Genomic DNA, 72,089 nt, shown 5'->3' on the forward strand with positions numbered 1-72,089 from the left:
ACACTTTCAAGCTTTGGATGTTTGCCAACCTATTATCTCAGTGCAGTTTTAATTTGTAGTTCTCTTATTTTGAAGGTTATTTTCCTTTCTTTGTCCACATTCTGTCTTTATATTTTTGTCCACTTTTCTATTGAATTTTTGATCTTTATCCTCCTGATTACAAATAGCTTTTTTATATTTGAGGAAATTAGTGCACTGTCTTGCAAGTATTTTCTCCCAGCTTGTCCTTTATCTTTTGGCTTTGTTTAAGGTGGTTTGATTTTGTTGTATGACTTTTAAAAATACACACAGAAATATAAGTGTATTTCATACAAAAACTCTGCATTTTGTGGAATTAAATTTATAAACTTTTTTCTTGCTTGTGTACTTTATAAAATATTTGAGTTTCTTCACTTCCAGATCATGAGTTCCATTTTATCATTTGTACAATTTATTTTCACTGATTCTCATAGAATTTATTATAATATATTTGGCATACGGATATAATTTTATCTTCTTCAAATGCTATCCAGCTGCTCCAATATAATCTATTAAAACACATCTGATGAGGCAAGCATTTAGTATAGAAGTCAAGACACCATTTGGGATGCTCACATCCCATACTAGAATGCCTGGGTCAAGTCCTGCCTGCACTTCTGACTCTAGTTACCTGCTAAGGTACACTCTGCGAGACAGCAAGCAGTGTGCCAATTCCTTGGGTCCCAGCCACCCAGGTAGGAGACCCAGATTGAGCTATGGTCTCCTGGCTTTGGCCTCGCCCTGTTGTGGCTGTATTGGGCATTTGAGGAGTATTCCAGCATATGAAAGATTTTTATCTGTTTTTGTGCCTGTCTCTGTGTATCTGTCCCTCTGCCTTTTGAAATAAAATTTAAAAATTTTAGAAGTTTTGTCTATCCTCATAGTGATTTAAAATGCCACCTTTACCATCAACTAAATTACTAGGTGGATTTGGGTCTATTTATGAAATTGTTATTCTATTTACTTTCCAAATTTTTATTATTTATGGAGACTTTATTATTTATTTTCATATCTGTTAGAGCTGATCCTGTAGTTGTTTTTCATTTCCCCAGCTATTCTTAAATAATTACTTTCTGCACAAGAACTTTAAGCCAATTCATCTAGTTCTAGCTGAAAAAGTTTTTGAAATTTTATTCAGATTATAAATATATATGAACTTATTCATATACATACACAGATAATTTATATATTTATGATGCTGTCTTTATGTTCCCAATTCTGTTTTATTTTTTAACTTGTAGATGCAGAGAGAGAAAGAGAGAAATATCTCCCTTTGTCTGGTTCACTCCCCAATGCCTGCAATGACTGGGACTAGGCTAGCCTTTAGCAAGGAGCCAGAAACTCAATACAGTTCTCTCATACGGGTGGTAGGGACCCACTAATTGAACTATCACCTGCTACCCCTCAGGATGCACCTTAGCAGGAAGCAAGAATCAGGAGCAGGCCAGGACACAAACCCGGGCTCTCCACTATGGGATGTATGCATTTTAAACTCTGGGCCAAGCTCAAACCACCATCTTTTCATTTGTTCCAATATTGTTTTGTGTCTTTTAAAAGCTTTCAGCTTTTCCTCATCCAAATTTTGAACAATTCACATGCAGTTTATCCCAAAGTATTACCTGTTTTGATTCCCATCATGAAGAGTTTTGTTTTATCTTTTAGTCACAATCACTCGTTAATATGAAGACTACAGGTTTGTGGATGTTAACATTTTATACTGTGCTTCCTTACAAACTTCACTGGTGAGGGTTAATTGTAGGTGTCAACTTCAGTGGATTATGGGATGCCCAGTTGGCTAACAAAACTTTATTTCTGAATGTTTCTCTGAAGGTGTTTGCAGAAGAGGCTAGTGTTTGAATCAGTGGACTGAGTAAAGGTCACCCTCACCACTGTTGATGGACATCATCCAGTCTACTCAGGGCCATATAGATCAGCAGGTTGGAGGAAGGACAAATCCTCTCTCTCTTCTAAAGCTGGGACATCCATCCTATCTTGCCCTGGAACATCAGACTGAACTCCTGATCTTTGCTTCTCCAGAATCCCAGAAAATTACACTGGTGCCCCATCCCTCACCATGTTTTAAGGCCTTGGGCTTAGGATTGGGAATGATGTCATTGGCTTCCCTGGTTCTTATACCTTTGGATTTGGACTAACCTACACCATGAACCTTCCTGTTTTTCCACCTTTCAGATGGTGTAGCCTGAGACTTACTGGCCTCTGTAATAGTGTGAGCCCATTCCTATCATAAGTATCCTCCTATAAATCTATAAATAGATCCTATTTGTTCTATTTCTCTAGAAAATCCTAATATACTGTTATTAATTATACTAATTTTATTTTCCTGGATATCTCCATTAAGTAAATTCAAATTTGGGGGCTGAAATATTGTGCTTAGGGAATAGTCATATTTTTTACTTTTTAAAATTATTTTCTTTTTAAACATGGGTATTTAATTTCATTTGAGGAATTTTGGCATCTATGGAGATAATTACATGTTTTTAATCATCCCTTTTGTACATTAAATATATATGTATTAGTGTATAATGTATTTGTACCCTGAAGTACACATGATCTTGATTAACTTGATCACAAACAACACACAAAATAACTAACCAAAGTAAATATCAAAGTTAAATCTGCCTGAATCGAAAGCCAACAGCAAACATCTCCCTTTCCAGATGAAGAAAGTGGTGGTTGTAGGCAGCAACACTATCAAATGTTAAAATGTTGCTTTAAACATGTAGCTGTAAAAATATCATTAAGTAGGGGTAAGCTTTTAGCCTACTAGCTGATTCCCATGGCCTACACAGGAGTACCTTGGTTTGATTCCTGCTTCCTGCTAATGCAAAGCCTGGAGGCAATGATAATGGCTCAAGTAGTTGGATTCCTACCACCCATACAGGCAACTTAAGGACTGAGCTCCTGGTTCCAGTTTTAGTCCCTGGCTTGGCCAGGGAGCATCATGGGAATCTGAGGAGTGATCCAGTGGATGGGAGATAGCAGTCTCTCTCTATCTCTCCTAAATAAACAAACACGTTCTTTAAGAAAATTTTGGTAAGAAATATATGTTTTTTAACAAATTTTATTTATGTATACATTGGAAAACTATACAGCAATGAAAATTAATCATGTAAAACTACATTCTACAACCTGGGTAAATTTCAGAAACATAACGTAGAGTGAAAGAAACTGGACAAAAATTGCATGTATTTTTATATTCCATTTATATGAAAGAACAGAAATGGTAAAAACAAAATAAAACAAAAATCAAAAACTATGCTCTTAGAAGTCAGGAATGCAGCTTCTCTTCATCTAACAGAGTAGTGACTGGAAGGTAACATAGAGGAAGCCTTCAGTATTCTGTTTCTTGATCATTCATTTTTCTGGAAATTCTTTGATTTGTACTCATTGCATTAGTTGTTCATTTTTTTTGCTTAACAGATTACTCAAAATTTAAAGGCTTAAAACAATAATTGTTACATTAATTTCTGTCTTAACATTTTATTTTATTTTATTTTATTTATTAGAAAGAGTGACAGAGAGGGAGAGACACAGAGAGATCATCAATCCACCGGTTCACTTTCCAAATGGCCACAAAGGTCAGGACTAGGCCAGGGCAAGGCCAGAAGCCAGGAGCCAGGAACTCCATCCTCATCTCCCATATGAGTGGTAGGGGCCCAAGTACTTGGGCTGTCTTCTGCTGCTTTCCGAGGCACATAATCTGATACGAGGGAGCTGGATCAGAAGTGGAGAAGCCAGGACTTGAACCAGCATTCTAACATGAGATGCTGTCCTGGCAAGCAGTGGCTTAATCTGCTGTGCCACAACATCGGCCTGTTTTATTAATTGTTTTCAGCTAGGAGTTGGAAAGAGGCTTATCTAGGTGTTTCTACCTCAAGATCAGTCATGAAGTTACAGCTGCGCTGTTGGAAGGAGGTGTTTCATATAAAGGCTCCACTGGAGCTGGAAGATCTGCTTCCAAGATGGCACTCACACATGGCTGGTGGCAGGGAGCCTTGGTTCCTCACTATCTCTTGGAGAGAAGTTTTCATTCTTCATGGCATAGATCGCTCCATAGGGCTACTTGAGTGTCTTCACTGTAAGACTGCAGCCTTCCTCCATAGCACGAGGCACAAAGGCCAAAAGGAAGCCACCTTTCCTCTTATGAACTGGTTTTGGAACTCATTCACGGCCACATCCGTTAGTCTCTATTCACAGGAGAATGTCCCTTAGACTCATACTCAAGGAGAGATTTAGACTTTACCTTTGGAGGGTGGAGTAGCAAACAATTCGTGGACACATTTAATAAGCATCATATTTATAGGTCATTGAATATTTATTATTCTTCAGTGAGAAGTGAAATTACCTGATGTTTCTTCCATGCTGAAGAGCTCCATTAGTTTAACTCTTGAAACCTGTCAGTATGTACTGCCATCCTACCACCACCTAACCCTACTCCCCCACCATCCCCCCGGAATGACCCATCTGACAGTCACTTGGGGATGAAAATTTATGGCCTTCTGGGCTTAGCTCCTCCTGTTTCCCCTTTGGAAGCCAGTATGTCTTGTGGATTACTCACTCCATGGCAGGATTTTGTTGCTTGGGAAGTGTTGACTCATGATTCCCCATGATTCCCCCAAAAACAAATGTCTGTGAACACTGAGAAACAAAACTGAAAGTAGGATTCGTATACCAGGTAACACATCAAGAGGTTTCTCATATGGATTGAATTCATGGAATAGACTTGAGTGTGTGGGTAGGGCACAACCCTATTGTTGGTTGGTAAAATTTTACTTGCATTATGCCAAAGATAGTTTTTTTTTTTTTTTTCTGGTTTGGCTGACATTTGACTGCTATAGCAGGACTTTGGCAAATGTCAGCTGCTTATAGCCATCTTGTCCACAAGCAAGAGAGCATGCATGAGCTCTGCAGACCTCAGCAAAGACATGGGGTAAAGGAGTGGTGTGTGTGTGTGTGTGTGTGTGTGTGTGATAAGTTCAAATATCAGGAAACATCTGTGATACTAGACCATCATCTAAAGGATAGTAGTGAAGGCTTTATAAAGCAGATTTACTTCATGGGCTCAACTGAAGCAGAGATTCAAGCCTAAGAAAAATAAAGTCATGCTACAGTAGACAATGAAAACCAGGACAATGTTGACACTGAATCCTACATGCAGTCCAGAACACTGGGGAAAAAAGAGCTCTAAATAGTTAAAGCCAGTCTCTAGAAAATAGCTCTCAATCAACTACTATAAATTCATTCTGAATTTAGGATCAAGGAGGAACCCAAGGAAGGACTAACCTTGAATTTGAAGGTCCGTACATGGGTTCAAGATTGGAAAATATTTAAGAGTTGCTGGGTGTGTTTTAGAGTGGTCCTGTTACTGTAGTAGGTCATGATGGTACTTGAAGGGAACATATCTGAGAAAATTTATGGAATTCAACAGCACAAGATAAAAAGGTACTGGGGAGCAGGGAGTAGTTTTTGTTGAATCCCTGTAAGGGGTAGTGATTCTCAATCAGCTGCATATTATAATTAACAATTAATTTTTAAAAATACATAGGAATATGATTCACATATTGGTATTGCGGTATTTATTTGAGATTAAATATGTAAAGTGTCCAGCTTTGAGCCTGAGAAATAGCCAATATCTACATAATAAATATTGATTCCTGCCCCATTTTCCTCTTCTATTTGTATGGCCTTTTATCTTCTTGTAATAACTGATTGAGTTTCATGGGGAACTTCAATTATATTGTCCACAATTTCTTCCCACAACAACAGGTAATGTAACATTGCCATTTAATCCATCCAACCTGAGAAAAGCTATGTGAGTTTCCATTTTTTTCTCTCAACCATTTTTCTTTCCTTTTTCCTCCCCTGACTGAATATTATACAGACCTGCATCACTACTATTTGACTATAAAGATAAAAGCTAATTACATACAAGAGTAAGCTGGGTAGTAGGAAAAATAAATTCTTTACTTTATAACTTTCAAATATATGGCGTTTCCAAGATATTTTTAGAATTTTTATGGCTGGATGCTTCCCAGGAAAGTTGGCTCCTGTGTCAGAAACTTTCTTATTCTATCAAAAGGTTTTTAGATCTTCAGATCTCTTGAAAGTGCTTTCCAAAGCAGAGAATGTTGAACCACTGAGGGACAATTAACAAGGATAAAAAAGGTGTTGGGGAGTTAGCCAGCATCACACAGAGCCAGGCTCACAGCCCAACTCACAAGCCATGGTTCCAGCTTCAAGACCCATGAGATGCTCCCATTTTCAATTCAACAAGTACTGGCTACATTCTCATGCTCATTACACACATTTGATCCTTATTTTACTTCTGAACACTTATTGGGTTTAGTTCTTATATTTTGTTTGATTTATCTGTTTCTATATTAAGCACATTTTGGTTATTAAAAAAGTCCAATTGCCAGTTATCATGGCATTTTGTTAGGAATAATTTCTTACTTGTTTATAACATTCCTGATAATTTTCATCTCCAATGTTGCCATGAACCCTAACCTGTTTTCCAAAATCATAATTTCTGCAGAGAACAACATGTTCTATTGGAATCACTTGAAATAGTGTCACAAATTACTCTTGGAGATATCGCGAGCCAGGTGCAGTGTTGTGTTTGCCTGAGTTAGTTATTGCTCTTGGCTTTGCCACAAGTGATGCTCAGATTGTATTAAACAGACATGACTTATTTGGGTCTCACCTTGCCAACATAGCTTACCAGCCTGTCTCTCCACTTGTCTACACGTGTGCTGTTTAACATCACAATGATTCCTGATTACATCCCCTTTCATTTACTGTCTGTCATTCTATGTGGCTCAGTTCCAGGCCCATTGTACTTCTCTTTCTTTTTAGTTCCACTGCTTAACATGATAGCTGGATAGCAGCCTTGGAAAGAGATTATAAGCAGAAGATTTATCTTTCGGGGGGAGTTACTGTCAAAACTCATTTCAAAAACTCAGGGCTTTGAAGATGAAATTGTTGATGGCCCAAAACATTCTTCAAAGAATTAAAATGCTTCATAATCAAAAACAAATCTAGATAAGTGTATCATTAAATACTGATGCTAAATACTGATGTTACGTGCAGTTATTCTGATAGTGATGATGCTATTGTTATACTCAATTGACTACAAACTGTGGTGTATGTGTTCTAAGAGAATTTTTCATGTATTATCTCATGTATTCTCACAATAGCCCTGTACAGATTTCTTTTTATCATTGGCTTTTGGATGAGGCACAGAGAAAATAAGGACCATGTCCAAGATCACTCAGATACCAGACAGTGAAGACATGAGTCAAACCTCAATCAATCTGATTTCAGATTCTGTATTTTTTCATCACCCCCATCACAATGGAAAGACAAGATAAAAATGATTACTAATCAAACCTCGATCATGAAAAAGAACAGGATATTCTAGTGTCATCTCTAGGATTTAATTTGTTGTAAACTATATGACTCACCAACTTTCATTTATGGATGTGGAAATTTTAATGTTTTTTAAAAGGCAAAATCTATTCCTTATTATTTCATTTAATAACACTGATTGGCCAAACATCTGCCACTATCATGCAATGTATGGGTAGAACACAACTTTAAAATGATACATTGCTTGTCTCAAATTGTTCCCAGTCAGATAAAAGAGGTAGACATGGAAACAAATCTTTGAAATATAGCATGATGGATATAGTGATGGGGTTATATACAATGTATGAGAGTAGAGGAAAGGAGATCATGACATGTGGGCTAACACTGATACAGCAATATACTTCGATGTTCAAGTATTACCCTTAGCAGTTCAGTTACTCTAGAAAAAATCTAAAATGTTGTTTCTTAATCAAATCAATTTTGCCCCCCAAGAGATGTACCATAGTATTGTGGGTCAATAATGCAGCCTGTAGAACAGCTGAATTTGAATTCTTTGGGCAACTTACTTATTCTTCCTTATGGTTCTCTTATTTGTAAGATGAGGATAACTTTAGCAATATTAACTGTTGTGAGAACTGAATGAATGAATATATGTGAATTCTTCAGAAGAGTACCTGGCATGTAATAAGCACTACATGTAATAGTTATTATATGGAGACATAGATATTAAAAGGAAAATATTCATAATGTAACAATGGATATCTTTCATCAAGTGGAGTAGGGGATATTAATAATAACATACACTTATTAATCCATTAGTATATTGTGTATTATACTAAAGTCTGGGATAAATTCATTTCAGAACTCAAATTCAATGCAGAACTCAATTCAATTCAGAATTCAGAACTCAAAAGCATTCAAGGATATTATAATAAAATACAGACAAAAACATACCCAAAATTAAGATAATTGATCTGTAAATATAATATGCTATGGGAAAATGCAGATGAATGAAAGAATTGCTATGATTAGATCCATAAAAGCTTCATGGAGTAGATGACATGTGAGCTAGGCTTGAGGGTATCCAACCAAATGATTATGAAGGCCATTCTAGGCACAGTGAGCACAATGGCAAAGATATGAAAGTATAGCCAAAGAGGAGAAAGTTGAAGCCATATTGGGTACATATGGAAGAGTGCTGGAGAAGAGCAAGGAAAGATAGACTTAGTTCTTTTAGTTCTCATGAAGGGCATTGTAGTCAGCAGAGAACCATTCAAGATTCTCTATTTTTTGGGAGACAGTTGTATAACTTGATAAAGTCTGCATTTTAGGCAGCTTACTCCATTGCCCACTGGAAAATGAATCTGAAGAAAAAACAAACTTAAAAAAGTCATCAAGATATTATTGCAATGATCCTTTCTCAAGAGAGATTGGGAGAGATAAGGCAGGATGGTGGTGAGAGTGAAGCAGAGAAGTTGGCAGACCTGATAACTATCTTCCAAGTTTTAATGTAAATGTTATATACTTAAATTAGCACTACTGTACAATCTTAAGCATCATGAAGATAATTCCTACATTTTTCTGAATTGAAAAAAACATTTTCATCTATCCTAAATTATCAATTTAGAGTGTCCTTTTATTTTGTTCTTGCTATGATTCTTAAATATTTTAACCAAATTTAATACATTTTCAATAGTATGGCTTGACCTTGAAAGCATGAAACTAAAGAATGTGCTTATTCTTACATCTGAATTGAATGCCTTTGAGAGAATAAAAACTTCCTGCCCAATCACCTTCAGCTCTGAAGATTAAAATGGAAACTTAGGGGAACTATCATAAGCAAATAAATACTGATATTTTTAAAATACCCATAGTAGAAAACTAAATACATTTAAGAAGTTAGTATACACAGATATTTGAGAATTGGTAGAGAGCTTAAAAATCTTCTTGATAAAATTCTTATTTGAAGAGGAGGAAAATCAAGTTCAGTGAATTGTAAAAGTCACAAAACTAGCCAGTGTGAGATTCCAGTCTAAAATGACTCCTGACTCCAATCCCATTTACTTCCTAAAGTCACATGCACATAATTGTGTCCTGAGATGGATTTTGTTATTCATAGGAGCTTCTCTAAAGCCAGGTCTATCACAGCACCATTGACATTTTGGACTATGCAATTTTTCGTTGTGGGACACATTCCGAAGAACTGCAGAACATTTAGCAGCATTCCCAGGCTCTGCCCCCTAGAGAGATAATTGTAACCCCCACCATGTACTCTACTTGCGAAAACCCAATGTGTCTCCAAACACTACCAAATATCTTCTGAGAGACAAGATGGCCCTCTGTTAAGAACAACTACTCTATAGTCCTCTCTATCCCTAAAATATGTACTTCAACCATAAGAGCAAGAATCAAAGAAACTTTGCATACTTTCTTGTGGCAATTCTAAATCTCAGTTATACTTTCCACAATTTTTATAAGCTTTTCTCAAAAAGTCCAGCAGTAAACCTGCTAACTCTCTAATTGCTTTGACAGTCTCTCTCCTGTCAACTCTCAGTCCTGGCCCTTGCTATCCCCAGCTCTGCTTTCTATCAAAGAAAACTACATTTCCCAGGCCCCCATGTTTTCTGAATTATAAGTGGGTTGGCCAATGGGAGATCTAGCAAGATTGGAGTGGACAGCGGAAAGAAGCCAGAGTACTTCTCTCGTTTTCTCTCTTTCTCTGTCTCTTTCTCTCTCTCCTCTTTTACTAATGGCTATTAAGTCACCTCTTACTCCTACTCCTGCTGAACAGTTCTCCCTCTGTGATCCCTGCCATGGTTCTACCTTCCACTAAGTGGTCCTGAATCCTGGGTTCTGGTAAGTGTTGCTGCCCCTCTGTTGTAGGCACACTAATAACTTTCTATTGCTGCTAATCTCTGGTTTTCCTTGCCATTCCATTTGGTTTCCTACTTTTTCCATCATCTGTATAAGCAGTTGATATAGATTAAATCATGTCCCCCTAATTTCACATGCTGAAGCTCTAACTCCCATTTTGGCTGTATCTGAAGTAAATAATGTTAAATAAGGTCATAAGGATGGAGCCCTCAATTTTATTATCCTACAAGAGGGCACACCAGAGAGTTTTCATTCTCTATCACACACACATGTAAATACACAGCAAGAAGGAGTTGATCTGCTAACCAGAAAGCAAGCCCTCACTGGAAGCCAAATCTGATCTTGGACTCAGCCTCCAGAACTCTGAGAAAAGAAGTTTCTGCTGTTTACTCCACCTGTGGGGAGCAATTCGGACTATACTGTTACTGGAATTAAGATTTATTCTATGCATCTGCTCTCCCACAACATGGCGCTGGGAGAGAAGTAAACAGCTTCCGCACAGCTGCCTCCAGTTCAGCTAATAAACTGTAGGACTTGCTCCTGATTGGAGGAGAGCGGCGTGCTCGGCGTGTGGGCAGCCGAGTTGGGATTGGTGGAGAGGACTATATAGGAGGAGAGAGACGGCATGGTGGTGTGGGTTGGTTGGAGAGTGCATTGGAGAGTTCGCGGGGAAGTTCGTTACTTCGTTCCTTCTCATTTCTCTCTACTCATTCTTGCTTTGGGAGTTTGCTGTTTACTTATTCTTACTTTACTATAGAAAGGACTTGTAAAAAAAGGGAACAACAAGCGCCCGGTCCGGTGCGGCTCCTCCGCGTGTGGAGGAGCAGCAAGTGGTGCCGTGACTCGGATAGGAAACCTAGGAGGGAAAGACCGGGAAGAAGTGGGAAATTACCGGAGAGAGAGACTAGCAAAGAGCCTAGGGGAAGGCCGGACGGAAAGAGTGCCGGTGAAAAGCTAGTTAGAACCTAGGAAAAAAGCCGCGGGGGAAGAAAATTAGAAGCTAGGAAAGAGGTATTTACTGGGAACGTCTGGGAGACTCAGTCTTCCATTGCGCCCACTGCTCCAACATGTCACAGACGGTACAGACAATGGAGTTCTTTGGCTACTCTTTGCCCACTGGCTACCTCTTCCTCCTGCTGGGCACCATCCTCTGTTTCTCCCTAAAGATCATCCATGGGCTAAATATGGTTTCTCTCTCTCTCTCTTCCTACTCCCCACCTCCTCGCAGCTTTTCCTCTAAGCAAGGGAAACGAGGGGGGAGGAAAATTCATGCATTCGTAAGAGCAATCGTAGAGACGTCCCCCTGGTTTCTACAGCAGTGGAGGCAGGTGGGACGGAAAATGCGCGAGGCTGGGGAATCGATAGAAGTGCTGAAGCTGTGGCAACTCGTTGATCAGGTGCTTCAGAACCCCACGGAAGGGATCGAGTTGTTGCTTAATGAGAGGAGTGAATTGCAGGAAGAATTATGGCAGGGCAGCCAGGCGAGCAACTATTGTAACGAACAAGTGAGAAGAAAATCAAAGAATGATTTAGAGAGCCAGGAAGCTTATGGGGGGGAGAAGGAAGCTGAGGAGGGAACCTCGCCCCCGAGAGAGATGCCTGGCCATACAAGGCTGGCAAATTCAACCATAAAGGATGAATCACCACCCCGGTATCGCCCATTGGTACTACCAAAGTTTCCCCCTGTAAAGAAAAGCCCCTTTTTTCCATATGAGATTGAAGAAGAGTGGGAGGAAGAAGAAGGAGTGATGGAGGGAGTAGGTATGCAGGAGGAGCTAGAAAGGCCAAGAACCGAAAACAAGCAAAGGGGAGCTGTTTATAGAAAACCTGCTTGGGAGCAGTACCAGGAACCAGGCCAGGTGTTTCCTGTAATTCAGGATCCACAGGGAAACAGGGGATGGACGCCTCTTGACCATAAATTACTTAAAGAGTTGCAGCAATCAGTACAATTGTATGGGCCCCATGCAAGTTACACTCAGGCAATCCTTGATAACATTGGGCAGCAAGGCCTAATACCTGAGGATTGGAGAAACTTAGTAAAGGCGGTGTTAGGCGGGGGTGACTTCCTCTTGTGGTTAGCTGCTTATAAAGAATTTGCACGAGAATATTCAAAGCAGAACTATCAAACAGGGAATCAAGCATGGGATGAGGAAATGTTAAATGGAGAAGGGCGATTTGCCAGTCCCGATGAGCAGGCCCGATTACCAACAGCTGTCCTCTTACAGGTGAGAGAGATAGCAAGAAGAGCCTGGAAGGTGATACCCAGAAAAGGAGAAGTAAGACACAGCCTAACTAAGATAGTACAGGGCCCTACCGAACCTTACGCTGATTTCGTGAACAGATTAATGGAAGCAGCAGGAAACATTTTCGAAACCGTGGAAGAAGCAATGCCCTTAGTCAAAAGATTGGCGTATGAACAGGCCAATAAAACATGTCGGGAAGCTCTTAGACCATGGCAGCATAAGGACATCCCTACCTTTTTGAAAATCTGTAGGGATGTCATGGATGATGTAGTTTCTGGATCACATGCTGCAGTAGCAGTAACCCGACAATTTAGACAGAACATGAGGGGACGTGTATGCTTTAGATGTGGTCGAGAAGGGCATCTAATGAGGGAATGTAGGGCCAGATTTCCAGCCCGAGATCGGCAGGGCATAGAGAACTCGAGAAGACCAGGCCTTTGCCCACGCTGTAGAAGAGGGAATCATTGGGTCAGTGAATGTTACTTTAAAATAAACAGCGCAGGCAATCCCCTGAGGATGCCAAATGAGCCAGGCCCCATAAGAAGATCAGGTGTATATGGTCAACAGCAAAAAAACGGAATGTGGGCCCCTGCACCCCGGGCCCAAAACAATCGGTGGGTGCCACGGTCCCAAAACCAAATATTTACCGCGCAGAGTTACGAGCCACCGAATATTCGGTACTAACACCTCAAATGGGGCCACAAGCAATAGAGGTGAGGGCAGAAACAATTTCAGCAGAGCATAACGGACTTGGAATAATCGTAGGAAAAGAAACAAATGCTTTGAGAGGCCTAATGGTCATCACCGGAGTCATTCAATTACCTTTTGATAAGTTAAAAGTGCTAATACAATCTACAAAGGGTATTATTCAAATCAAACCAGAAGAACCTGTGGCTCAAATACTGATCATGATTGGAGCGCAGGACGTTCATGGACCCCAAGGGGAGAAATTTGCAGCCTTGTCCCTATCTCTAGCAGATCGACCTCTGTGGACCTTAACCATTAGAGGAAAGTCGATTCAGGGCCTGCTAGACACAGGTGCGGATGTAAGTATAATTTCGGAAAATGATTGGCCGAAGTCATGGCCCCTTCAGCCAGGAGATAATACTTTAGTAGGCCTAGGTGCAGCCATGACACCATCAAGGAGTGCTCAGGTGCTTCATTGGCAGGATCAAGAAGGGAACAAGGGAAATGTGCAACCTTATGTTAGTGCACTCCCCATCACATTATGGGGAAGAGACATTTTAGAACAATTGGGACTGACGTTAACAAATGAGGATCAATTGGAGAGTTCTACAGGACGGCGTATTATGTATAAAAAGGGATATCAGGAGAGAGGATTAGGCTCCAGAGAAGGCAGAAGGGACCTAGCCCAGCCCAAAGGCGATTTTAAAAGACAGGACACGGGTTTTTCGTGGGGGCCACTGAGATGCAGCCGCTGCCATTGTCATGGCTGGACAACAAGCCAAAGTGGATACCACAGTGGCCCCTTACCCAGGAAAAGCTGGCTGCGGTAAATGATATAGTATCACAACAATTAGAGGCAGGCCATTTGCAACCATCAACCTCCCCATGGAATACGCCAATATTCGTGATAAAGAAAAAATCAGGGAAATACCGGTTGTTGCATGATTTACGGGCTGTTAATCAGCAGATGCAACCCATGGGGGCATTGCAACCCGGACTCCCGGTTCCTACTATGATCCCAAAGCATTGGCCACTAATAGTACTCGATCTGAAGGACTGCTTTTTTAGCATACCTCTACATGAACAAGACACTCAGAGGTTTGCTTTCACCGTACCTTCCATTAATCATCAAGGTCCCGACAAAAGATATGAATGGAAGGTGCTTCCCCAAGGAATGACCAACAGTCCTGCCATATGCCAGCTATATGTTGACCAGGCAGTAGAGCCGGTTCGACAACAGTGCCCAAAGGTACAAATTTTACACTACATGGATGACTTGTTAATAACGGCTGAAAGTGAAAGTCACCTAATGGAAGCATATAAGCTGCTGCTATTATATTTGGAAAAAGTTGGGTTACAAGTAGCGCCAGAGAAAATACAAAAAGGGGAAGTAGTACAGTACTTAGGACTTAAAGTAACTTCTGAAAAGGTAACCCCATTAGAATTTGAAATTGCAATAGATGGGTTACAGACCCTTAATGACTTCCAAAAATTATGTGGCAATTTAAATTGGTTGAGGCCCTATTGTAAATTAACTACCGAAGATATGATGCCATTATTCAATATTTTAGAAGGAGATGCCCAGCTTGATTCCCCTCGTAGATTGACAATAGAAGCCCGCTTGGCGTTACAGAAAATTGAAAAACAAATTAAAGCAATGCAGATGGAAAGATGTGATCCACAACAAGCCCTAGAAATATTAATTTTTATGGAACAGCTGTATCCCTTCGCAGTCATTTGGCAAGGAGGACCCTTGTTGTTTGTATACCCACATTCACATGCACCACGTGTACTATACACCCAAGGCATTGCGGTGGCTGATTTAATATTAACAGCAATAAAAAAGGCGACAGAAATGGCGGGGAAGACTCCAAAGCGATGTGTAGTTCCCTTTGCTCAAGAGGCAGTAGAAGCCTTTACAAGGGAATGCTGGCAATGGGCATACATAGTTCTCATTCTACAAATAGAGATTGACAATCACTACCCTCGCCATCCATTTGTTAACTTCTGCACACAGGTTTCAATAAAACGGGTGCAGAAGGTGCGAAGGGATCCAATTCAAGGGGCAGTTACCGTATTTACGGATGGAGCTAAAGGCGGAACAGGAGCAGCTATATTTAACAATCAACGATATTTTGTTTTAACAGCATCCCCTTCTCCACAACATGCAGAATTAGCTATTATCGCAACAGTATTACGCAGAGAGAGCGCACCCATGAATATTTTGTCTGATAGTGCATATGTGGTGAATGCAGTTCAGATGCTCGCTACACAGTGCCTTATTCTTAAATCCTCCTCAGTCTATTCTTATCTAAGTGAAATTCAGGGGTTATTAAATCAAAGAGAGCATGCTATTTACATAGGCCACATAAGAGCTCATTCTAATTTACCTGGCCCACTTACTCGAGGAAACATGATGGCAGATCACTATTCAAGATTCTTGCTTGCATGCACCGCTTTGGAACAAGCTAAAGAATATCACTCTAAATGGCATGTTAACACCCACACTTTAAGTTTTAAATTTAATATTCCCCGCAAGCAAGCAGAAGATATCATTAGATCCTGTGAAAAGTGCGTTGTTACCATAGTTCCAAAGATTCCTGCGGGAGCCAATCCCCGTGGCCTTAAACCAGGACATATCTGGCAGATGGACGTTACACATATCCCCTCTTTTGGGCGACAAAGCTGTGTTCACGTCACTGTAGATACATACTCAGGTGTAATTATGGCCACAGCCATGAATAAAGAAGGAGTACAACAAGTAATCCAACACTGCTTGCAGGCTTTTGCAGCCTGGGGAGTTCCTCATGTGATCAAAACGGATAACGGCCCAGCGTATACATCAAAGCGTTTTGCTGCATTTTTGAAAGAATTCGGAATCTCCCATATTACCGGTATTCCATACAATCCACAGGGGCAAGCTGTGGTAGAACGCGCTCACTTATATTTAAAAAATTTAATAATTAAACAAAAAGGGGGAATAGGGGAAATGGCCACATCCAACAAGGATGTCTTGGCCCTAGCTCTTTATACAATTAATTTTTTGAACAAGAAAAAGAACGGTAAAACACCTGCAGAAATGCATACTCAATCAGTTGATAAGGAATCAATACAGTGGGTAATGTGGAAGGATTTACAGGACAACCAATGGAAAGGCCCGTTCCCCTTACTCAGAAGAGTACGAGGCGCCGTTTGTTTTTTTCCACAGGGTGCGGCACAACCAATATGGACCCCTGAGAGAAGAATTCGGTTGATAAACCTGCCAGCAGAAGATCTAGAAGAAGAAAACTCCATTTGAGGAAGAAAACAATGAATAACCAATCCCTGGGATCTTTGGAATACGGGACATTTTTCAACAAACTCTGAAGTAGCACGACAAACAAGAGTCAATAGCATGAAGATCACACTGAACTTTACACAGGCGCGTATCAACGCCAAAAAATAAAAAGAAAGGGGGATCTGTGGGGAGCAATTCGGACTATACTGTTACTGGAATTAAGATTTATTCTATGCATCTGCTCTCCCACAACATGGCGCTGGGAGAGAAGTAAACAGCTTCCGCACAGCTGCCTCCAGTTCAGCTAATAAACTGTAGGACTTGCTCCTGATTGGAGGAGAGCGGCGTGCTCGGCGTGTGGGCAGCCGAGTTGGGATTGGTGGAGAGGACTATATAGGAGGAGAGAGACGGCATGGTGGTGTGGGTTGGTTGGAGAGTGCATTGGAGAGTTCGCGGGGAAGTTCGTTACTTCGTTCCTTCTCATTTCTCTCTACTCATTCTTGCTTTGGGAGTTTGCTGTTTACTTATTCTTACTTTACTATAGAAAGGACTTGTAAAAAAAGGGAACAACAAGCGCCCGGTCCGGTGCGGCTCCTCCGCGTGTGGAGGAGCAGCACCACCCAGTGGGTTGTATTTTGTTATAGCAGTCCAAATTGAAAAATACACAAATTCCCTAAGTTGTATTCCCATTACTTGAAATAGTGGAAGGTTTCTGTTTCCCTAACTGATACAAATTATTATCTATTTTAATTTAGTGATTTGAGAGGTGTGCATACATGCACACAAAGAGGGAGCCAGAGCTCCATCTGCTGGTTCACTCCCCAAATGCTTGCCACAGCTTCCAAGCCTGGAGCCAGAAATGCAACCCAAGACCCTCAAGTGGATGGCAGGAACCCAATTACTTGAGCAATCATTACTGCCTTCCAGGATCTGAATTAGCAGGAAGCTAGGGTCAAGAGCCTGAACCTAGAATGAAATCCAAGTATTGTAGGGCTGGCACTGTGGTGCAGCAGGTTCAGCCACTGCTCACAATGCCTGCATCCAGAATGAGCATGGGTTCAAGTCCCAGCTGCTCTGCTTCTGATCCAGCTCTTTGCTAATACTCCTGGGAGACAGCTCAAGTATTGAGTCCTTGCTACCCATGTGGAAGACTCAGATGGAGTTCCAGGTTCCAATGTCTGGCTTTTCCCAGCCACTGCTGTTACAGCCATTTGAGGAATGAACAAGTGAATGGAAGATTCATTCTCTCTCTCTCTCTTCCTCTCTCTCTCCCTTTCTCCCTGTCTCTCTCTCTCTTTCTCCCTGTCTCTCTCTCCCTCTCCTTCCCTCCCTCTCTTCTTCCTTCCCTCCAGCTCTCTCACAGTGACTCTGCCTTTCAAATAAGCAAATACTTTTAAAAAAACAAGTATTGTTATGTGAGATGCAGGTGTATTAATCAGCATCTTAACCTCTAAGGCTGAGCATCTGGTCCTGATACAAGTTCCTTTACATCCTGATGCCATTATGTATACATTGAGCCCTAATATGTGCCTGGCAGCATACAGGAGCCACTTGACTATACATCCCTTTACCTCTTTCTCCCAACAGTATCATAAGATATGACAAAGTAGTACAGATTTTGAGTCACTTAGATTAAATAAGAACTCTACTTACTAGCTACATAATCTAAGAAAAATTAGTCTCCTCAGGCTCTGTTTTCCTTGTCTGCAAAATGTGTCTAATAATTGTGCTAATATAAGAGGGCAATTATAGGTTAAATGAGTTACTGAAGGTAGAATGCTTAGTATATTTTAGAAATATAATATGCTCTCAATAAATCTAATATTTTAGCTATAATTTATTGAATATCATTTATGTGCCAAGCCATTTAATAGGTACTTGGTTTATAAATACAAATTAGGAACAATCAATGCCTCTCAAGTACTTTTCGGTAATATTAACAAAAGTAAAATCCATGGTCAGATAATTATAATAAAATAATACAAGTTTATTGATAGATACGGGAAAGTTAACATGATCAACATCCAGGATTGGGGAAGCATTTGTCAACCCAGTTCTGTCAATTATTAACTGTTTGACCTGGGGCAAGTCACCTAACTTCTCTATGCCTCAATTTGCTCATTTGCAAAATGGAAAGAATGATACCATCTGTCTCATAAGAATGTGGTGAGAAGAGAGGAGATAATAAAATTATAGTTTCTGTTATGGTTCTTGGAATATGACATATGCTGAGAGAAAGATGATTTTTTTATCATTAGGAGGGAGCACAGAATAGAGGTGCTTATTCTAATCCAGGATTTGCTTAAGTTACCTGTTCCTTGGTAGTCACTCCAATTTACTTCAAAGTAACTGCTTTTTTTTTCCTTTTCCTCTCCCTCAGGAGATTGAGTCTAACATACTTGTCTAGTATAGATATAAATTAGTATCATCACTTTAGAAAATGTCTTAACAGAATTTATGAGAGCTGAACACAAACACACACATATACAAACACTTTCATTATTACATATGTACCCTAAAATGAACACTTTTATGTACCAAAGGGTATGTAAAAGAACATTATAGCAGCTTTATTCATAACAGTGCTCAGAGAGCAAACCAAATGCATAGCAATAGAATAAACAGTGATATATTCATATACTGTACAATGAAGTATAACAATGAGAACAAACTCCAGCAACATGCAACAATGCAGATCAATCTCACAGACAAAATTTTGAGTAAAAGAAGCCACAGTGCATACGTTATTATTACTTTTAGAGAGAGTTCAACAATAGTAAAAATGACTCAAAGATCATAGTTGGGAAGAGCATGTGTGTGCACCGCCTGCTCTGGCATGTTAGCATGAGCCAGCTCCAGGACAGCACTGGGGGGTGGCATGAAGCTGGACTGTGGTGTGCTGGAAAGGTTCTGTGCATTGATCTGGCTGGGACCTACACAGGTGTATGCAGTCACAGGACTATACACTTGAGATGCATTCACTTTATTGTGTGTATATTGTACTCTGACAAAAAGTAAATGTTAAAAATACTTCTGTGTCCCAGAGGAAGATTCAGAATGTACCAGAGATCCAATGGCTGGGAGACGGACACTCACATATTTTTGTCTCCACAATAGATGTTAGCAAAAGAGAGACATCGTTAGTAGTCATTGCCACACATAGAAAAGAGATGTTGACCCTTTAGCAGGACACTCTCAATTATTTCAGCTTCAGATTTAATTCAATCTTATCATCAACAGTGGACAGATTATACCAAAGACAGTGCTGATTCTGAAGATCGCAGATACACTGTCTTGTCTATCTATGGCCTTGTGACTTGGAAATGTAGGTTATTCCACTGGGTGGCTCTAGATGGGCATTTTAAATATAGCATTACCTGAACACAATCATTTAGAAATAGGAAAGCACCATGTAAACAATGTTACTTTTATTTTGAGTAAAAATACACATTCATATACTTTTTATTGTGTCCCTCAATTCTTAAATATGTCCAATGTGTCTAGAAGATATTCATATTCTAGCTATGTCTAGAGACATTTTAAAAAGGGGTTTGGCTGATGATAGCTTGACATATCCACAGATTCATTTGTTCCCAATCTGGCAGTACAGGACCATAGAAAACACTAAACCAAGCATCTAGAGAAAAAAGCAACAAAATTAATGTATAATTTAAAGGAAAACAATGAAGACATTATAAATAAACAGAAAAAAATTATAAATAAAAAGATTCAATCTACTGACAATTCTAATCTTATTTATCTAACTCATTGTTCTCAGGAAATTATTGATTCCAAAGAGTTAAAAGAGCACCCAGATAGCTCTCTGTGCATCTCTATGTGTTTTAATCAGAGTTTTTGGCTGACCGGATTCTAAAAGTCCTATTTAAATGTGCAGTGGCAGCTGCCACCAGGTGCCCTGATCCTCTTTCTGGAACACATATATTCTTCTGTAGGGCATCTGCCCTGTAGCTCTGGGGAGCTCAGGCCTCCAGGGGCTAAATATACCTATTGCTTCCATAGTTAGATTGTGATCATCTGGTTTAGATCATCTGCATAAAAATCAAGGAGTCTAGAATTTCTTTTGCCATAGTTTTAGTCATTGCCACGAGGGATGAAACATGAAGTAACTTTAAAAAAAAAAAAGCTTCTAAACTATGGGGAATAGCTTAATTCAGGAATTTCCTTTGAAGTTGAAAAGCACAGCTGAAAATCTAGGGCGTAATTTCCATCTCATTATATAGCTCTTCCAAGAATAAGGGACCCCAAAATTTGCTGTAATTGGCTCTGCACTGGTTGTCTTGCACACTGCGACTTTGATGTTGAAATGCCAGAAAGGACCTGTGTGTCTTTTCAACAGCTCCCTGGAATAGAGGCAGGAAGACGGCAAGGTGCCATCTATGCTGAGTCATCTTAAATGCTCCTACTGTGTTGAGACTTTCTGCTTACTAATCCTTTTCTGGAAATGTAATTCAAAGGAGAATTGCTGCCTAATATTTCTTCCTTCTTAACAACAACAAAAGTCACCAATTCTCTGCAAAAGTAGTGATTTTCATTCAGAATGTTCTCAAAGTCAGGACTGAAATTTAGTCTTTCTGCTTTGATCCTAAGCTTTAAGTCTGGGGAACAAGTATCAGGAAAGAAAAAAAGAAAATGTACAAAATAATGGGAAAAGGCAGTTGTTTTTCATTGCCACATTCTTAAAATAGAAGACCATCATTCATCAGCAAACTAGACAATTTATATCACATGTTGTATTTTTCTCTTTCTGAAAAGAACATTAATCACTGTTTAGGAAAACACCAAATAAAAGAGATTCATCACATTGTAAGATACGCTAAGACTCATGAAAAATTTGCTAAGTGGCATACAGAAATCCAATATTGTGAGGTAATCTAAAAAAATTGTAAAATTACCATGTTTAACTGCTCTATTCCCAAGACCTCCTATCAGCATAAGTTTTATCCTACACAGTAATGACTATCAGTGTCAATGGCTTTTTTTTTAATAAAGTGAGGAAAGTAAATGCTGATTAGTTTGGGAGCTTATAGATTACTGTAGTCAATTAAGGAAAAATGATTGGTTATCTAAGTAAAAATAATGACAATCCAAAAATGTCTATAGATACATCTTCCTTATAGAATAAAGCATTTTGCATAGATTCCTACCAACTAATTTGAGAAGATTCTTAACGGAGCTTTAGAAACAGTTGCCCGACTCCATTAAATCCTATGCCTAAAGAGATTAAGTCCAAAGGTCTAAATGTGGAAAGGTGTTGTTTGTTGGTTGTATGACTTATTTCTGTGGAAATGCTCTGAATGTGTTTTCTGCAGGGACATGTGCTTCGTTTAGAATATTTGCAAAGAAGTTTTTCACTCTGTGTATATTTGTGTTTCCTTGAATTTAAACTTGGGAAACAAAGAAGGGTGATGGGCTTCAGTGTCAGACAACTTGTATTAATGACTCTGTGACAGATCTAAGTGCACTGGAGGAGGAAGAACACATTTTTGTAGATTGGATGATAGAAGAACTTCCTTCAAAACCGCTTTTTGCATAAAGGAGGAAGGAATAGAAAATTAGCTCCTTTCTCTTCAAACCCTACAGGAAGAGCAGGCTTTAGGTTCAGGAATTGAACAACAATAAAACCTCAAACACTTCTTTGAACCGAATGTTTACCTTATCTACAGAATCTAATTCAACTGATCTAAAAGAAAACTATGGTCATATTTTACAATAGCACCATATAAACTCCTCATCTATAAATTGCTGTACATAATACCCTTATTAATATATTTCCCTATATATTTCTTTAGAACAAACAATAAAATATCTAAAATTTTAACAAATACATGACATATACCCATTTTATAAAATATTGAAATATACTATTCCTCTTGCACTCTTATTTTCCACTCAGTGTATTTAATTCTCTGGCAATGCATTTGGATATGATACAAGAGACATCAATCTCTCCAATGGCTTATTTTTTCTGGCTTTACTTATGAGAAGCTTCTTAAACGCATTTGCTGGTTATAGCCAACGATAGCCAATTGTCTGAGTTTGGGTATAATATGAAACTTAACACTCACATTGAATATTTTCCAATTTAAAGCCTGAACTCTCAATCTTTCATTTAATTTCATCTCTATATACATCACGTGTATGTAATGTATGTCTGAGTATATATACGCTCCTGTGTGATTCATCTATAAAGTCATTAGTACTTACTTCTAAATTAGTATAAGCCCAGAACATAAAGTAAAGAAACAAAGGACATTTTTTCAAAAGACAGAATCGAGAGAAGTAGGCTAGGGCTGGTGTTGTGGTGCACACGTATGTCTTCGCCTACAACACCAGCATCCCATTTGAGTGCCAGATTGAGTCCCACTCTACTTCCCATCCAGCTCCCTGATAATGTACCTGAAAAAGCAGCAGAGGATAGTCAAAGTGCTTGGGCCACTGCCAAACATATGGAAAACTTAGATGGAGTTCTAGGCTCCTGGCTTTGGCCTGGCCCAGACCTCATGGTTGCTGCCATTTCGATGGAAGATCATTCTCATTCTGTTTCTCTCTCTCTCTCTCTCTCTCTCTCTCTGTGTGTGTGTGTGTGTGTGTGTGGTGTCTGTCCCTCTCTCTCTGTAACTTGGCCTTTCAAATAAATAAACAAATCTTTAAAAATCATATACTCTTGGAGCTATTTTTTAGAAAAGAGAAACAAGACTATTTGACTTTAGTTATATATCAGACCTAAAGAAAGGCAACCATTACCTACCATGAAAGACCTACTAATCTGGACTACAAGAAAGTAACATTTAATAGCTCGATTTTCTGTGACTAATCCCTACATCTTTTCTAATTTCCTGGGAAATTCAGGAACCAGGGGGACAGTTCACATCCTTAAGATTCTTACAAATGTCCTGTGAGTGAACTTGACTCACTTGATATCTAAGTTACCCAAGATTTGGGAAAATTCCAAAATTGCTTCTGTAAGCAGTTTTATTTCATCTGTTTGGCAAAGATTTAGGTCATGTATAAAGGATTCTTCAAATTAGTCCATCAAGATAAAAATCCCATGAAGGATTTTTTTCAACATCAATAATTAAATTGATGAGAATAATCCATAAACCTTCAGCTTCCCTGAAAACTACTGGAAGTAAGCCTCTAGTACTCACAGTGAGAAAAATCATAGGCAACTGCTTCTAGTTTTTAGAACGTGCAAGATTTTTCTAGAATAGAATAACAAGAAAATCACTCCCCATACTCTTGAACTCAGTTTTTTTTTTCCTGTTTCAAAATCATGAAGAGAGAGAAGAAACTGTAAGGGTTGTTCTTTGCTTGTGTGTGGTGCTCTTCTTTCTAATGTTAGGAAAGTTTAGCCCTTGTGTTACTTTTCAACAGGAAAAGAATATCTGGGACTAAGAACAGTGTAGAAACTAATTCTACTTTTTTTCCCCTCACTTCAGAAATAGCAGCCTCAGCTCTGCTCAGTTCATAGGACTGAAATCCCTTCCCCAGTCTCAGGCTGATTTACAGAGATGCTGGGCCTAGGGCACTCAGTACCCAATGCTTTTCTAAAGCACCTGATTTTCATTTGGCTTCCCACAGATGATTTGTTAGAAGTATTAATGAGCAAACAAGGGAATGAATGAAAAGTCAATAAGGCAAGATTATACATACCTCAATAACTGCCAGTCCAAATGCTATTCCAACAATTATAATAATATGTTTTATAACAAAGTCTTTTATCAAAGAAATACATGGCTGTTAAAAAAGCATAAAATGTTACCTTTAGTAAAATTTTGATAATATAATATTAACATTTTTATTCATTTGGCTTATGTTTTTATTGTTGCCACGCAGCATACTCAACAAAAAGAAAAGCAGATTATCTCCTCTGCTCGCTACTTTACCCTTTCTCCAAAAGGTTGTAACTGCTGTCATTTGTTCATGAATCAAAAGTTCCTCAAAACAGATTCCTCAAGAGTAAAATTTTGCTCAATTACCTAACTGGTGAACCTAGGACCTATAATTATAAATAATAATATTTTCACCAATATCTCCCAAAATTATAAAGCACTTGAGTAACAAAATTTTGCTTCAATTGACTAGTTGCTGAATCTATGGATTAATGTTTATAAATAATACCTTTCAATATATTCCAAAGTATAGAAATTATAATTTTATTATAATACTATAACTGATAAAATATTTTATCCTAAATTCATTTTTGTGGGGAGCAATCCGGACTAGACTAAGTTACTCGAATTAGGACTTATTCTATGCATCTGCTCTCCCACAATATGGCGCTGGGAGAGAAGTAAACAGCTTCCGCACAGCTGCCTCCAGTTCAACTGATGGACTGTAGGACTTGCTCCTGATTGGAGAGCAGCGTGCTCGGCGTGTGGGCGGCCGAGTTGGGATTGGCGGAGGAGGACCATAAAGGAGGAGAGAAACGGCATGCACCAGGAACATCTATGGGGAACATCTAAGGGGAACACCTGTGCAGCCCCCCAGAGAGCCGGCCGGCGGTGTGCCGCTCCCCTGCGGAAGTGGGGAATGTGGCCAGGGGGAACTGCCCTTCCACGGAGGTGGAAGGGATAGTAGCCAACCCGGGAAGAACCAGCAGCAAACCCGGGGAGGGCCGAGCAGACGAAAGAACAGCGCAGGGTCCTGTGTCGTTCCTCCACGAAGAGGGGGAGCGACATAATGGTGCCGTGACTCGGATATGAAGCCTAGGCAGGGCTTAGTGTTGTTCCTCCACGAAGAGGGGGAGCGACAATTTTATTTATACTAGACTTGATATAACCTGGACTAGGATTTTTTAGGTTCATATCTGCAAAACAGATGTTTCTGATTAAGGTTTTAGCTAAATATATTGCAAATTTTCATTCATAAAACAAAACCCCTTAATAATGTCTATAACCACAAGTATGCAAATTTTGTCAGTTAAAAATGAAATTATTTGAAATATACATCAGTGTTATTTTTATCTTAAAAGGAAAAAAATCTTTATATCTACCATTATGCCATTATTTTAGATTAAAAGGAGAATTTATAAAGTTACCCCTATTATTTTTCAGAAATTTATTCAAACCACCATACAATTCCCTAAGTTTAAAACATTTCAGATCAAACCTAAAAACTTCAGCAATTCTAAATTATAAGGCTGATTTTAAAAATGGAAATTGTATTGCTATAAAATATAGCGTCCCTGTGATATGCATATGTGTCCAAAGGCTAACATGATACTACTATTTGTTTAATAACTAAATGTCTCCACCAGGCTGAGTCAGTCTTCTCCCTCCATTCGTGAATGTAATGAGTTTCTTCATTCACATCTGATCCAAAGCAGTAAATATTCAGAGATTACTACATCATTTCAGGTTAACTATGAGGTTAGGGATTACAGCTACTGAGTCACACTAGTTATATTTGAGGATTTTTCTCTGACACTTACCCTGAGATAACAAGGTTATCTTGGTAAAAGGGGAAGGGTGGGAAGGAAGAAATGTGAATTGCAGCCATTCCAGATTGCTTATTTTTCCAAACTTCTTGCAAATGACTGAAGGCAGATGGAAGTATTTTATGAATTTATAACTTCCTGGGAAACTGGTACATCTATCAACCTATCTGCAGCTGAATTATGTGTGAAATTGCAGAGAATGTCCTTCTAGTATATATAATACTAGGGACTTTTTTAGAAAAACCAAGTAAAGCATTTTTTCCTAACTGAGGAAAAACGTTTGTAAATTGAATCTTTAATGGGAGGCAGCCAGCAATCTGCAATTGAATTTACTAATTTTCTCACTACCCTAAGTGGGAACTACATTTGTTTGTACCATGTTTATTTCCCTGCTTCCTGTAGATACTGTACCATTAATATTATATAAGGAGGTGAGGAGCATAGAGGACTACAAAAAGTAAGAATAAAATGTTTTCAGTGATATTACTTTGACACTGAAAAGACACAGTAATGCTGTAGTCCAGATAACTTCTGTGGGTTACTTTAAATATTTGTGCCAGCAAAACCCTTCAGAACAGAGCCTGTGGGACCTAGAGGAGGTAGTCAGGGAGAAGGAAGTTATCCTTGAGATACTATTTCCTTTTATATACTATGCTCAGTAGCAGTTACTAAAACCAAACAATATTAGATTAAAAATAATCTCTAGTTATTAAAGAAATCAGTTCATTGTGAATTATGATCATTTTTAAGCATCTGTATCCTAACTTGATTATAATCCTGAAGATCCAGAAACACATCTAAACCTATCAAGAGTTTGTCTCACACATAGTATGCAACAAAGAATAACAGCACATATATGACATATTAATACCAATTGATATTTTATTATGCATTCCCTCCAGGCATAGGAGCAGCCATATAAAGCCCTTTGGTAAGGGACAGATGTCATGTCCTCTGTGAAACCTTATCTTGAACTTCAAAGACTGATTTGGATGGGGTACCACAACACTTGTGGCTACTCCTATTCTTATAATGCCAATATCCATTGAATTGAAGTCACCTAATCATTTTTCACTTGCCTATTTGGCATCAGCTCCATTAGTATCCTGTTCAAGAATGTATCCCCAGAGGCTGGTAGAAGGTGTAGCACATAGAAGGTAGTCAACAAATATTTGATGAATTGACCAATAGAAAGAAATTGGACAACCACTGACTGATTTCCAAAAGTCACATAAATATGACATCCACATACATAAAAGATAAACTCATCTTTTCAGTTGACTTTAAATCTCCAAGGCAACTTCTCAGTTTCATAAATAACTAAGTAAACTGCTAGAAAACTTTAATAGCCAGAACTTAAACCCCTAAATGTCAAATCCTTCCTTTACACTTACATAATTTCTTGAGAAAAGAAAACTTTAATAAGAAAAACAAAACTGCCTTTGAAAATTGATGAGAATATTCATTTTTAGAATTTACGTTAAAATAAAAAAATGGAGAATAGTGATTAAGGTCACTAAAAACAGGACAAAATAAACTTTTAGTATGTACTTGCCTTCCCTTATAGAATATTTTTTGAAATATAAAAGTTGGTTTTAAATAATACCAAGCTCATAGAAGAAATAAAATACTTTCATTTTTAATATATGCTTTTATCTTTAAATAAGGAATTCTTTTGTATTTAGGAAACTCCTGTAAATTTAATAACATGATTTCCAATGTACTTGCTGTACTTTAATTTTTTGCACAGAATTTCATTGTGAAAAGAAAGTAACAGATTCGCCTTTTTTGTGCCAAATTTGATTTTGTTCTTACCTGTTTGTACACAAAATGCCCTTCATAATATATACAAGAAGAATCTGACACAGTTGGACATTCACATGATTTGTAATTTTGTTGAAAATTGTTTCCCCAATCAATAGCTCCATTGACCACACCACAGCATTTAAACTGTTTCATGAAAAGAAGAATGAGAAGTCATTAAGAAGATTAAAAACATTCTCAATACACTAAATCATACTCTTCTGAACTCATTATTAAGAAGTTTCCTTTTTTTTAAGATTTATTTATTTGAAAGTCAGTTACACAGAGAGAGGAGAGGCAGAGGGAGGGAGAGAGACAGAGAGAGAGAGAAAGAGAGGTCTTCCATCCGATGGTTCACTCCCCAGTTGCCCACAACAGCTGGAGCTGTGCCATTCCAAAGCTAGGAGCCAGGAGCTTCCTCAGGGTCTCTCACGTGGGTGCAGGGCCCCAAGGACTTGGGCCATTTTCTACTGCTTTCCCAGGTTAAGCAGAGAACTGGATTGGAAGTGGAGCAACCAGGTCTCGAACTGGCACCCATATGGGATGCCAGCGCTTCAGGTCAGGGCATTAACCCACTGTGCCACAGCGCTGGCCCCAAGAAGTTTCTCATACTTCACCATCTTGTAAATCTCTTCACTCACCTTTTGAACACAGAAGTAAAAATGAAAGAATCTTTCATTTTAGTCTTAATATTAATGAGGAAAAATGAGGATAAGAGTCAAGCATCTGAGGCACTTGGAAGAAGATTTTTAAAAATTCACCTTAAAATTCTATTGACAAGAGAAGGGTTGAGTGTCAGGTCCCTATATCCTAGATTTTAGCAAGTATGTTTTCAAAGAATTCATGAGAGCGTCAAGGTCTCATTAAAGAACTGTTTCTCAAAACAGATAAGAAGTTTTAAAAATAAAGTTTCCATCCCACAATTTCTGATTATTTTGGGGGAGAGGAGGAGAAAGATGAGAGGCTTCCCAAGGACCAAAGAGCATACTCAAGGGGCCTCTCACATGATTGAGTTTTCATAAGCCTCTGTAAAATACGGAAGGTAAACAAATGAAGAATGAAACTCTTAGAATAATGTCGGGAAAATTAAGGTCCAGAATAAACTGAAGCATGGAGAAGCACTAGGAAGAGGAAAAAGAGGATATATAGCTTTCCTTGGTGAAGAAAAACAAGGAAGTGATATGCCCAGCGACCCAGAGGGAATAGCATGTAATATTATCAAATGAGAGAGAGAAAAGTAATTATCTCTCATTGTGCTCCTATCTGCTCTATTAGTGAGAACACTCTTTATGCAGAAACGGTGGGGAAAACACTGCTGAAAATATAGAACCAACACTGGATGCCTCTCCAGGCTCTAATGCATTGCAATGCTGGGACAATCAAAGAACTGGGTAGGTGGTTAGGTTACTCACATGACTCAAACTTCTCTGTTTCTCAGTTTCTTCATCTTTGCAATGCAGAAAATAGTTATGAACAATAGCATCTAACTTGCCAACTTGTAAAGATGGAAATAAGCAAATCCATATGCATATATGAAGTGCTTAGCCCAGTGCCTGGTTTGTAGAAAGCATCTTATTGCATGTGTACACTGCTTTTATTGTTGGTGGTAGTGTTATGCACAAACATGAATGTATCTATTCAATATTGTTATCAATGATTTGGGTAAAAACATACAAAGTATCTTTGAACTCTGTTGGGGCTGGCATTATGGTGTAGCAGGTTAAGCAGCTGCTTAGGATGTAGGCATCCCGTATGAGAGTGCTGGTTTCCGTTCTGACACCTCTACTTCTGATCCATTTCCTGCTAATGCAGCTGGGAAGGCAGTGAAAGATGGCTCAGTGTATGGGCCATGACCGCTCATATAGTGATCCCAGATGGAGTCCCTGGCTCCTGGCTTCATAGCTCGCTCTCTCTCTCTCTCTCTCCCTCCTTCTCACCGCCCCCGTCCCCGTTGCTCTGTCTTTCAAAAAAAAGTGAACTATGTAGTGATGGGGAGCTGGAAGTGGTGATTAATACACTGGAGAACAGAATCAAGTTTCAAAGACAGTGCAAAGAATGGATTTTTACTAACAAGTTCAACTGAGGCAGTCATATAGTCTTGCACATTGGCCCAAAGACTGAATTGCACAAGAATATGACTCAACAGGTGACAAAGAGCTGGAAATTTCAGGTGGTTCCAAGATCAACATTAATAATAAGGGAAATCTTGAAACAATTTCTTTTCCTGTTCCCATGGGAGACATGATTAATTTCCCACTCTTTCTTATTATGTAATCTTGAATAGCATTAACTAATACAAATACTCCAAATTAAACATAATGTAAGTCCCACTATACACATTCAGAGTCTGTACCTGCAATGCAACATACCTCAGGGAGGCACAGAGACATACTTATAAAAGGATAGGGTGGGAAGTAGGAAAGCTAAAGCTTATCATAATAGTTGATCACTAGATTGTAAGTGGGCACAGAGAGAGAAGATGTGGGCCAGAACTTGCTGAAAGTTGTATAACCCCTAAATGAGAAGGGCAGTATACTATGGGTGACACAGCCCCTCTAGACAAATAGCCATTACCAAGAACCCAAGAGAGGAACATTCCATCATATGTCAACCATGAATTTGTGTGGAAATTCACTGAAATCCAGAAAGAAAGCTATGCCTTTGCTGCAATCTCTGTCCATATGTAGTGGGACCCCAGGTTACCCAGCCAGAATTTAGGGTAAAACTCTTTTCCCAAAGAAACATAACTAAAACAAGAAAGCCATGAAAGATAAAAAGAAGAAAAATAAACAAACTCAGATAGACAGCAGAAAGGAATGATAGCCCAATGAATACAAGGAGCTGCAGACAGAGGATTTCTATAACAAGATTGAGGGCACTTCAGGAGAATATGCCAAAATAAACAGATTATTTAGAAACTTGGGGTTGGCATTGAGACTTTGAATCTCAGGGGAAAAGTGCAGCAAGTGTGATCTGCAGTATACTTGGTCTATTCAACATAACCAGAAATAACCAGGGTGCTCAGTCCTGCCCAGTGGAGGGACTGAGGCTGTCTAAATTCTTCCTACAGTAAGCCTGTATTATTTTGTGCTCTAGAGAGGGACTGACCTAGGAGGAGAGAAAATCAGAGGACGCAACTACAGGGGAGCTAGGAACAATGCACAAAACAGAGGATGCTAAACAGGGAATGACCCATGTCAGGTTTCGGTTCTTGGAAACAAAGCTTTAAGCAGAATTTTTACAAGCTGGAGCCTTTCCAAATAGGAATTTAAGAATGTTCTGGGGGGGAAAAAGTCATCTGATAAATAGCTCAAGAAACCAAGGATGTTTCAAATAGAGAAGCAAAGCTTTTAGGAATCAAACAATATCCATTTTCAAAGAAAAGTTGCCTTCTGTGAAAGCATCCATAGAATTTCTTTGTCTTCTGAAATGTAACTAGGACTAAATGATGTAAATTTTAGGGAAGCATATTTGTTTCAAATTAAGAAAAAAACACACAAATAATCTTGTATCTAATTGGAATGGGCAAAAATGATAAAACTAATTCCTTAATACTTATTTTTAATATTTGTTTATTTTATTTACTTGAAAGGCAGAAAGACAGAGATGTGGAGAGAGAGAGAGAGAGAGAGAGAGAGAGAGAGAGAATCTCCCATAATTGATTCACTACCCCCAAATGCTCACAACAGCAAGGGCTGGGCCAGGCAAAACCCTGGAATCCAGAACTCATTCCACGTTTCCCACATGGATCACAGGGCCCAAGTACTTGAACCATCATCTGCTCATTCACAGGCTGTGTATTAACTGAAGGTTGGAAGTAGAGTACACCTGGGATGGGACTTGAATTCAAACACTCTGATATGGGCATTTTGAGTAGTATCTTAACCCTCTGTGCCTAAGCTCACCTGTTCAATATTTAATTAAAAGGTAGAAGACCATAAATACAAAATGCTTCAGTCAATGAGAAGTCAAGGTAAATGATCTATAAAAGCCTCCCCTAAAATTCTGAGAATTTTCATGACTTGCATGAAATGAATGCAATATGTAGTTAATATGAGGGGAATACTGAATGAAAAGCTATTATGAGGATGAGTTTCACAGAGAACTAATTGTTTTAGTTCATTTTTACAGTACATATATCTAGGGGAAAAATGTGGTAAGTATATTCCAACAGTGGGGAACAGTAGAGAATGATGCAAAGGCAGAAAGACAAAACTGTTCAAGGGATCTTGAGGAGACAAATCTAACTGGACTCAAGCGTCTTTATGGAATGGTATACACTCCATGGTGTAAAAAGAGCAGGTGGGAGCCAGACAGTAGAGTACCTTCAATGCCTAACCAAATTCTAACTTTACCTTAAAGAGAAGAAAAAAAAAAGGAGGGGCTGTGTATCAATTAAAACATAATAAATAGACTGGCAACACAGATCTGGACTCAAACTCCAACCCAAAACCTGTCAGCAGTCAGAGCGTTCTAAACCTCATTTTCTTCATCTATAAAATGGTGATAATGAGAATAGTGATATTACCCATCTTTTATGGTTTGTATATCCCCCAAAGATCCATGCTTAAAGTATGGTCCTCAGGGCACAGCAATTGGGAAATGGTGAGATCTTTGGTAGTGGAGCCTTGTAGGAAATTCTTAGGTAACTAAGGGTGTGTGACCCTTGCAGGGTTAAGGGACATGGGTATCACTTTTTGCTCCTGGCTTGAGATATGACCACTTATTCCAACACATGCATTCCTGCCAGCATATCTACTACTCGTCATGTGTTCCTCTCCAGAACTGAGCTGATAGCTGGCCCCATGCCCCATAACTGCAAGCCAAATAAATGTTTTCTCTTCATAAAGTTATCTGCTTCAGATATTTTGACATAGTAATGCAATGGTTGACTTATATACCATCTGCTGTGGTTTTATATGATTTGAGTGTGTCCCTCAAAGGTACATGTGCTGGAAGGCTGGTTCCCAGTTGGGTGGTTTCAAGATGGTAGAATCTTTAAGAGGTGGGGTTTAGTGGAAGGATTTAAGTCACAAGAGCTCTACTCTCATAGGTAAATTAACGCTCGTCTTCTTGAGTATGTAGATCTTGCAGGAGTGAATTAACTGCTAGGAGAATAGGTTGTTCTAAAGAGAGCAAGCCTGGACTCTTCCCCAGCCTCTGTCTTCTTGTCTTGCCATGTGATGTCTCTCCCCTCTACACACTTGTAGCTGTCATGTGGTGCCACTTGTCATGAAGCCTGCATCAGACAGAGCACAGCAGATGCTGATGTCATGGTCTCGGTCCTCTAGAACCATAAACCCAATAAAACTTTTCTTTACAAAGTTCCAAGCCTTGGGTATTTTGTTATAGTAACACAAACAACTAAAACAGCATTTCATAAGGTTATTGAGAGGCATAAATGAGCTGCTGAATGTAAAACCTGGTAATCATGACTACCAATGTTAGCTACGCTTATTTTTATGGGAGGGGGAAGGTGAGATGGTGAGAGGGTAAGAGGGTGAGAGGGTGAGAGAGAGAGAGAGAGAGAGAGAGAGAAACTCCTTATATTTTCCTTTTGATGATGCTAAAGCAGTTACTGATTTGACCCAATCAAAAAACTTCTTAATCTCTATCTTCTAATCTACTTCAAGAACTTCCTACAGAAATTGGAAAATAGCTACAAATATTCCTGTATATTTCTTATGGCATGGTGACAGAATAATCAGTCAATATCTGCAAAATGCAAACATTATCAGTCTTCAAGGAATACACCAGTGTAAGTGTAGAAAAACTGCCCAACTCCCCAGATAACCTGCAGATGCTAATTACCTTTTCTTGAAATTCAATCAGGGCCTGCTGGAACACTTTTGCCTCCTCACTTGTTTCTCTCAACAGCTTTACGTTTTCATAGAGAGTTGAATTTAGAACGCGCTCAGACTGCAAATGGGAAAATATTATTAAATTATTTATGCCAGAGGGCAGTATTCCAACTTTTCATGCTTTTCCAAAATTTTCCAAACATCCTCTACGTACACACCTCTGATCTGAAAACAACCCCTAGGATTCCTGTTGCCAGCTGCAGGAGCAGGATCAGAAGCAAGCCTATGAAAAACTGAAAGAAAAAAAAAAGGAATAAGAACATTTATTGTCCTCTACACATTCAGTAACATCTGGGGACACTTTAGCACAGCACTTCTCTTGACACTCGGGATCCTAATACAGTCATGTAGCAGCCACACCCTTCACTTACTCTATCCTGCTCAGACTGCAAATTGGAGTCTGTTATCACTCAGAAACATTTGCTTCAAAGACTGGCAAAGGAAAATAGTGCAAATGAAAATTTATTGATAGGACTATTGGTATCTATGATAGTGAATGGAGGGAAGTTGAAGACATACATGAATTTATTTGAATATTATCTTTCTCCTTCCCTGTCTTCATCAAACACAGAGAGATGGTTTTGAAACATCATTTCCATCATTATCAGGACCATCCTGCATTTGGTTATAGATTTAGATTCCTGAAACATGCCTCAGATCTACTGAATCATAATTTTGGAGGATGCAGCCCACAGATTCTTTTTTTGCTTGCTTATTTGTTTAATAAACTTCTCAAGTCATTAACTCCCCCACATTGCAAATAGGATCTTTTTAATGAAAAGGTAACAGTTCAGGATGCTGTTAGCATCCTGTTAGTGTCCTGTTAAAGCTCCCTCATACCAAAGAAACAGTTAAAAGAAATTCTTTTCAAGGACTCATAAAACACTTATTTTATTAAGAAACAAGTTCTGGCCAGTGCCGTGGCTCAATAGGCTAATCCTCCGCCTTGCGGCGCCAGCACACGGGGTTCTAGTCCCAGTCGGGGTGCCGGATTCTGTCCCGGTTGCCCCTCTTCCAGTCCAGCTCTCTGTTGTGGCCCGGGAAGGCAGTGGAGGATGGCCCAAGTCCTTGGGCCCTGCACCCCATGGGAGACCAGGAGAAGCACCTGGCTCCTGGCTTCGGATCAGCGCGATGCGCCGGCCGCAGCAGCCATTGTGGGGTGAACCAACAGCAAAAGGAAGACCTTTCTCTCTGTCTCTCTCTCTCACTGTCTAACTCTGCCTGTCAAAAAAAAAAAAAAGAAAAAAGAAAAAGAAAAACAAGTTTTGATTGGCTCTCATAAACTCTAGTGTCAGTTCTATACCTGTCAAACACTTGGATTTTTCCTTTTTTTTTTTTTTTTTTTTTTTTTTTTTACCATATCCATTCATTATTTTCTACTGTATATGTTAAAAGTAAACGTATTGGATTATTCTGACATAGTTCATCCTCCTTAAAATTTTCCAAGTGACAAGTCTGGTTCTCTCATTGCTTATGTTGTCTTATGTGGCACATAGGACACTTTATGATTTGACCACAGGCTCAGATCCATGATTTATTGAACATAGTTTTTGCCTACTCTCCCGCCATTTCCAAGGCTTTTCAGTTCCCCAAATATACAAGAACTGGACAGCCAGGATCTCTTTCTAGAAACCTCATTATACCTTTGCCCACACAATCACCTTATTCATCTCTGCCCCTGCCAAAAAGTGGCCCCTCTCCTTGCCCTTTTCTCCTGGGAACACTCCCAGTGTAACCGGCTATTTACTTATTACTCTTCCGTACCAGGTTAGAATTGCCTTAAGTTGTATATATGGTTTAGCACAGAATCTGGCACACAGAGGTCTGTAGTATTGTTGAATAAATGAATGATACGTAAATGACTAGAGTTTGTCTTTTCTCAAAGTATTCTCCAGTCACAGCCAAACATAGTCAACTCTAAGCCATATTAATTTCCACAGTTAAACCCTCTAACAGAAGTTGGAATTACATCAATCTTGGCAAACACTTTTGACAGACTCTGAGGATGGAAGGTAATCCTCAGGAGTCTGCAGGCTGAATGTTGGGGTTTGTCTGAAGAGCTCACCAAGAGAAGCATGCAGCGACTTTCTTTAATGGCTCCACAGCATCCCAGGAAGCCCAGGATCATGATGATGGCGCCCACAGAAATCAACATATCTGCAGCAACATAGAAGTTGGTGACTTCGTCTCCAGAACTGATAATCTGGAAATAAAAAGAGATTAATGACCAAAAAAAAAGCCATTTCCTTGATGTTTCCTTCATTCAACAACTATATCTATATGTCTCTCACTCTCAAAAAAAAAAAAAAAAAAGAGCTAAAGAATAGGATTTTGAATGCTTTTACCACTGAAAAATCTTCAATATTTGAGGAAATAGATCTGTTCACCCTGAGTAGACATTATACACAATGTAGATATGTATTAAAACATCACTTGGTACTCCACAAACATGTAGAGTTTTTATGTGTCTGTTAAAGTTTTTAAATGAAAGTTAAAATATATAGCCAATGAGTACCTTCTATGTGCCAGGCCCTGTTCTGGGACCTTGAAATACTGACATGATCTAAACAAGTGAGAATCCCAGTCCACCGTGACCTTACATTCTGTTGAGATGACATGGACCTGAATCATGTTTCCAATCTCCTGTTTTTCTAAAATGATACATTGGAAGTTGGATGGATGGAAAGGATGTAATAGGCTTTTAAAAATGATTTCAAAAAGTTTAGAAGGCAGGTATTTTCACTGTTACTGATGTGATCTTTGGTTTGCATATTCTGCATTTTAGGCACAAAGTAGCATTATAAACCATTATGGTAATTTAATGTTTTAAATTTTAAAAGTCCAACATTTCTCAAACAATGGATAGACACAATGCTATGAAAGAATCTCAGAATTACAGTGAGCTAAAGAAGCCCTGCGTAAAGGCATAAATAATGTCTGAGTCCCCTAATATGAAATTCAAGAATAGGTAACACTATGGTGATAAAAATCAAAGCAGTGTTTTCCTTGGATGAAGGCAGGAGAGAAAATAGGTATTGATTGAAAAAGGACATGAGAGTACTTTTGAGTAAGAATACTTTTCATCTTTATAAAAGAATGTCCACTTCTAATATTTCATATCAACTCTAATTTTTCTGACTGGTAAGAAATGGGATATTAAGGAAAAAATTCTAGGACCCTTTCTGTGGGTGAGCTCTCCATTCGGTATAATTCATTTCTATTAACACACACCACACCACACCACACAACATCACACCACACCACACCACATGCTTTTCTTCAACATCCTCTGAAGACCTACCCTTGATCAACATCTTGTTCTTCATTTAGGGCCAGGAACAAATCATAGTGAAAGAGTGAAATCGTGTGCCTGTGTCATACATGACTCTCACACATAGTCCATCTATCACCTCTAATCTCTTCTACTGGGCTATCTCCAGGTAGAACACTAGTTACTAGTCTACCTGAAATACTTTGCCTCTCAGAATCTGCTGTACAGATCCCTGGTAATGTCAAAGGCAAAAATGATTTGACTACTGCTACCACTTTTGATGCCCTTTTTTTGTTTTCAAGGCTTTTTATGTCATGTCATAACTAGAAGAAATCTTTATTCTGCAATCAGTATGAAATATTGTGCTGAAGTTAGAAAAGCATTAAAACAAAAATTTAGATCCCAGTCAGGATCCTGATAAAGAACTCAATTTGTAAAACAAAACAACAAAACAAAAACTAAATTTGTAACCCTGGGATACTCAACTAACTCTTTGGGCTTCAGTTTTCCATTTATAAAGAGGTTCTGGGCCAACCTCTAACATCTAAGTCCTCTTGTCTATTAAAGTCAGTATTTACAGATAATGTTTCAATTTACATATTTTGAAAGCTTGGTTAGGCCTAAAGATTTTTGTTTGTTTTGGGGCTTTCTTTGTGTTTTTTTTGTTAGGATTGAAGCCATGAAATCAGTTTTGTTAATAAACAGTCATGATATCTGGGTCAAACTAGATGTGACAAAAAAGTAGTATTAAGAAACCAGCCTGGAGTGGGCATTTAGCCTGGCGGTTATGATGCCAGCAAGAATGCCTGAATCCCACACTGGAGCACACTGGGCTTTATCCTTAGCTTTCAGTACTGACTCTAGTTTCCTCCAGACTCTAAAATGCAATGGGTGATTGTGGTGGAATGAGAAGGCCATGCCAAGATGGCCGCTGGCAAGCTAGCATCAGTTACTCAGGAATGGCTTTGGAAACCCCCTGGAAAACCACCTGGCAATGGAGCCTGCCTGGCAACAGGCTGTGATTGGTTAGGGCAATCACAATTGACTGCCTCGACTATATAAGCTGCTGTACCAACTGAAATAAATGAGTCTGCAGGCTGCTCGCCTCTGGCCCATTTTCATCTGACTCCCAGTGGTGACTCCGTGCCTCTTGCCCGCACTGCACTCCTCTTCCCAGAACGAATCCACAGCACCAGGTGATAGCTCAATTAGATGGGATCCTGTCATCCATGTGAAAGAACCAGATTCAGTTCATAACTCCTAACCTTGGCTCCCAGTTATCATTGCCTTTTGAGGGGTGAACCAGCTGATGGGAGCTCTTGGGTTTTCTCTCTATCTTCTCTCTCCCTTCTTCTCTCTCTCCTTCCCCCCTCCCTCCCTCTCTTTCAAATAAGTAAATATTTCTTCTAAGAAAAGAAATGATCTCTATCAACTTACCACAAAAAATGCTTCACTAGAATATTGTAGCCAGTACAAGCAAACCCTAAGCTGTCAAACAGGTTTGAAGATTCACTAGCAGGGCTATCAGAATTTAGGACAGATCACCCAGGTATAGAATAATAGATCAAATATCTACTTATGGGGTCTGGGTGGTACAGCCAGCACTGGTGTAGCAATTCATGAGGAACCTCTATGAGACTGGCCTAGGAAGGGTGACCCAGCATCAGAGACTGGCCAGAAAGCAGTGTGTTGACTGCCCAGCAGTCACTGTGCCATGTCCAGCACAAAAAGCAGCTAGTCTTACTCAAGAATGGGATAGAAATCTCAGTTCAGATGTTTGGTGCAACAGAGAAAACACAGGGTATTAAAAGATGTTGGATGAATGTTGTGTCTGAGTGAGTCATAGGACAAGGGGAGAATTTCTAAAGGAAGAGGAATGGCTGGGCCTGGATAACAAAGTGCCAGAGTTCCTCTTTGGATTAGAGGAGGTCTCCTGGGTCAAGGATGGCTGCCAATATGCTTCTCCTCATGGTGCTGAGTTTATCCCAGGGGAAGAAAATTATTCCTATGAAACACTAGCAGAAAGATATGTTACCTCCTCCTCAACATTCTCCTTTTCTGTTTGTGTCCATGTTTTCCCTTCTAAAACTGCTACTTCTATTTCTCCACTAATAAAGTTCAGCTCTTTGCTCAGTCATGATTCTTTGTCACAGACCTCAGACAAATAAAAATCATGCTAACTGTAGATAAATCAAGCTGGTTAATGTAGTCCTGGCAAATAACTTGCTTTTGTTCATGGTAAGAGGCTGACAGCGCAAGAGTCTAAACGTAACTAAGATGCTGTCTAGTTCTATCAATTCATTCTTTTCCCCACATGTGGAGTAACACCCTCAATGACAACAGTATTCCCTTAATTTATTAAATGTGGGTAACTTCTTAACAGACTAAACACCAAATTTGTTTACCAGAAACACTAAGGGGAAAGAAAATATCAACCAGAAGTGAAAGAATAAAATAAATAAGATGCAGGCCTTGCACCCATGTTAGAAAAGGCCAAAGTACTCTCTCTATAGGTTGCTGTTAATCTCTGTGTTTGATTATGAGCCCCAATGTCAGACATCCCATTCTAGACAACAGAGATTCTGTCCATCTTTAAATACCTTTTATAGGCTTACACTGCAGATCCTCAAGCCTTCGGGAAGGCATATTTATGAGTATAAAACATAACTGTCCCCCACCAAAGGTTTTCACCTAAGTAAGGCACAGAATGCTGAGGTAACTAATTGTTGCTCTGATTCTATGGGTTCCACAGGAGTAGAAAGCAAATTGTAAAAGAGAAAGAGGGAGAGAAATTTCCAGAAGTGTCCCCCACTTTAAGATAGGAAACAGAACAGAAAAATTTGTCTTTAATTGCTCTTTCCACCAGGCTGTGAACAGAGGCTTTTAACTGCACCATGATTAAATAAATTTTATTAGGATGTGTGCTATCTGAAGCAGATGTTTGACCTGATAGTTAAGAAGCTAGTTGAGATGTCTGTATCCCAGAAGAGAGTAATGAATTTGAATCCTGGTTCCAACCCCTGATTTTAGCTTCCAGCTAAAGCATACCCGGGGAGGCAGCAAGTGATGGCTCAACTAGTTGAGTCCCAGTCACTCATGCAGGAAACCTGGATTGAGTTTCTGGCTCCCAGCTTCAGCCTGGCCTAGCCCCAGTCCTACTCACATTGAAGGCATTTTGGGAGTGAACCAGCAAATAAGAGCTTGCTCTCTATCTTTGTCACACAGATATTCTCTTAACTGCTGGCTTAAAAATAGTTTAATAACTATTAAATAGGAATAAAAAAATCTAAGGAGGAAAAAATTCTCCTCATTTGGGCAAATACCTTGAAATGGCACTAACAATAGAAGACATGATTCCTCACAGTGGTAAGAACCCAGGCAACAAAGAAAAATGAAGAAACCATTCTACAGGAGTAAGAATAATAATTTGGGAAGGAGGGATACCCCTGAAAAGAGGAGAGCAAGAAACCGGAGAATGCTGCCAGGATGACGCAGTGTTGAGTAAAACAAAGAACCCTCCTCCCATGCTCTTGCTTCTGTCCCTTCCCTGCCCAGTCTTCCCACATTTGTGACACTGTGGTATGAAACAGAGAGCATATGAGAAGTCCAGAGGCTGGAATCAAAATTTATCCATAGGAAGAAAGCTTCTTCCAAACTCGGGAAAATCTTCATAAGATCTTTGCCCCTGGTCAAAAAAATATGTGTAGTAGGCAAAACAGGGACATGTTCTTCTTGTACAGGTAGCAAGAAGCTGGGCATGCCCAGAGAACTGCTGAGCTGTGTTCACATGGCAAGCTTTTCCTGTTGGAAGGGATTGCCTTCAATGTTAGTTGCCATGAATAACACTAACTATACTGTTTCTTGATGCCTTTAAAGCACAGACTCAAATTTTCTTAAGATAACTCCCCCCACACACCTTTTTTTGCCTTTTGGATCAACCACTTTGAGATCAGTTAAATTACTGAAAAATCTTCTAGTACAAAAATTGTTACTCTTGGTGAGGAAGGGGGTGGTCTACTTTCTCAAGTGGTATATCAGGCTGGCTTTAAACAAATGATGAAGGAAAAACATTTCCACTTCAGCCACTTCCCACCTCCATTTTCACTGAAATTTTTCAATGTTTAGAATAATACCTCTTCCGTGCTCCAGAACCATTGTTCCACACCTCGCATGGTGCCAAGGACAGAGCAATTCAATTAACTTAAATAAATTATAAAATACATATCAGCACAAATGATGAGTTAAAGTAGTCAAGAAAAATGTTGTAGAAGTGCTTATTGTTATTGTGATTGTCATTACTTTCATTTTCATAGATATAATAGTTATTAGAAATAAACTACACTAGGGACAAGGTGGCTTATATTTGTTTATTTACCTCTTGATCATCTTTGCTTACTCGTACCCATATTGCTATCGCCAGGATCAAGACACCACATAGCTGCAAAAAAAAAAAAAAAAAGGTTAGAGTTTACAATTAAGACAAAATGAACCAATTCCACATACTCTCATCCATCTGGTCACAGTAGTTTTTCATTAAATACACCATTACTACCTGAAAGGTATAAATGAAATATACAGATAATTGTGGAAATGTTCTATTGCAATCCATATGTTTGATAAGAATAACTGCTTGTTGTCTGCAAAGCACTGATAGGTCTGTGGACCAGAAGTCATCTTCACTAAGCAAGAAAAGATTATTTTCCATGTTGCAATTCCAACTCTGTGTTTTTGGAGATTGTAACACCCAAAAGACAAGTCACAATAGATTAGAGATAAAATATATTTATCAAGCCTCTGGGTTTGTCTCTCAGAAGCTATCTTGGGCCCAGAAAGAAGAAAACAACTGACTAATCATGAAATATTCACTCAGGATGCAAGAGGGAGAATGAAGTTGGGGTAAACAGGGAACAGTAGGACATTAGACAAAATTTGCAGTTAAGCAACTGAGATATATACTAACCAACACTTATTGGACCTAAATAAATTCTTTTAAAAATAAATTCTTGTAGGTAGTGAAGTTTATCCAGAGAAAAAGAACAATGAAGAACAGTTCTTAAAGTCTTAAATTCCTTTAATGACTCTACCAGATTATTTAATTTGGACCAAGGCCAACACATAAAATGTGAAACACATTTTACTTTAGTGTAAGGAAAATTCTTGTCTTTCAGGCTTTCTTTAAAAAAAAAAAAAGATACATATTATGACCTCAAAAAAAAGTCAAAGATCTATTATTAGAGGGAGATGTTAAGAGCAGGGCTGGTAACATATCAGACACAGCAGGCCTGGATGGACATTCTAGAAGATTCTAAGCTTCCATGCTCTGACAGAGAAATGTCCAAGTCCTCCAAAATCCAGTGTCCTCAGAGCATCATTGCTTTCATGCATGGTTGAGCCACAAGGCAGAAATGCCCAATGGCACTTTTAATGGCTCCTCATGAGGTTTATAGTGGAGACAGAGTCAAGAGATTTTTGTCAAGTGTAATGAGTAGCTGAAAAATGAGATTCTGTATACTCTAAAAAACTTCAAAACCCAGGTCCTAACTCTTCATCTTGGAAAAAAAGTTGGAATTCAAATATATGTGTGTGTGTGTGTGTGTGTGTGTATTCATTCTGAAAATCCTCTGCAACTCCTACCCAATCCAAGTGCATCACATGCTTCAACTCCCCCCAAAAATTAGTGTAATTAAAATTAAAAATAAAAGCTCTTTATTTAAATGCCAAACAACCTATGCAATTTAATTATCTTACACATCTATACATACAGTAAAATATAAGCCATGAAAGAAAGTTTTGGAGTCTCAAAATCTTCCTTTTTTTATACCCCTACCTCCTTTCACTAAATCCTAACTTCATTTGTAAATTGGGATAAATACTCATTTTAGAAATTTTTTGTCAATAAGTCCCTAAGTGAGAATTTATACAAATGATAATAAAACCTTCTGGAATTTTCAGTAATTTTATACCAACTGGGTTTTTGTTATGTGATTTGTTCACTAATATTTTCTTTCTTTTTATTCTCCTTTCACAAGTAGACATATATTTATTATCTAAGTGCTCACATTGGTCTTTAGCTTCAAATATAAATACAATCCTGGCAGTTTTATCATTGTTATCTGACATTTATTCAACTATCAGTGAAAAATCTTTAATAATTTTTAGAGAGTAAACATGATGTTTAAATTTTTTGTGTGTATGATAAGTCCTTCATTTTTCCAAATACTTAGAAAACAAACCATTCATAAGCTTTATGAAATAAACACTAACTGTCCCACAAATGAGAAGTTTTTCTTTATTTAACTGTTTATATTTAAAAATTGAAACTTCATTTGAGAGGCAGATTGATAGAATTCCCATTGACTGATTTACTCTCCAAATGAGAGCTTTCATTATCTTTCTCTCTGTCTCTCTTTGCTTCTCAAACAAACAAATAAAGATGAAGGTAAATTTCCTTTCTATCAAGGATGATCATTCTATAGTGATGATTAATACTAGCCTAGTTCGGCTGGCACTGCGGCTCACTAGGCTAATCCTCTGCCTGCGGCGCCGGTATTCTGGGATCTAGTCCCGGTTGGGGTGCCGGATTCTGTCCTGGTTGCCCCTCTTCCAGTCCAGCTTTCTGCTGTGGCCTGGAAGTGCAGTGGAGGATCGCCCAAGTGCTTGGGCCCTGCACCCGCATGGGAGACTGGGAGGAAGCACCTGGCTCCTGGCTTTGGATCGGCATAGCGTGCCAGCTGTAGCAGCCATTTTGGGGGGTGAACCAATGGAACGAAGACCTTTCTCTCTTTGTCCCTCTCTCTCACTGTCTAACTCTGCCTGTCCAAAAAAAAAAAAAAAAATACTAAACTAGTTCATCTTGATTATTAGATTGACTACCATATTGGTTCCCTGAGCCCTTTCTCCAGTTTGCCTCAAGGATTTCTACCTTAGTCTTTTCATGCTGTTTTCATCAACACAAGTATAAATTAAGAAATAAGTATAAAGTAAGCTGAAAATAGATCTTTGTAAAAAGAGTGGGAGTAGGAGAGGGAGAAGGAAGAAAGCTGGGGGCATAGGCGGGAGGGAGGGTTGGGTGGGAAGTATCACTATGTTCATGAAATTTGTGTACCTTCAATAAAATCTTTAAAAATTTTTTAAAAGAAAAGAAATATGTGTCTATCTCCAACCCAGTTTCTTTTGGTAAAGTTGGAAAAGGAAAGGGGTCAGTATACTCAGTGCCGAGGCCTGCTATCAGTGACCCTGCCGAACTTCCTTGGCCCAACCTCTTCCACTTATTTCTAGAGAATCTCTGTGGTTTTTACTCAGCTTTCACAGAGCATTGTTCTTTCTATGGAATTAGGATGTAGTTGGTCTCAATCAGCATTCTAACAAATTAGGCAATTGTGAAATTTGCTTATGTATATTCAATGGACTAAAAATGTATATGTTGAAAATCCTAACTTCCAATGTGACTGTATTTGGAGATATGGATTTTAAAAGATAGGATTATATAAAGTCATAAAAGTGGGGTCCTAATCTGTTCAGATTGGTGACCTTAAAAGTAATCAAAATCTCTCTTTCCCTCTCTCCCTCTCCCACTCACACAACGGAAGAAAGACCAAGCAAGAAGGTGGCCAGGAAGAGGGCCCTCACCAAAAACCTACCAGAGATCTACCATCTCCTGATTCACTCTCCAAATGCCTGCAACAGCCAGAGCTGGTCTAGGCCTCATCTAGGAGCCAGAAACTCCATCCAGGTCTTCCACAAGGGTGGCAGGACCCAAATACTTGAGCAGTCATCTGCTGCCTCACAGGGTAAATATTAGAAGGAAGCTGAATTTGGATCAGAGGTGCCAGGACTCAAACCAAGCCCTCCAATATGGGATGCAGACATTCCAAGCAGCAACTTAACTACTGTGTCAAATGTCCTCCCCAACTGGTAGAATGTTGACTTGTCCTCTTCTCTGATAATGTGTCCTCCAATCATCTCTACTCCCTCTCTCCCAACTGTATCTTTTGATTTTAATGTTTATGGAAGTGTGCTTCAGCAGTGTAGAGAAAGGAAGAAACTGCTGGGATACAGACTAGACTGTGAACTTAATATTATTGTTCCCAAAGGGGCACCTTGAGGGATGAAAATGAATAATGTTTAAGGGGCCAACTACAAGACTCATTTTTACAATAATCCCAGGATACCAGAGGTGACTTGACTATTGGAGGCAGAAAAGTCATGTGCTAGTCACAGAGCAATAGGGATGAATTCAGGATTTGATCCCAGTCACTGTGTTTAAAAAATATACTTTTTTCTCATTGTCTCGACTTATGAGAGACAAATTCTTGCCTTTTTTTGCTGTTTTATTTCTTCCTGTTTCAAAATCCAACACTGAAATTTATTCGCCACTATATAGAGTAGTTTCATATTTATGAGTCATAAAAATGCTTATACAATTGCCATTGAATTGTCTTCTTTAAATATTTATATGGCATTATTATGAGTTTTTCTCATCTAGCAATGCACTTAATTTTCATAACTCCATGATGTAGATAGATACTACCACTGTCATCATTTTTTATTGATGAGGAATAGTAATGCAGAGAGAGAGTAGCTAATTTCCAGAAGGCAGCACAGCTAGTGATGAAAGAACTGATATTCAGACTGAGATCTCCACCACTGGGTTCTAATGTGTTTTGTCACTGTCACATGATTGCACGGTGGTAACCAATGACTCTACTTAAAAAGTTCATACATTACAGCCATAGATAAGTCTACCTTGGGACATATCATCAATGTACAGAATAAGTCATGTTCTTTTTGTAATGTACCCCTATCACAGAGTTATATCTGCTCTGCTTCCTGTCTTCTAATTGCTCTCAGCACATCTAACCTAGAGACCAAGCCAAGGTACCACAAAGAATTCATCCATGAACATTGAAATCCTGATTCTTGAAACTCTCACCACATTCTGATTTCCTTCTTTCTCTTCATATTTCTACATGTATTGGCTTCCTTCAGTTTCTGATACACCTGACTCCACAACTTGGCCTCTTTTCCTCACCTTACCCCTTCTGGGATTGGGGATGTTACCTCACTCTGCTCTCCTTCATTAAGAGCTGGCCTCTCCATAGCACTCCATTGCTGGCCATTATTCCACTGCATCCACGAGGCAAATGCTCCCTGTAGCATGCTTACTCAGACACCTAAAACACCCTCAACAGCTACAATACTATCAGCATGGTGTATCTAAGAGAGGCATAGGAAAATGTGGGCATTGCATTTGTTTTTAACATAAAAGGCAGGAAAACAGATTTTGTACCAATAACATTACAACAGGGCATCCAATTCTCCAACATGCATCAACTGCTTGCATTAAGAGATTAGAGTAATTTTTACTTTCACATGTTTTTCTTCAATTAGTAATTCTAACACTTGGATATTACTGCATATTTATGTGGCACATCACAAATTCTTCCCCAGAAGAAACTAGTATGTTTAGATTAAATAACCATATGCACATCTTAGAGATATTTCTACATCTGGCCCTACTTTGCAAAGGTTTAGCTTAGCAAGTTACACCAGAAAGAATGCATTTGAAAACATAAGGCTATGGACATCTACAAGAAAACCACATCAGTGGGACCGTTAAAATTTTTGGTTAAGTAAACATTGAGAATGTGACAACTTGCTAATTTCTTGTGAAGGACTGTAAAACTCCAACTGAAGACTCTAGGTTGGGGGTAGACAAGAGAGTAGAAGTAGGAACATTCTTTAACTGCAGGGATTCTATCATCTACATTTTGGTTTAAAATATTGATGTCACCTGTAGGCTAAGAAATTGTCACTAGCAGCCTTTATAACTCTTGCTCTCGCTGAAAGAGTGATTCAATTTCAAGATTTCTTACACAGGCTTTGTAGGCCTGACCACATATACTAATGGAAGGAACTCCCAGGAAAATCAGAAATATCTAATTAGGATCTACACCATCAGAAGGACTTTGTCTTTGTCAACAGAGAATGGTTATGATAAATCAATCATAATTTCTCAGGAAAGCAGTGATCATTTCTGGTGTACCATGGTACAGAGCTCTACAACTCACTCTGATTCCTGAATATGCAATAGTACTTCAAAAATCTTGTGGAAAAATTTAAAAAGGTGAATTTATTTTGGTTTAAAATCTTTTTTTTGAAAATTCATGCACAATTTTTCCATAATACACATTTACCACATATTGTGGAATTTTTTTCATCAAAACAAACTCATATTACTAATTCCACTTTCCTATGAATTTTTTAACTTTCATTTAATAAATATAAATTTCCAAAGTACAGCTTTTGAATTACAGCAGCTTTTTCCCCCCGTAACCACCCTCCCACCCACAAACCATCCCATCTCCCACTCCCTCTCCCATCCCATTCACATCAAGATTCATTTTCAATTATCTTTATATACAGAAGATCAATTTAGTATATACTAAGTAAAGATTTCAACAGTTTGCACCCAAACAGAAACACAAAGTATAAAGTACTGTTTGAGTACTAGTTATACCGTTAATTCACATAGCACAACACATTAAGGACAGAGATCCTACATAGGGAGTAAGTGCACAGTGACTCCTGTTGTTGATTTAACAATTGACACTCTTGTTTATGACATCAGTAATCACCCGAGGCTCTTTTCATGAGCTGCCAAGGCTATGGAAGCCTTTTGAGTTCACCAACTCCGATCTTATTTAGACAATGTCTTCTATGAAATTTCTGAAGTATTCTTGTGCAATACTGAATCTGTAAAACATCCCCTAACTAGACTAGGGTGAGAGTCATGGTACAATGGGTTAAGCCGCCAACCGGGGAGTCCACATCCAACATCAGAGTGCCGCTTTGGGTCCCAGCTGCCCTGCTTCCAACCTAGCATCCTGCTATGTATGTGGGAGGCAACAGAATTTAGTTTCCTGCCACCCATGTGAGAAACCCAGGTGGAGTTCCTGGCTCCTGGCTTCAGCCTGGCCCAGCATTTGGGGAGTAAACATAAGGGAAGAAGATCTCCCTCACCATGTATCTCCTCTCTCTGTCCCTCTACCTTTCAAGTAAAATAAGTAAATATTTTTTAAAAATAAAATTCAGATATATTCCAAATTCCTGATTAACTATTTATGAAACACTGACCTTTGATATATTCACAACAGCCATCAGCTCTTTGCATGCTGTCTTTATACAACAAAAATATATTTAAACCATTTCACAATCTAAAGATTGCTACCAGTTTAGATTCTTTAAGGCATCTTAATAATAGGAACCATATATTTATTAGTATATGAACATCCTGGTTGGTTTACATGGGTGATATATATTGTGTCATATAAAGACAATGGCTATAAAGACAAGTATAAAGACATCTTGGAAAAATTGCTGATTCCAGGGTTGGGCAGGAACTAGGCAAGTTCAGGATTATGTCACAAGGTCTCAGGAGTCAACCTGAAGAATCTCCACTAGGCAAAGATGGATAAATTGCACATCAATAAAAAGTTAATTTATCTGTCATTTCATAAAGGGTACTTAAAAATATTAGTTTATCACTTCGGTGTGATTCATTATTTTGAAATTCAACAAGTGAAAAATGAGAAAGAAGTTCTTACGCTACTTTTTTTAAAAATAAAAGTTCCGTATCACTGGTAACCAAGCAGTAAATGAAAAATTTCTTATTATTGAAAGTATTATTGCTAATACTTATATATTAAGAAAAGTTGATAGAAGAAGAATATCACCAATTTGAATCTCTTAATCAATCAATACTTTCTTTAGTACTTAGCATCAATGGCTACTTACATCTCAAAAAGTAAGACAATCAAACATGATGTGCCTACTGATGAAAGAACACAATATCACTTATGAAGCAGTTGTGCCAAAAAAACAAAACAAACTCTGAATATCATCAAGCAGCCAGATGCAATTACTAACATAAAAGACAGTACAAAGGATGGGAGCGCATGTTAAACTTACACCTCTGCAAACGGCAAAATCCAGATTCTGGAAAATGTGGTTAAGACAAACACACATGTCAGCACTTAAAACTTGAAGAGGGAATAAAAAGATGAACTTAGAGGGAGATTCTATAGATAAAATTAACATGAAAGATGTATCAAACAATGACAATGTATGGACTTCATCTGGATCCTGACTCACACAGGAACATTTATAAGCCAACTGAAAATTTGAACCCTGGATGGCTATTTGATCGCTGATCATGAACTGTTACTAAATTTTAAAGCATTATAAGGATATTGCGCTTATACTTCTTTTTTTTTAATTTGTTGACAGGCAGAGTGGACAGTGAGAGAGAGACACAGAGAGAAAGGTCTTCCTTTTGCCGTTGGTTCACCCTCCAATGGCCGCCGCGGCTGGCGCGCTGCGGCCGGCGCACCGTGCTGATCCAATGGCAGGAGCCAGGTACTTCGCCTGGTCTCCCATGGGGTGCAGGGCCCAAGTGCTTGGGCCATCCTCCACTGCACTCCCTGGCCACAGCAGAGAGCTGGCCTGGAAGAGGGGCAACCAGGACAGAATCCGGCGCCCTGACCGGGACTAGAACCCGGTGTGCCGGCGCCGCAAGGTGGAGGATTAGCCTAGTGAGCCATGGCGCTGGCGTGTGCTTATACTTTTAAAAGAATTATCATTTGGAAACATATACTAAAATATTTATAGGTAAAATGACCTATCTAGATTGCTTCAAAAGTATTAATGGAAGAAAACTGGCCATGCTTCCATGGCTGTTAGGGCTGGGTGATAGATGATTCTCCTATTCTATCTTCTTTGATGAACATTTGAAGTTCTCCATAATATCAAATTAGAAATAAAGCCAAGGCATTATACTCTCACTGCTTAATCAAGGGAAGAAATTTCTCAGGAAAAATTTTTTGAAATTGATATAATCAATCTTTTTTTCTTGGAAAAGGAGAAAGAAAAGATGATAAACCTTTTTCCTTCTTTATTTTGTTTATATTTTCAGTGATTTAATTCCTAAATATATCATCTGTGTACTTTGGGACTGCTGATCATTTGGAATGTCATTCTGTACAATGAATCTGTATTTATGTAATTAAGTTTAATTAAGTCCACTATTTTTCTTCTATGTTGTGATTCCAAATATGGAACAAGAAACACATCAATAGGAATAAGAATTGTAATAAAATCTCATTTCATAAGGATAGGTAAAGAAGTACCAGCTTATCACTTTCGAATGATAATAGAAAGCTAACTCATCAATTTGAAATGTGAAAAAGTAAGAAGTATTTATTCTACCTTTTTAAAAAGGTATTTTTAAAGAATTATTTTAATTGGACAGAAATCACCACTGTGTAGATACCAGCTATCTGCTTACCATAGGCAAACAGGTATAAAACATACAGATAACATATTCCAAAAAAAGGAGGTTTTGTTTCTCCTTGTACTGCATAATCCATCATTCAAAACTTTTTTCATCTAAGTGTTCTGGGTTATTTCCAATAATTTGCTTTTGAACAGTCTCTAATTGCACCATATACACTAAAAATGATAGTCAATTTCCCAACGTCCCATGTGCCTTTTCCATTTTTCCCATTTCAACATGTTAGATGTTACTTATTAGTTTATTAAAGAGGGGATGATATTAAAATCCTAACCAAAAAAAAAGTCCTAACTCCAAAAATGCCAATATAATTCCACTGGTTTAATTCAATCCTTTTATGATAAAATAATTTAATTGCTTCCCCTTCAAGTTTTTTATGATCTATTGCTTTTTTTTTGGGGGGGGGGAGGTCGTCAGGAAATGATCCTCTTTTCATGTCTTTATCATTCCATGCCATGCTATTCACCTGTTTCAAATCCAGACATAAAGGGATGGATCAGACCATGTTTTTCCCACAGGGGACTTAAACCAGGGAGGCCTGATTGATATACAACTAAGAATAATTGTCCTTTAATTAAGGGGTAGTTTTTCCTCCATGATTGTTTTTGCAACTATATCAAAACATTTATGAAATGTTTATCCTCACAGAATCTAAGTGTACTTTTTTGAGTCATTGGCTCATTTTCAATTACTGAAATATCCAAAGCAAGAACAAACAAATCCAAACAAGTAAATGGAAGATACATTTTCCTTCTCCTCCTATTTCTCTAGTGCAGAATCTGTTCTTGTTTATGATATCAAGATCCCCTTTCTTGCAGAAAATTGATAATTAAAAGGAAAACACTTACCCAGAAAAAGAAGTTGAAGATAAACATGGAATATTTTATACAACCACTCACACCTGCCATGTTACAAAAGGATCAGGAATCCAGATGCCGTGAATGCAGCTATTCGTTAGAGGATTGTCCTGCAATATGCTCTGCAATAATGTGCCTGCACAGGTTCCTGTGCCCAGGGCTTCAGAGAAGAAATAGAAAGCAGGGAAGCTGAAGTGGATAAAAAATTAACCCACACATTTAAATAGCACCAATGCTTATCTGCAGGAAAGTATGTTCTTTTTGCTTGTCATGGCTTTTGGGGCACTTGGCCAGGATATTTACGATCCTTTCTTAAAAACGGCCTCCTCTAAAGTAAACAGATATCAAGTTAAGGGAGTGGCACTGGATCAGGGGAGAGAATGGCACAGCCAGATACTGGGTGGTTGGACTTCAGAAAGCACAGCCCGACTTCCCCGCCCTCTGTATCTGCTGCAGGGAAATAAGGTTGTATTGCTCTGAGGTAAGGCACATTTTGTCTCAATTCATTTTGCACTGTATTTTCTCAAGAATGTGACATTTCTTCTAACAGCAAAAAAATACATTCAAAAATCAGTCCAATCTCCAGGAGTAGATACAGTAACCTTTTATCATTAACCTCAGAATAGTGAATCAACCATGACATGCACGGGCCTTTTTGGGCTTCCAATTTATTTCAAAACAATTCCACAGAGCTGCGTTAAATGCACCACAGTTGTGGCAAGTGGAGAGGGATGGAGATTTTTCCTATCACAATAAGAACATTATTTTTTTATCTTTATTTCTTTACGATATACAAGAAAAAAAAGTGTTCTCAGGAGTCTTTCTGACTACCACTATTGTGCTCACTTCATAAAGTGTAGCAAGTTTCATAGCTTGGTTTGTTTGAAAGATAAACACAGTCTTTTCTTTCCTCTGATAAATTATTTCTAGCAACAATACATCTCCACCAACTCAGTTTCTGAATTCTAGGCCCTTCTGGACAGAAAAGAAAATCCTAAATGAGAAGGTGGTCATGGATCATTGGACACAGATTGTACAATTTGCTTCCAGTGCTAATAGAAGGCAGCTGTCCCAGGTAAAAGCAAAAGTCTTGGACCTAATGAGGAAGCTATGGACTACTTCATGTAAATAACCTGGAGCATGCTAGGTTCCACATTTTACCTCTCAAAAGGATCTCTTATTCCTCTAAATAATAATTTTAAGAAAGCTCTCTACCTCAAAAGGCTATTAGAAAATATTTCTTTAAAATTTGTGAAAAATTCCACACAATAAGCAAAGATAGAGTTCTTCCAAAAGAATATTTATTTCTAATTTTCACAGAGGTACAATCCTACTCCCTCAGTATAAACAATATATTTTAATGCATTGTCAATGATAAAATTTCATGCTAAAAGCCAAACTTGGGATTAGTCCCAAAAATAATAGCTTAATATTTCAGTTATCACTAATATTGTCAGTGTTCTGTGCAATTTTATCCTAGAAAATGGAGGCATAAATGTCTACTGAGATATTAGTATATGTAGTACAAACCACAGATGAAAGGAAAAAGAATTTTATATTAAGTGAAAAGCCAAATGGATTTATAATTCAAAAAATAAAGATTTATCACATATACATAAATATAAAAGAAAAACATAGACTTAAATACTGTTCTACTGACAAGAATGTATCTTGTGACTACTAAATTTCAGTTTGGAATATATTTTCTAGTAGAAAATAAATCTTCTTGAAAATAATACAGTCTTTAGTTAAATCATTCTTGAACTCTGAAACACAACAACCATGGGTGTGTTTTATAGGAAAATGACCCTATGCAATACAGCTCCCAACCCAACTCAAAATCTATGTGAAAAAGTTCATTCCTTTGAGTTCCTATCCCAGTAAGTTATATAATCATACAATACTTGCCCAAGCTATACACTATAGAGCCATTTTATACTCCTCTTTCTTTCTTTCTTTCCTCATTATCTAACCATTCCCCCATGGTCTAAAAAGCTTTTAAATTTCCTTTATTTCTGTTTCCTTTATCTCATCCATTTGCCCCTGTCATGATTCAGTCCTTTATCATCTCTTACTAGCGCCATTTCAATAGAATCATAATTAATTTCCCTGCCAGCCTCTCCACTCACCACTCCCAATCTGCCTCAGTTCTCCATAATTCTTTTTATAAAACACCTATTGATCAAGAAAGCCCCCTGATTAAAAACTGTCCTAAGAATGGTGTCTTTTTAACTATATCTTAAATTTCAGGCTTCTTATTAAGACACTTAAAACACATGGCACCCACCTCCAAGACTTTTTCCTGTTCCTTTCTTCCTAGGCAGCGTCTACTCCTAGGTTTCATAGCCACAGAATTCTTTCACAAACCCACCACAGAGCATACCTTGAAGTTTTACACCGTTGTGCCGTGTTTTTCCTTTTGCTTAGACTATCCTTGCTGAGTCTCTTGGCCTGGTGAATTATTGCTAACTCCCCTCAACACGGAGCTCAAACAGTGCTGCCCCTGTGGAGTCTTCCTTCCTCATCCTCTCTCCAAACTCTGGGAAGAACTTACTTCTTTCTCGTACCCATTAGAATTTGATCATACATTTAGTCTCAAATGTCATCCTATACTACAGTTATTCATACCTCTCCCTTATTCCATCCTTACTGCCTGAGAGGTGAAGCTCTTGACCTACTTTATACCCATGGTTGTTATCACTAGAGGTAAAGGGACATGTAATTGAAGCCAAGCCCCCAAGAAAGGTAAACTATAGATACCCTCAGAGAACTGTCTGGAGAACCACCCACATGCCATGGTTTCCCCCCTAAACAATTTCCAGTAAAGAAAAACTGTTCCTTTGTCTCAAGATATGTCAGAGAAATCCTTATAATATTCAAGAAGGTAATATACAGTAATTCTCAAATGAATGCAATATATTCAGGACCAGCAATACAGAATGTACATACATATCTACAGAAACATTAATCCAGAGAAAGCCCCACATTTTATACATGAGAAAAGTACAGTCCAGGAAAATTACTAGTTCACAAAAATCACCTAGTGGTAGAGCTCCTTGTATAAATGAGGTCATGTGATTAGTTGATCACTGTTCTGCTCACTGCTATCTGCTCTGTCTTAAATTATGAAGGATGAGTCATTTACCACCTTCAATGTTGATAAGTTGTCATATAACAGACTTTTTAATAATGGTTTGGGGAAGGGTTGGAAAATGTCAGCAATACATATCAGACCTCATGAAAGACCAGACCAGGAAGGAGAGGTAGTGGGATATGAGGTATCAAAGCAAGAAATGACAGTGGAGAGAAAGAGCAGAGAGAAAGTCTCAACAGATGTAGAACAACTTTCCTAATGTTCTCATCATGCTAATTATTATTACTCATAGTGAATGCACAGAAGAAAGCAGGATACAAATTCAAATCTCATTAATCCCTCTAACTCCCCATAAGGTAATCACTATTAAGCTAGGTTTTGATAACAATATGAGACTCCTGACTGGGAAAAAAGAGAAAGAGATTCTTCATTATCAGGTCAGAGGAAACAGCCTATATAAGATCATCAGATGCCTTGTGTAAAATATAGCCTTTTCTCTAGGTCATCAAGCAAATCAGGCCTACATTACGTACTTGCTATGGTTTGAATGTGTCCTATGAAATACATGTAATGGAAACTTAATTCCCAATGCAACAGTATTGAGAGGTGGGACCTTTAAAAGATGATTAAGTCATGAAGGCTTTGCCTTCATGAATGTATAGATGGCATAATTGTGGGAGTGACTTCATTATGTCCAGAGCAGGTTTGTTATAAAAGCAAGTTCAGCCTCTCCCTTCAGCAACCACCCCTCTCTCCAACCCCCTTCCAACTCTGTCTCTTACTTGTGTGCAGGTGCTGCTTTGCATTTCTGCCTTCTGCAACGGGGTGATGCAGCAAGAAGGGTCTCACTAGGTATGAGTGCCTTAGCCTTAGACTTCCCAGTCTCCAGAACTTTGGGAAATAAATATCTGTGCTTTATAAATTACCCAGCCTCAGGTATCATTTCACAGCAGCACAAATCCCACTAAGATAGGACTTGAACCAGAAAGCAGAAATTTACAGACAGTTCATATTTTCATTATAGTATTGTCTTCTCTGGAATATACACAAAAATCTATTTAACGCATGTACAATAACTTCTATTCAACCAAGGAGCTAAAACCATTCCCTGGAGCAAGGACAGTCTCTTCAAAAAATGGTGCTGGGATTTCCACATGCAGAAGTATAAAGCAGAAACCCTACCTTACACCTAACACAAAAATCCATTCAAAATGGATTAAAGACAATCTATGACCCAATACTATCAAATTACTAGACAGCATTGGGGAAACTCTGCAAGACATTGGTATAGGCAAAAAGTACTTGGAAAAGATCCCAGAAGCACAGGCAATAAAAGCCAAAATTAACAAGTATGATACATCAAATTGAGAAGATTCTGTACAGCAAAAGAAATGGTCAGGAAAGTAAAGAGGCAACCAACAGAATGGGAGAAATTATTTGCAAACCATGCAACTGATAAAGGTTTAATAACCAGAATACATAAAGTAATCAAAAAACTCAACAGCAGCAAAACAAAGAATCCAGGCAAGAAATGGGCAAAGGACTTAAACAGACATTTCTCAAAAGGGGAAATCCAAATGGCCAACAGACACATGAAAAAGTGCTCAAGATCACTAGCTGTCTGGGAAATGCAAATCAAAACCACAATGAGGTTTCACCTCACCCCAGTTAGAATGGCTTTCATACAGAAATCAACAAACAACAAATGCTGGAGAGGATGTGGGGAAAAAGGTACCCTAATCAACTTTTGGTGGGAACGCAAACTGGTAAAACCACTATGGAAGACAGTTTGGAGATCCCTCAGAAATATGAATATAGTCCTACCACACGACCTAGCCATTCCACTCTCCGAATTTACCCAAAGGAAATTAAAACATCAAATAAAGTCATCTACACCTCCATATTTACTGCAGCTCAATTCACAATAGCTAAGACATGGAATCAACCTAAATGCCAATCAATGTAATACTGGATAAAGAAACTACGGGATGTGTACTCTATGGAATACTACACAGTGGTTTAAAAAAAACTAAATCCAGTAATTTTCAACAAAATGGATGAATCTGAAAAAAATCATACCTAAGGAAATAAGCCAGTCCCAAAGGAGCAAGTACCATATATTCTCCATGATCTGTGATAACTAAGAGAGCACCTAAAAGGTGACCTGTAGAAGTGAAACTGACACTACAAGAAGCAATTACTTGAACAACCCTTGTCTTGACTGTCGAGGAACACTTCATTATTTCATTTTTTTTTAATTTATTCTTTTTTTTCTACTCAATACTATTGGTTGAACTCTTTATTTAGCATAGAATTAATCATAGGCGTATTAAGTCAATTGAAAATAGATCTCAGTTAAAAATAAGAGTGGGAATGAGAGAAGGAAAAGCTGTACAATTCAGCACACATTCCCATGGACTTACCCCTAAAAGCAAAGCTAAAAACTTGCCATGGACTCCAGATCCCATTAAGCTGGGTGGTACTAAACCCATCTTATGTGTTAAAGTGATCATATTAAGTGTGGAATTGATCATATAGATAGAATTAAGTGTCAAAGGGATCACATAAATAAGACCAAGTGTCTGGTAATAACAATAGATAGAATTAAAAAGGAGAGAAAGTTCCAACATGGGAAGCAGTCCACATAGCAGATTCATAGAATGACAAACACCCTAAACAGAACTCTGACCTCAGAATCTGCCCCTAAGGCATTCGTATCTAGCTGAAAAGCCCACGAGAGCATTTCAGGCATGGAAAGCCAAGACACAGTGGCAAAAAATGTTCTGCATGAAGGATCTCTGTGACTGAGACTCCAGTGGAAAGAAGGGGCCATCAACCACACAGCAGACCCATAGAATGACAAATGCCCTAAACAGCACTCTGGCCTCAGAATCAGCCCTTAAGGCATTCAGATCATCCCATGAGAGTTTCGCAGGCATGGGCATGGAAAGCCAAGACACTGTGGCAAAAAAAAAAAAAAAAAAAAAAAAAAACAAAACCTAAATGAAATATCTGAGTGAGATCCCAATGGAAAGAACAGGCTATCATAGAAGGAGGTATATTTCTCTGAAGGCAGGAGAGAACTTCCACTTTGATTATGGCCCTGTCTAAATAATGTCAGAGTTTGTGGACTCAAGAGGCTTCCGTAGCCTTGGCAGCTCATGACAAGAGCCTCGGGTGATCACTGATGTCATAAATAAGAATGTCAATTGTTAAATCAACAACAGGAGTCACTGTACACTTGCTCCACATGTAGGACCTCTGTCCTTAATGAGTTGTGCTACCAGAATTAATGGTAAAACTAGTACTTGCGGCCGGCGCTGTGCCTCACTTGGTTAATCCTCTGCCTGCGGTGCCAGCATCCCATATGTGTGCAGGTTCTTGTCCTGGCTACACCTCTTCCAGTCCAGCTCACTGCTGTGGCCCGGGAAGGCAGTGGAGGATGGCCCAAGTGCTTGGGCCCCTGCACCCTCATGGAAGACCAGGAAGAAGCACCTGACTCCTGGCTTCAGATCGGCGCAGTTCCGGCCATAGCGGCCATTTGGGAAGTGAACCAACAGAAGGAAGACCTTTCTCTCTGTCTCTCTCACTGTCTATAACTCTACCTGTCAAATAAATTAAAAAAAAAAAAACTAGTACTCAAACAGTACTTTATACTTTGTGTGTCTGTGTGGATGTAAACTGTTGAAATTTTTACTTAGTAGAGAGTTGATCTTCTGTATATAAAGATAATTAAAAATGAATCTTAATGAAGAATGGGATGGGAGAGGGAGTAGGTGGTGGGATGGTCTGTGGGTGGGAGGGCAGGTATGGGAGGAAGAACCGCTATAATCCAGAAGTTGTATCTAAGAAATTTATATTTATTAAATAAAAGCTTTCTATTAAAAAAGAAGGGGCCAACAAAGAAGGATGTACTGAAGGGAGGAGAGAACTTCCACTTTGCATATGGCCCTGTCTATATACCAACAGAGTCTGTGGACTCAAAAGGCTTCCATAGCCTTGGCAGCTCATGTCAAGAGCCTTGGGTGGTCACTGACATAAAAAATAAGAGTGTTAATTGTTAGATCAACAACAGGAGTCACTGTACAATTACTCCCCATGTAGGACCTCTGTCCTTAATGAATTGTACTATGAGAAATAACTGTAAAACTTGCTCTGAATCTGTACTTTAGGATATTGGGGGGGTGGTGTGGGGGGGTACAAACTGCTGAAATCTTAGTATAGAGTTGGTATTCTGTATATAAAATTAATTAAAAACGAATCTTAATGAAGAATGGGATGGGAGAGGAAGTAGGAGGTGGGATGGGAAGGTGGGAATGGGAGGAACAACCACTATATTTCTAAAAGCAGTACATATAAAATGTGTATTCATTAAATAAAAGCCTTCTTGAAAAATCCATTTAACAAGTGTGTTGACTATCTAATATATTCCAGTCACTTTACTAGGTACAAGAGACATAGCACTTTACAAATCAAGATGAAATCTAATGTTTTTACATTTTGGTTTCCAAAATCTACTAACCTAATACATTTGCTAACAGAGTAGTGTAGAAAATAAATTATGTTTTAGAGGAAGCATTACTTACTCTATTGTTTATTCCTTTGTGGTCACTCACTCTATACTGTATTCTTTTCATAACATAGTGGACAATCAATTTATTTTCTCAATGGCTTTTAGCAGCATAAGAAAATGATGCTGAAATTTATTTTCATATTACTATATTTAGGGGTAGTTCTGTAAGGGCATTAGATCATGCATTCTGAACTATTAAAAAGAAAATTCCAGTTATCGCTAGAATTTCTCATTTGAAAAACTACCTTCTTTTGTTAGGAAAGTTAAAGTTACTCACTTATGTGTTTTATGGTCACTTTCACAGGACAAGAGCCTTGGCTCTTGTTTTGTAGTCCAATTCTAGGTCTCCTGAGACCAACATTCTTCTTTGCTTTTATGTGAGCCTCTTGCCTTCCTTGTGTCCTTCCCGAGTCTGGCTCATAAAATCGTTTAGTTATTCCCACTGAGGGTGGGAAGCATCCGGTATGAGAATGAACCCGCTTTATCCTTTGCAGTACATTTAAACCAACAATCTCTACTTATAGTGTTCATTCCAGCTCAGAAAAAAAAGGGGAGGGTTAGCATTACCATTGTGAAGTGGGAATCCAGTGTTCATGAAGAATGGATCTCCAATATCCAATTTTATTCCTGCTCCATAATATATTTTTATTCTAAAATATTCATGGTTTTGGGACATCTGATTACTAACCATATAGGTCATTTAAGAAAAAATATGAAAATATGCATGAGAAAAATAGACTTTACATCTCCCAAATCTGTTCTTATATGTTTATAAGTAAAAACTAAAGCAAAATGGTACAGTAATGAAAAATACACTTTCTGATCATGGTGGATTAGAGATGCCCATGAACTCTCTTTAGGCTTCTCTATAGGGTTTACCTCCTTTAATACTTTCAATAGTCACAACAAGCTGAGAAGGAGACCAGTGAAATGTTGGATCCAGAGTCAGGTGATTGGAATAGCAACCCTGACAGCTTAGCTTCGCCAGCCTTTGCTGGAGTGATCTGCTTCTTAGGAAAAATCCACTTAGGAAAGAGCCAAAATGTTAATATTTTTATCAACAGAAATGCACCCATTAGTCCATCCACAGGCAGAAGAGAGAGGCTGATCAGAAATTCCTCTTTTTGTTAAAAAAAAAAAAAAAAAAAAAAGCAGCCCAGAAACCAGAGCATGCGCAGAACATATCCAGTATGATGAATTCAGGAAAGGAATCAGTGGATGTGTTCCCAAGATTTGATTGTCTGATGACTCTAGAACTCCCCCAGGGATCCAAGAGTCACACCCTCCAGATGAAGTTCTCTGTGGTGTTAGCCTCCTATCCCTGAATGTTAGCATGAGACTCCTCCAAACCCTTTCTTCACTAGATTGCCTTCTTTGTGCTCTATCAACCCCTGCCCACTATGGGATCTCAGTGTGTCTTCAGACAAGGATACACGATAGCTGAGTGGGTTTCCTTTTACTGGACTATAAATTCAGTTCAGTCCTGCTTCCAAGATCTCATTTTAATTGCATATTAGATATTTATAAAAGTCTTCACTTACGGCCGGTGCCGCGGCTCACTGGGCTAATCCTCTGCCTGCAGCGCCAACACCCCGGGTTCTAGTCCCGGTTGGGGTGCCAGTTCTGTCCCGGTTGCTCCTCTTCCAGTCCAGCTCTCTGCTGTGGCTCGGGAAAGCAGTGGAGGATGGCCCAAATGCTTGGGCCCTGCACCCACAGAGGAGACCAGGAGGAAGCACCTGGCTCTTGGCTTCGGATCGGCGCAGTGCGCCGGCCACAGCAGCCATTTGGGAAGTGAACCAACGGAAGGAAGACCTTTCTCTCTTTGTCTCTCTCTCTCTCTCACTGTCTAACTCTGCCTGTCAAAAAAATAAAAAAGTCTTCACTTACACACAATTCATCTCTTGGTTCAAATTTATAAATTTTACTAGATAATTTCTCAATCTTCTTTTCCTTCTCTCCAAATTGGGAGTATTACACACTGTAATACTCTACAGAGAATAAGCATACAAAACAAGACTTAAACTCACCATTCCAGGATCATTGAGTAGTCCATTTTTCTGTCAAATATTTGCCTAGCTGTTTGCTTTTTAGGTTAAAAGTTAAAATGCCAACCTGCTTTTCCATGAGTTCTCTCTGAATCAGTCCTTTGTTTGGTAAGTTCACAAAGCACACATTAGCTGCTGGACATGATTAAGTTCTGAGTTAACAGTGATTAAGAGGTAGGGACATGAGTGGAGGCCACCAACATAGAATTCTAAGAGTAAAATAAAAAAGAAAAAGAAAGAAGGGAAAGGAAAAAATAGTATAAGAGATGTTTGATTCTTTTATCAGACATCAGCTTCTCAAGCTGACACAGCCAACAAAATGTGACACTGAATTTAGTACAGGTTTATCCCATGACTGGTCAGAAATAAACATAGACATTTTACTCATACTACTAATTAGGATCTACAAGTGACTAATTCTAAATTAGAACGATTTATTCAACCTCACACAGTGGAAAGGCATTGCATGGATATTCTGGTTCCCAGGGAGCAATAAAACAACAGGAAGTCATTGTAAAAGGTCATTTATGAGGAAATCCCAAACCTCATACACTTTTATAACAAGAAAATGTATCCCAAATAAGCTCAGAAGAAAATACCTCACGCTCTGATTAGAACAGATAAAAAAATACTGTAGAGAGTTCTATCTGAGTTTTTCTTGAGGGACTGGAATACCTGCTTTTCTCTTAATGTGAGAAGTCAAAAGAAAGAGCCAGGAAACCTGTGTCTGCACATCTAGCCCATCACTTCCAAAACGAGAGGGCAATGGCTGCATCTGCCTCACTATCATCCCATAAGAATGAAGCACCTAATTTTGATCAAATCAAACAAAAGTGCATGCCTTTAAGAATACAAATTCCAGATGTAGCTTTGCCAGAAACTAGACACAGAATGCATCATGTCTCCTGGAATTCTCTTTTGGTTCCCTTCTCCATTTATGGTCAGGCATTAAAGTGTCCTTCCCTGACCTTCCCAATATTTTTCTTACTTATTAACAGAAAGTTAATCCAGAAAGTGCCTTACATATAGGGCAACTATGTGAGGAAGCAGAATTTTTTAAAAAAAATAAGCTACTCTTGGGAGTCATTCAACTGCCTATGGGGAGAGGAAAGTGCAAGAATTGTTTTGTTTTACAGAGATGTGTTGATCCCCATTTTTTCCTACACTAATTATTAAACCTTCAGAAAATATTCCACAAGAGGTCTTACTGTTTTGTTTTTACTGTGAAAATAATCCAAACTCTTTCTGCCCACTAATTTATTTAGACCATATTCCTACTTGAGGCTGTGGAGTGCCAGGGAATTCCTGTAAGCCTCTCCTCTCTTTCCTTCTCACTCTTCGTGCTTCCTTGAATACACGAGTGTGAAGAGGTATTATTAGGCCAGCTAGATAGGTCTAGCCAAGGCCCCTGAAGAAGGAATGTGCGAATCTGGGAACACACTCCAGGATTTCCAGCTACCAGAACAGGATCTGATGTATAAGGAATATCAGCCAGAAATTTCAAGTTTATTGAGATTCACTGCCTTCTCACCCAATCCCCTAATGAAATTTCTGAGAAGGAAATGGTCCATAAAGCAATTCTCTGTGCAGTAGCAGATGATGCCATTCCCCAGCTTTGAACTCTAATGGATTCCCATCACAATTAGAACCAAATCCAAAGCCACACAAGATGGGCCCTGAGCTGCCGAGCCGACCTCATTTCCACCCACACTCTCCCTCACTCATGCTGCCTTGGCCACCATGGACTCCTTGCTGCTCCTTGGACTTGGCGACACATGTTCTTAACTCAGGACTTTCCCATTGTTTTATCCCTCTGGAATCCTCTTCATCTGCAGAACTTGATGTTTCACCTCCCACTCAAGGTTTTGCATATTTTTTCATCTGTTGTTCTCTTTTATGCTTCCTTTCTGAAATGTAAACTTCAAGAGGTCATGAGTAGTTTCTGTGCTGTGCACTCCCCAGGTCCCAGAATAGGCTAGGCACTTAATATTTTCTGGATGAATGACCAAATAGCAAGTTGTCTAAATACTTTTATTAATGTTTTAGTAATAGAATGTTTTCATGTGTTTCTCTTCACCTTTTCATTTCTGCAGTCCAGTATAATGACTGGTGGACTGTCGTCAGCACTATGTGCTGGCACACGTCCTGGTGAAAGGAAGACAAAGCCCACAGCTCTCAAACAGACCTTATATTCTACCCACCGTAGACAGCAAAGAACCAAACTCACATAATTACACAAGTAACCACCAATAAGAGAGAAATAACAGCATCCTGTCTTTAAAAGTAAGTGAGGCTGGGGCCGGCACTGTGGCATAGCAGGTTAAAGCTCCAGCCTGCAGTGCCGGCATCCCAAATGGGCGCCGGTTCAAGTCCCGGCTGATCCTCTTCCAATTCAGCTCTGTGCTATGCTCTGGGAAAGCAGTAGAAAATGGCCCAAGTCCTTGGGCCCCTGCACCCGCGGGCCCCTGCACCCGCGTGGGAGATCCAGAAGAGGCTCCTGGTTCCTGGCTTCGGATTGGCGCAGCTCCAGCCGTTGCGGCCATCTGGGGGAGTAAACCAGCAGATGGAAGACTTCTCTCTCTCTCTCTCTCTCTCTGCCTCTCCTCTCTCTGTGTAACTCTGATTTTCAAATAGATAAAATAATTCTTTAAAAAAAAAAATAAGTGACGGACTACTTCACATTACATGGAACTCTGAGGAGGTGGAGTTTAAACTGAGTCATGCCTGATAAGAAGGCACAAGCCAAGATATAGAAAAATAGCATTGTGGACAGAATAAACAGCATACATACTTAGAACTAAGGCAGGCAGAGTCTTGGCAAGCTGGAGGAAGGACAAAGAGTTATTGGTGGAGCAGGTGCTTGATGCAGTGGTTAAGATGCTGCTTGAGGATGACTGCAACCCACCTCAGAGTGCCTGGATTACAAATCCTGGACCCACATCCCATTCCAGTTTTGTTAATGCACACCCTGGGAGGCAGCAGACAATGGTTTAAGTGCTTGGATCCAGGAGACCTGGATTGAATTCTGAGCTCAGCCTTGGTTGTTGCAAGCATTTGGGGAGTGAATCATGGATGGAAGATTTCTCTCTCTCTCACTTGCTCACTCTCACTCTCACTCTCATTCTCTCCCCCTCCCTCTCTATTTCTATTTCTACCTCTATCTCCCAATTGTCAAATGAAAAGAAAATAAACAAATAATTATAAGCATTATAATGGCACGGGAGGCATGGTAGGAGATGAGCTCAGAGAAAGAGCTCTTTAAGCCAGATTTTATAGAGAGTTGTAAACAAGAAAAAAAGAGACTGAAGTTTAAGTACTTGTGGAAGTACAAGCTGTTTTTAAGGAATGAAGTAACATGACGCAGTTCAGGAAATTGTAATGGCTGGTCTAGAGGAATGCATAGGAAGGGGAGTACATAAATAAATATTCTTCAGAGGTGAAATCAACACTGAAGTGAAGGGAAGGGAGGAACATAGATGCCACCCAGATTTTGACTTGAACACCTTGGTTGGTAGTGATACCACTACAATAGAAAACTGGAGAAAGAGCAAAGACTGTTCTGAACATCTTAGCTTTGAGATGCCAAAGTAGAGATAATTAAGTAGGCCATATGAATGTGGAATTCAAGGAAAACATAAGATTTGGGCATCTTTGATTTATGGAAGATATTTAGAAAAAAAAAGTACTGGACAAAATTATCTAAGGAAAAGGCGTGTATAGATAACATCAAAACTCAACGCTATCTCTGGAGCATACCAACATGTAAAACTGAAAAAGGGAAAAGGAGGAAATATACAAAATTGAAAAGCAATTAGCAGTGTGTTATGAGGAGAATCAAAAAAGCAATGTGGTTTTCTGAAAGTGAGAAAAAGAAAATAAGGAGAGAGTTGGGGCAGTTGCCAATACTGTCTAGAAACCTCTTAAGATAACAGCTCCCAAGCCTGCTGGTTTTCACAGTGTGGGAATTATTGCTGTCTTTAACAGAAATCCAGTCTTTGTCACATAGTAGGGACAGAGCCCGAATGGCAATAGTTGAAGAAGAAATGAGAAGTATGAAAATTTAGACAATTTGTACTAATTTTATTTTTATCAGTTTATTTTTATTAGTTTTTTTAAAGGTATTTATTTATTTGAGAGACAGAGTCATGGATAGATAGAGAGAGAGAGAGACAGAGAGAGAAATCTTTCATCTATGGTCTACTCCCCAAATGGTCACAATGGCCAGGGCTGGCCCAGCTCTGGCCATTGTGGCCATTTGGGGAGTGAACCAGCAGATGGAAGATCTCCCTCTCATGCGTGCTTGTACTCTCTCCTGTCTAACTCCACCTTTCAGATAAATAAATAAATCTTTTAAAAAACCTTTTGTACAGATTTTGAGTTATTGATTTTATTATTGCTGAGTTTTAAGAGTTCTTTTTATCATTTTGTAGATAAGTCCTTTATCAGATATGTATACAGGGGCAAAGGAATTTCTCCCTTCCCCTCTGAAAGTTCAAGTCTGTTGAAATGAACAAACAATAGATCAACAGGGAAAAAGGCATACGTTTTTATTCAATGTGCATAGGGGCCACATAGAATATGAAACTCAATGAAATATCACATGGTTGAGGCTTAAATGCCTTCTTTATAAAAAAGAGTAAAGTGAGGGATATAGGCAACTTCAGAGGAATAGTAAATGATTTTTGGAGATGAAAGGGCCCAAAGAATATATAATGGACTGGGACAAAATTCCTTTGTGCTGTGGGCATAATATTTAATTTTCAATTTCTTCTACCACTGTGATGTTAATTTAATCTTCCCTGGGTAATGAAATGTCAGTAGGAGGGGGCCGTTGTTGTGGGGCAACAGGTTAAACTGCTACTGGCAGTGCCAGCATCACATATCAGAATGCTTCCTTGAGTCCAGGATGCTCTGCTTCTGATCAAGCTTCCTGTTAATGCTCCTGGAAAGGCAATGGATGATGGTCCAAGTGCTTGGAAAGGTCATGTAGGAGACCTGAATGGACTTCCTGGCTCCTGGCTTCAGACTGGGCTAGCCTTTGCTGTGGCAGCCATCTGGAGAGTGAACCAATGGATGGGAAACTCTCTCTCTGTGTGTGTGTGTGTGTGTCTCCACCCTATACATTTCCCCCACCATGCTCTCCCGTTCAAATAAATGTGCCTTTCAAAAAAGAAGTCCCAGACTGAAGGCAGTGGGTTTCCATTCGGTGGATCTGTTTGTCAGCAAGTCAAGGGAGCTACAGGGAAGACCTTTCCCTGCATCTTCTGCTCCCCAGGTGCTTTCAGGGTGAATTGCATAGCAGTATATTTGGGGTATTGCTATTCCATCAAAATATGTATTTTTAAAATGTTTTTCCCATTTTTGGCCTGTCTTTTCATCTTCTTAATCCTATTTTTTTAGTAAGACACATCATCCCATGTGAAATAAGTCTCAAAAACCATTACTCTTATCTAATTATTTTCCCAGTTTATAGACATATTTTGTTATCTCTGACAAACTCTAGTTTCATGTCCACTGCCAATGCTTAATCACTGAATTACTACAGTAACTATTTTCTTGGGCTACAAGGTTTCTGTCTATCAAGATCTGTAAAGGTCCAGGGTTAGTGTTGTGGCCTAACAGGTAAAGCTGCCACCTGCATAGCTGGCATCCCATATGGACACCAGTTTATGTTCCAGCTACTCCAGTTCCAATTCCAATCCAGCTCAAGATGACCCAACGTCTTAGGCCACTGCTACCCACATGGAAGACCTGGAAAAAGCTCCTGGCTCCTGGCTTTGGGCTAGCCCAGTGCTGGCCATTCTGATCCAATAAGGAGTGAAGCAGCAGATTAAAGATTCTATCTCTATCTCTCCTCTGTAACTCTTACTTTCAAATAAATAAACTAATATTTTTTTAAAAAAAAAACTGTAAAGTTTTTACTTGCAAACTAACAAGGTAGACTACCACAGTTTAATGGTTGTTGTCACAAGACATGAGACTCCAGGGAAAGAAACAAATGACTTTATAATTCATAGCATGGCAAAGTCTAGGAGTCTCTAGTTTTGTGAGTTCTCTTTATCCCAATGTTGCACTGGGAAGATGCTCAGCATCCCAAGGAGACGCTGAGTACACAGTAACTTTGTATTAACTAAGGGGCTCTGAGTTTAGGAAAAATCCATCTTTAAAGGGGCTCCTTTTCCTTTGCCAAAAGAAAAACATTGTATTTGCCTGCTGAAGCTGTCTGCTACCCAAGCATTCTTGAAAACTAAGATTATCAATTATTATTAGCAGACATTGGTCTTATTTACGTGATCCCTTTGATACTTAATCCTTTATTATTAGTTATGAACTTAAACTGATCACTTTAACTAGTAAGATGGCATTGGTACCTGCCAACTTAATGGGATTTGGAGTCCAATGGCACAGAGAACACTGTATTTTAAGAGGGAAAAAAAAGCTAAAAATAAAAGGAAAAATGTCCGTAAGAAGGCTATGAAATATTACTATCTAAGAAATAGTCTTAAGTTCTGGTTAAAACAGGAGGAAATGGGAGAGTATCTTTAAGATTTGAAGCAAATATTGAGGCAATATTTGAGTCATTTTGTAACCCTGAAGTAGCAAATTCAAATGCCTGTGGGAATCTGGCAGTTAATTTAGGAGGAGAGAAGTTTGGGAGTAATAATGATGGGAGACTGTCATATGTCAGAGAGCATCTAGTGTAAAGGAGACGGTTGCTATGTAGGTCCTGTCTATTATTGTATTGTGGGAATTTGGGTCAATGTTGGGCAGCTAATCACAAGAGCTTCGGGTGATTACTGATGTCATAAATAAGAGTGTCAATTGTTAAATCAACAACAGGAGTCACTGTGCACTTGCTCCTCATATAGGATCTCTGTCCTTAATTTGTTGTACTATGTGAATTAACAGTAAAACTAGTCTTTAAACAGTACTTTATACTTTGTGTGTCTGTGTGGGTACAAACTGTTGAAATCTTTACTAAGTATAAAGTTGATCTTCTATTTATAAAGATAATTAAAAATGAATCTTAATGAAGAATGGGATGGGAGAGGGAGTAGGAGATGGGATACTTTGTGGGCGGGAGGGTGGTTATGGGGGGAAGAACTGCTATAATCCAAAAGTTGTACTTTTGAAAATTTATTAAATAAAAGCTTTCTATTAAAAAAAATAAAAATAAGATTGTCTAAAACGAAAGTGTTAATGCTTCTGCTCAGAAGATGCACAGAAATACAAAAAAGAACTTTCCCCTAATATGATCATTCATCTGTACAGTTCACAGAGAATGGCCAGACTAAGTATTCCATTTTTAAAAGCTCCTAATATTTAATAAAAGCAGCTGTAATATAGCTTTCTAATACCTAAACCAAATATAAAATCATGAGCAAAGCATCAAGTTTGTTCAACACCAGTATCCCAATTACCACTTATAATCACAATTTCTAAAACTCCCCAAATCTATCAACCATAACAGCTAATGTTGACTTTTTTAAATCATTTTTTCCAACTTAACAATATCTTTCCATTCTCCCTGTCCCAAATGTTCTTCCCACATTAACAACTTCATTGATATCATCATATCTATTGTTCAAGCATTAAATCAAAAGGTAGTTCTCATTTAAGTCATTTTTAAATGGATTTCTTCCTCTCCTAAACACTTATAATACCCCCACATTGCCAGTTTAAGTTCCGGCTGCTCCATTTCCTATCCAACTCTCTGCTATGGCCTGGGAAAGCAGTAGAAGATGGCCCAAGACCTTGGGCCCCTGCACCCACATGGGAGACTTGGAAGAAGCTCCTGGCTCCTGGCTCCTGGCTTTGGATTGGCTCAGCTGTGGCCATTGCAGCCAGTTGGGGAGAAACCAGCAGATGGAAGACCTCTCTCTCCCTGCCTCTCTTTCTCTCTCCGTGTAATTCTGACTTTCAAATAAGTAAATAAATCTTTTAAAAAAATACCCTCACATAACTCGGTTTAAGAACTATTACAAGTGTCTGCTGGTCATTTGAATTTCCTCTCTTGAAAAATGCACGTTCAAGTCCTTTGTCCATTTCTTAATTAGATGGATTGTTTTGTTATTGAATTTCATGAGTTCTTCATAGATTCTGAATATAAACCCTTTGTCAGTTGCATAGTTTGCAAATATTATCTCCCATTCTGTCGGTTGCCTCTTCACTTGCTGAGTGTTTCTTTTACACTGCAGAAGCATTTCAACTTCATGTAATCACATTTGTCAATTTTGGCTTTCATTGCCTGTGTTTCTGGGGTCTTTTCTAAGAAGTCGTTGCATATGCTAATGTCTTTCAGATTTTCCCTCATGTTCTTTTGTAATTTGATGGTATCAAGTCATAGATTTAGGTCTTTGATCCATTTTGAGTGGAATTTTGTGCAAGGCATAAGGCAGTGGCCTTGTTTCATACTTCTGAATGTGGACATACAGTTTCCCCAGCACCTTTTAAGAGACTCCTTGCTCCAGGGATTGATTTCAGCTCCTTAGTCAAAGATAAGTTGATTGTAGAGGTGTGGATTGATTTCCGGAGTTCCTATTCTGTTCCATTGGTCTACACATCTGTTTTTGTGCCAGTACCAGGCTGTTTTGATTGTACCTCCCCTGTAGTATTTCTTAAAATGTGGTATTGTGATGCCTTTGGCTTTGTTTTTGTTGTATAAGATTGCTTTAGCTGTTGGGGTCACTTGTGTATCCATATGAATTTTGACATTGGTTTTTTTCTAGATCTGAGAAGAATGTCATTGGTATTTTGATTGGGATCACATTGAATCTGTAGATTGTTTTTGGTAGTATGGATATTTTGATGATATTGATTTTTCCAATGCATGAACATGGAAGATTTTTCCACTTTTTTGTGTTGGCTTATATTCTTTGTTTTCTAATTTTCATTGTAGATATCTTTAACATTCTTGCTTAAATTTATTCCAACGTATATAAATTTTTTGTAGATGTTGTGAATGGGATTAATCTTAGAAGTTCTTTCTCAGCCATGGCATTGTCTGTGTATTACAAAGGCTATTGATTTTTACATGTTAATTTTACACCTTGCTACTTTACCAAACACTTTTATGACTTCCAGTACTCTCTTAGTGAACTCTTTTGGATCCTAGCCATCAGGCAAATGCAAATCAAAACCACAATGAGGTCTCACCTCACCCCAGTTAGAATAGTTCTCATATAGAAATCAACAACTAACAAATGCTGGCAAGGATATGGAGGGAAAAGGTACCCAAATCCACTGTTGATGGGAATGTAAATTAGTGCGGCCACTATGGAAGGCAGTATGGAGATACCTCAGAAATCTGAATATAGACCTACCATGTGACCCAGCCATCCCATTCTAGGGAATTTACCCAAACCAAAAGAAAACAGCATATGAAAGAGTGATCTGTACCCCCATGCTTATTGCAGATCAATTCACAATAGCTAAGATATGGGATCAACCAATATGTCCATCAACTGAAGATTGGATAAAGAAATTATGATATATATACACTATGGAATACTACACAGCAGTAAAAACTGAAATCCTGTCTTTTGCAACAAAATGGATGCAACTGGAAACCATTATACTTAGTAAACAAGCCAGTGCCACCACTCCAAAAAAAATACCATACATTCTCTCTGATCTTTGGTAACTAATAATGTACCTAAAAGGTAACCTATAGGAGTAAAATTGCATTTTGAGATTTGATTATTTTTTTTTAACTTTTATTTAGTAAATATAAATTTCCAAAGTACAGCTTATGGATTACAATGGCTTTCCTCCCCAATAACTTCCCTCCCACTCGCACCCCTCCCATCTCCCGCTCCCTCTCCCATACCATTCACATCAAGACTCATTTTCAATTATCTTTATATACAGAAGAACGATTCAGTATATATTAAATAAAGATTTAATCAGTTTGCACCCACACAGAAACACAGAGTGTAAAATACTGTTTCAGTACTAGTTATAGCATTACTTCACATTGAACAACACACTAAGGACAGATCCCACATGAGGAGTAGGTACACAGTGACTCCTGTTGTTGACTTAACAATTTAACACTCTTGTTTATGGTGTCAGTAATCTCCCTAGGCTCTAGTCATGAGTTGCCAAGGCTATGGAAGCCTTTTGAGTTCGCTTTCTTTGATCTTATTCAGACAGGGTCTTAGTCAAACTGGAAGTTCCCTCCTCCCTTCAGAGAAAGGTACCTCCTTCTTTGATGGCCCCATTCTTTTCACTGGGATCTCACTCAGAGAGATCTTTCATTTAGGTTTTTGGGTTTTTTTTGTTTTGTTTTGTTTTGTTTGTTTGTTTGTTTTTGCCAGAGTGTCTTGGCTTTCCATGCCTAAAATACTCTCATGGGCTCTTCAGCCAAATCCAAATGCCTTAAGGGCTGATTCTGAGGCTAGAGTGCTATTTAGGACATCTACCATTCTAGAGTCTGCTGTGTATCCCGCTCCCCATGTTGGATCATTCTCTCTCTTTTTGATTCTATCAGTTAGTATTAGCAGACACTAGTCTTGTTTGTGTGATCCCTTTGACTCTGAGACCTATCAGTGTGGTCAATCGTGAACTGAAAATGATCACTTGGACTAGTGAGATGGCATTGGTACATGCCACCTTGATAGGATTGTATTGGAATCCCCTGGCACATTTCTAACTCCACCATTTGGGGCAAGTCCGATTGAGCATGTCCCAAATTGTACACCTCCTCCCTCTCTTATTCCCACTCTTATATTTAACAGGGATCACTTTTCAGTTAAAATTTAGACACCTAAGAATGATTATGTGTTAATTACAGAGTTCAACCAATAGTACTAGAACAAAAAAAATATACTAAAATGGGTAAAGTATTACATTGTACATCAACAGTCAGGACAAGAGCTGATCAAGTCACTGTTTCTCATACTGTCCATGTTACTTAAACAGGTTTCCTCTTTGGAGCTCAGTTAGTTGTCACTGATCAGGGAGAACATATGATATTTGTCCCTTTGGGACAGGCTTATTTCACTCAGCATATTTTCCAGATTCCTCCATCTTGTTGCAAATGACCAGGTTTCATTGTTTTTGACTGCTGTATAGTATTCTATAGAGTACATGTCCCATAATTTCTTTATCCAGTCTACTGTTGATGGGCAATTGGGTTGATTCCAGGTCTTAGCTATTGTGAATTGAGCTGCAATAAACATTAATGTGCAGACAGCTTTTTTGTTTGCCAATTTAAATTCCTTTGGGTAAATTCCAAGGAGTGGGATGGCTGGGTTGTATGGTAGGGTTATATTTAGGTTTCTG

At 38.8% G+C, this 72,089-nt stretch overlaps 1 protein-coding gene across 1 annotated transcript; it reads right to left on the reverse strand.

Moving 5' to 3' along the window:
* Nucleotides 1-19,033: 19,033 nt before the first annotated feature.
* Nucleotides 19,034-51,428, reverse strand: TSPAN8 (tetraspanin 8). Its single transcript, XM_008256788.4, has 8 exons — nt 51,083-51,428; nt 41,259-41,321; nt 35,678-35,815; nt 33,771-33,845; nt 33,563-33,670; nt 27,764-27,898; nt 24,163-24,246; nt 19,034-20,125 (listed from the first exon to the last, which is right to left on the reverse strand). The coding sequence occupies exons 1-8, from the start codon at nt 51,140-51,142 to the stop codon at nt 20,072-20,074; spliced, it is 717 nt and encodes a 238-aa protein (XP_008255010.1). The 5' UTR covers nt 51,143-51,428; the 3' UTR covers nt 19,034-20,071.
* Nucleotides 51,429-72,089: the final 20,661 nt, after the last annotated feature.

Source organism: Oryctolagus cuniculus, chromosome 11, assembly GCF_964237555.1.
Source record: "Oryctolagus cuniculus chromosome 11, mOryCun1.1, whole genome shotgun sequence".
In the NCBI taxonomy this organism is placed as follows: domain Eukaryota; kingdom Metazoa; phylum Chordata; class Mammalia; order Lagomorpha; family Leporidae; genus Oryctolagus; species Oryctolagus cuniculus.

What these genes read in the sequence shown, in the direction of transcription:
- TSPAN8 (XM_008256788.4), bottom strand. Translation starts at nt 51,142, where the DNA reads ATGGCAGGTGTGAGTGGTTGTATAAAATATTCCATGTTTATCTTCAAC. An exon ending in TCTTCAACTTCTTTTTCTGG is followed by an intron (nt 41,322 to 51,082) that starts GTAAGTGTTTTC and finishes TTTTTTTTGCAG; the next exon opens with CTATGTGGTGTCTTGATCCT. An exon ending in TGATTGAATTTCAAGAAAAG is followed by an intron (nt 27,899 to 33,562) that starts GTAATTAGCATC and finishes TTCATGAAACAG; the next exon opens with TTTAAATGCTGTGGTGTGGT.